This window comes from Manihot esculenta, chromosome 17 (assembly GCF_001659605.2).
Source record: "Manihot esculenta cultivar AM560-2 chromosome 17, M.esculenta_v8, whole genome shotgun sequence".
NCBI classification, from domain to species: Eukaryota; Viridiplantae; Streptophyta; class Magnoliopsida; order Malpighiales; family Euphorbiaceae; genus Manihot; species Manihot esculenta.
The window spans coordinates 27,159,558-27,220,505 of NC_035177.2; the positions used below are offsets into that span (position 1 = coordinate 27,159,558).

General features: G+C 33.6%; 9 protein-coding genes across 22 annotated transcripts in view; 6 read left to right on the forward strand and 3 right to left on the reverse strand.

Annotated features, from left to right (window-relative positions):
- The window catches only part of LOC110604557, a 5,438-nt gene extending 120 nt beyond the window's left edge, over positions 1–5,318 (forward strand). The window contains exons 1-7 of one of the 9 annotated variants that reach the window (XR_002486258.2): positions 1–285; positions 550–661; positions 1,378–1,470; positions 2,396–2,596; positions 2,920–3,153; positions 4,419–4,539; positions 4,799–5,318. The exon at positions 1–285 is cut by the window's left edge and continues 120 nt beyond it. Coding sequence is in view for 2 of the 9 variants with exons in the window: in XM_021742785.2 (XP_021598477.1) it covers positions 1–285; positions 550–661; positions 1,378–1,470; positions 2,396–2,596; positions 2,920–3,150 (922 nt within the window). In the remaining 7 variants the exon portion in view is untranslated. Of the gene's footprint in view, positions 286–549; positions 662–1,377; positions 1,471–2,395; positions 2,597–2,919; positions 4,722–4,798 lie in introns of those variants that run through there. The other 8 variants (XR_002486260.2, XR_002486261.2, XR_006349114.1 and 5 more) reach the window with 8 other exon arrangements.
- An 8,799-nt stretch (positions 5,319–14,117) lies between these two features.
- LOC110605476 (protein TIFY 5A) lies at positions 14,118–14,796 on the forward strand. The gene has a single exon (XM_021744073.2). It carries the CDS (start codon positions 14,225–14,227, stop codon positions 14,681–14,683), a length of 459 nt encoding a protein of 152 aa, XP_021599765.1. The 5' UTR covers positions 14,118–14,224; the 3' UTR covers positions 14,684–14,796.
- A 2,711-nt stretch (positions 14,797–17,507) lies between these two features.
- On the reverse strand, positions 17,508–20,902 carry LOC110604412 ((S)-2-hydroxy-acid oxidase GLO1). 2 transcript variants are annotated; one of them, XM_021742569.2, is made up of 12 exons: positions 20,743–20,902; positions 19,959–20,131; positions 19,728–19,852; positions 19,519–19,565; positions 19,268–19,345; positions 18,943–19,067; positions 18,696–18,762; positions 18,559–18,621; positions 18,394–18,463; positions 18,164–18,264; positions 17,989–18,093; positions 17,508–17,882 (listed from the first exon to the last, which is right to left on the reverse strand). In XM_021742569.2, exons 2-12 carry the CDS (start codon positions 20,093–20,095, stop codon positions 17,697–17,699), a joined length of 1,104 nt encoding a protein of 367 aa, XP_021598261.1. In that variant the 5' UTR covers positions 20,096–20,131; positions 20,743–20,902; the 3' UTR covers positions 17,508–17,696. The 2 variants fall into 2 exon arrangements, with proteins under 2 accessions (XP_021598261.1, XP_021598262.1); XM_021742570.2 differs by lacking the exon at positions 20,743–20,902 and having other exon boundaries at positions 19,955–20,070.
- A 1,153-nt stretch (positions 20,903–22,055) lies between these two features.
- LOC110604366 (receptor like protein 29) lies at positions 22,056–24,056 on the reverse strand. Its single transcript, XM_021742499.2, has one exon. It carries the CDS (start codon positions 23,510–23,512, stop codon positions 22,088–22,090), a length of 1,425 nt encoding a protein of 474 aa, XP_021598191.1. The 5' UTR covers positions 23,513–24,056; the 3' UTR covers positions 22,056–22,087.
- Positions 24,057–26,740: 2,684 nt separating this feature from the next.
- Positions 26,741–27,694, forward strand: LOC110604908. Its single transcript, XM_021743197.2, has one exon. It carries the CDS (start codon positions 26,768–26,770, stop codon positions 27,521–27,523), a length of 756 nt encoding a protein of 251 aa, XP_021598889.1. The 5' UTR covers positions 26,741–26,767; the 3' UTR covers positions 27,524–27,694.
- Positions 27,695–34,800: 7,106 nt separating this feature from the next.
- LOC110605596 (protease Do-like 5, chloroplastic) lies at positions 34,801–38,773 on the forward strand. 3 transcript variants are annotated; one of them, XM_043952766.1, is made up of 9 exons: positions 34,801–35,245; positions 35,399–35,548; positions 35,645–35,707; positions 35,837–35,926; positions 36,797–36,919; positions 37,215–37,302; positions 37,473–37,547; positions 37,671–37,770; positions 38,694–38,773. In XM_043952766.1, exons 1-9 carry the CDS (start codon positions 34,967–34,969, stop codon positions 38,725–38,727), a joined length of 1,002 nt encoding a protein of 333 aa, XP_043808701.1. In that variant the 5' UTR covers positions 34,801–34,966; the 3' UTR covers positions 38,728–38,773. The 3 variants fall into 3 exon arrangements, 2 of the variants coding, with proteins under 2 accessions (XP_043808701.1, XP_021599917.1); XR_006349257.1 differs by lacking the exon at positions 38,694–38,773 and adding an exon at positions 37,945–38,010 and having other exon boundaries at positions 34,803–35,245; positions 37,671–37,870; XM_021744225.2 differs by lacking the exon at positions 38,694–38,773 and having other exon boundaries at positions 34,803–35,245; positions 37,671–38,010.
- Positions 38,774–39,064: 291 nt separating this feature from the next.
- On the forward strand, positions 39,065–43,611 carry LOC110604909 (putative disease resistance RPP13-like protein 1). The gene is made up of 3 exons (XM_043952434.1): positions 39,065–39,237; positions 39,340–39,476; positions 40,086–43,611. Exon 3 carries the CDS (start codon positions 40,264–40,266, stop codon positions 43,609–43,611), a length of 3,348 nt encoding a protein of 1,115 aa, XP_043808369.1. The 5' UTR covers positions 39,065–39,237; positions 39,340–39,476; positions 40,086–40,263.
- A 3,068-nt stretch (positions 43,612–46,679) lies between these two features.
- LOC110604623 lies at positions 46,680–47,537 on the reverse strand. Its single transcript, XM_021742879.2, has 2 exons — positions 47,442–47,537; positions 46,680–47,221 (listed from the first exon to the last, which is right to left on the reverse strand). Exon 2 carries the CDS (start codon positions 47,203–47,205, stop codon positions 46,849–46,851), a length of 357 nt encoding a protein of 118 aa, XP_021598571.1. The 5' UTR covers positions 47,206–47,221; positions 47,442–47,537; the 3' UTR covers positions 46,680–46,848.
- Positions 47,538–49,431: 1,894 nt separating this feature from the next.
- On the forward strand, positions 49,432–60,522 carry LOC110605244 (ornithine aminotransferase, mitochondrial). Of its 3 annotated transcripts, XM_021743667.2 has the most exons (10): positions 49,433–49,802; positions 50,007–50,115; positions 50,285–50,515; positions 51,965–52,124; positions 52,308–52,363; positions 53,108–53,260; positions 53,742–53,839; positions 58,983–59,063; positions 59,477–59,710; positions 60,129–60,522. In XM_021743667.2, exons 1-10 carry the CDS (start codon positions 49,657–49,659, stop codon positions 60,280–60,282), a joined length of 1,422 nt encoding a protein of 473 aa, XP_021599359.1. In that variant the 5' UTR covers positions 49,433–49,656; the 3' UTR covers positions 60,283–60,522. The 3 variants fall into 3 exon arrangements, with proteins under 3 accessions (XP_021599360.1, XP_021599359.1, XP_021599361.1); XM_021743668.2 differs by lacking the exons at positions 58,983–59,063; positions 59,477–59,710; positions 60,129–60,522 and adding an exon at positions 54,212–55,759 and having other exon boundaries at positions 49,432–49,802; XM_021743669.2 differs by lacking the exons at positions 58,983–59,063; positions 59,477–59,710; positions 60,129–60,522 and adding an exon at positions 54,215–55,759.
- The last annotated feature ends 426 nt before the right edge of the window (positions 60,523–60,948 follow it).

Below are 60,948 nucleotides of genomic sequence, written 5' to 3' on the forward strand. Positions count from 1 at the left end.
AACGTTCATCACTTCCCTTGCTCTCTCTCTCCTCCTCCTCCTGCGGAATCTCCTCACGCGCCTCCGCTTCTTCCGTTCCATCCCTCCCCCTTCCGCCAATGCCGCCTTTCACTCTCATTCCATCTATGAAGGCACTGTTTGGCATGACCGCCGCCATCCTGTCCGCCACTCATTTAGCTACTCCGTTCGTTATGCGTTTTTAGACCTAGACAACTTATCCTGCCCGCAGCCTGGACACCTCTCCGCCGAGGAGGCTCGCCAAAAAGTGGAAACCACCGGACCAGTGTAGTTACTCGTTACTCCTAACTTTTCCACTATTGCCTTAAACTTATTTAGCATGCTTCATTTCTCCAAATTAATGGTACTGAAGTATTTCTTTATTAGAATCAAAGGATATGTTGTTTTCTATTTGAATTAGTGCAAAATTTCAGTCAGTTGCATCTCTCACCTACTTTGCTGCTCTACCTCCCAATTTGCTGGCTGCACTTCTTTTTACTTTCGTCCATATTTATCCTTTATTTATTTGTTTATTTGTCTTTTTTGCTGTAGATTTCTCCTGACAATACCTCCCAGCGTGGGATATGAGCAAAATCCTTTAAGTGTGTATTATTGCTATGACCTTGAAGGCTCTATTCTGCATTTGAAGAAATGCATTGCTGAGGTATGCTGTTCTATTTTTTTTGGTTAATTGGAAAATGCTCCTATCTTTTATACATTGGAGAAAAGTTAGCCTTTGTGTTACTGTAGTTTGTTCAAATTGGAAAAAAAAATAATAATAAATAAAATTGAGCTGTGAAACACAAGCACCAAAATCAATTTATATGGTTATAATGCAGGTGAAGTGAGAAAATTGTAGAGAATAGGACTGAATAGAGATTGATTTTTTTTTTCTCTTTTTGAGTCTTGAAATTTCTCTTATATAGTAGTGTACAGTAATAGGCGGGTGAAAAAAAAAGTAACTCTTAACTAATTGCCAGCTTGTCTAATTAATTCTAACAAACTGATATCCAAAATCTTCTGCCCCTGCACACTATTTCATTGTTTTCTTTGAGACATCTTTTCATCCATCTTCTACTGCCACACGGATTCCCTTTGCATAAAAGATAATCTCTTTGTTTTGCAAACACAAAGATCACAAATATAGCAATCATGATATTTTGCATTTTCCTGAAATGTGTTCTGACTTCTTCTTAGACACATGTTCGTGTTTAGTATGCCACAACTTATACAACAGGGGTGATACATAATTTATACCTTGGTGAAATTGGGGAACAAAATATTGGACACTATTATAATCCTGATTGTGTATTAAATTTCATGTGCTATGTTGATTGGTACACTAGACGCTTTGCTGATCCTGGTGGGATATTGATGTAGGTAACAAACACACCATGGGGTGAAAGAGTCATATTTGTTTTCGATCCGAGCTCAGATTTAGTGGCAAAACCATTGCATGTCAGCCCTTTTATGGTATGTCTTAGTAATTTATTTATTTATTTTTACTTTGGATATAGTTATGTTATGCTTCTTCTTCACCTTCTCTCTGTCTATCTCTCTCTTCCTGGTTTACAGCTTTGTGCACAAATTTTTGTGTTAAGTTCTCTAGGTGGACACACACAGTTTTCTTTAATATGTTATTTTTGTCGAAGAAATCAGGGGCTTTCTCATGTGCTTATGATTTTGAACGGTTCCAACAGAACTAATTCCTTCTGCATGTGTATACATGCTGTAATACATAGGCATCATGTTGGAACTTGTTATTTCACCTATATGTTGATGTTGTTCTGCAGTAATTGCAATTAGAAGGTCCATCTTTTGGGCTCTGCCCCTTTTGGAGGATGTGATGGTAGGAAGCATCTATCGTGGCCCATTGTTGTGTAGAGCTTTTTTTTTTTTTCCTTTTTTCACTTGGAAAATTAATGGTTATTGCTTTAAGGCCAATACAGCATAGGTTCAAATTCAGAAAAAGAGTCCTGCTATCTTATTGATTAATAGTCAAGCAGAAATTCTTCTTGATTTTCATGTGGAAAGGCTTGAACTAATTCGCAGATTTTGCACCCAACTTAGGTCATCACAGTACTCCTCAAAATAGTGTTAAGAATTGTTACCTTCGGATAGTGGTGAAGCTTCTATACTTTTCTTTTGACATGTTAATGGTTGTTAAGCTTAAAGATCTTAAATCAGCCATTTGCAGAGTCCACCAAATTCATCGGCTAATTGAAATATGGGATTCTAGTAATTATGCATATCAGTGTATTGAAGTCAGGATGGGCATGTCAAGCAGAATATCATATTTTCTGCAGTTTATAATCTTAACATATTTCAACTGTTTTCGCTTGTTTATCTTGAAAATGGGTCCTTCACTCTTTAAAAGAACTTTTATGAAAAATTGCAGGATATGTTGGGGAATTGGAGAATAAGAGCAAATGCTCCTGGTGACAGCTTATCTGTTTTCATTTCAGTCCAACACCCTGAACTTGGTGACTATTTTGTCGCTACTTTGAAAGCTAAAAGAATCTCCCTGTCATTGGGTAGTGATCATGGTTTGTTCTTCTGGTTGATGCCTCATAAAGTTGCATTCTGGATATATTGGCAAGTAAGTGGGATTGAATGTAATATTGATTGGAGTCTTGATCTAAGCAGCATTATTTTCCTTGTGAACTTGCTCATTAGTTCTATAATTAAAACTGTCTCAGGGAATTGCATGTCCATATTGCTTTAGTTGAAACTGACAATTTTTTTTCCCATTTTGAACACATAAAAAAAAAAAAATCAACTACTTCGCATTTGTGGTTTTGCACATTTTGCAATTAGAACTTATGCTCTCATCTACTTGCAAAAATATGCTTGTAATACATTCCTTAATGAATTGAATTAGGATACTAATTGTTCATTCTCTTTCACCATGTTCTCATGCAGGCTCTTCAACTGTGGTGGAAAAATGTGCCATACATCCAACATCCAAGGTACTGTAACCCTAAATATAGGGAGGAAGCAATGGCACGTGATCAAAAGCTTCAATGCAATCTAGAACTTGCACAGGTTGAGGATAAATATTTGCAAGATGGATTTTGCCCAGGAAGTTTCTCTGGCAGGATTTACAAGGAACGCCAGTTTAAATGGAGAGATGCAAAATGGCCTTGGGGTTGAACTGTGAGGGAAAGCTTTTCATTGAGTTGTATTTAATACAATTGAATTGAATGTTTCTTAATTAATGTTCCATGTGTCAACTTCTTGAGTTTATCTACCTAATGGTTTTATCAATCAGAATGCATCTCTACATAGAGTTATTGTTATAGATAATGGATAGATTAAATTCATAACAAACAAATTGTATTTATCTATTACCTTATTTCTACTATCTTATCTTATTCATTTTTATTAGATTTTTTCATCTTATCAAAGAGTTTATTATGTAATAATTACTTATATTAGACTTCTATTTTAGTTAGAAATCCTATGATTCAATAAATAAATAGAATTTATTTCTAAAATTGTGAGATTTAAGACTTTCTCATTAACAAATCTAAGGTGTTAAGAGCTCCCTCTAATGAGTTCCCCGCTATCAGTTACCTTTTCAGTGTAGCAAGAATTTTGGTTGGTCATGTTGGTATTGCACTATTTAATGGAACTCGATATTGTTTATACTGATGGAATAGAAGTGCTATCGTAGCTAATTGCTTGTTATTTAATCAGTATCAAAGCCCATTTTGAACTTCTCTTTCTGCTTGTTTGTTCTCTACTTTCATTCATTAAGACATTCCTTATTTAGTTTTGTTGTTTTGAATTCCCTGCAACCACTGAACCAGCAGGCCCTTTTCCAAGTCCATTTATTATTTTTGTACTGAAATGAAACATGCTTCCTGTTGAAAAACTGGACTGAGCCTTACTTGGCTCCCAAAGCTAACTCAAGAGATACAGAAGCTAACTCAATTGGAAAGGATTGTCCAACTATTTGGTATTCAATCCATGTCCTAAACCAATGTGAAACAATACTTCCACAGTTTACTTGCAAGTGATTTTCCTTCGTTTGTCATGGATGGTATTTATAGATTATAGTACCAGTGAAGACTGGAGTGTACAGTTTTCTTCAATAATAGCGTTCACACCGTTATAGAGTAGAATGTCCTTATTAATTAGCTTTTGGGTTCATCATAACATCGAGAGCAAGCACACATATAGAGTGTTTCATCCTTTATAACTTGAATTATCATCTTCTAAATCAAGTTTTCTGCAGGTGTAACTGTGAGAAACTACATATCTATGTGGTGTAATCTATAATCACTTTCCAATTAGTAGACGTTATGCTGCAATCACAAATTTGTGGTTCATGCATTATTATTATGAGACCTATATATCTATGTGGTGTAATGTACAGTAGCAGATTTCTCATTATACTTGCCTTGTGATGCATGCAGGAACACTATCATTCTGCTATTTTTGGTGCAAATGGCTTAGGGTACATGGCAAGTTAGAGTCTGTGAAGGAAAAAGGTGCGGTCCTTGTATACTTCTGTACGTTGTGAACATTCTTTGCCTGGTAAGAACATTGAGCTCACATGCATTGCTTAGTTTGAGAATCTGAATCTGTGAATATGTGAAGCATGATTAGAATTCTTGTACTGTATGGTTGAATTGTCACATGGCAATTGCAATGCCTTGGGTCGATAACCAATAAAATGTGGATCCTTGGATAAGGTTCAAAATACTCTTGCTATGATATACGTGCATGTATGGGTACAGTTGTGCTTTTCTTGGGCTCGCTGAAAGTATATTATTTGACTCATGGTTTGTATTAGTGGCAGTTGGCAACATTGCTATCAGCAGAGAAATGCTTAGACAACATCAACCACAATCTTGATATGTGTTTTCCTTGTTGGTGACGCAGATCGACCGTTTCCGATAACCATGTAAGTGTGCCAGACTCCGATAGACTTCCCTTGACCCTACCTTCATTTTCCGATTAATAGTGCGTGATTTGATTGACTTTCCCACTAGGAGAGTATAATTAAAGTATCTATTTTAATTTATTTAGTTTTATAATTATATAAATTTTTTTAATAATAATAATAATAGTAAAAAGAAGTTTACTTTCCATTGTATACAATGAAGATATCAACCATCTAATTGAAAATGTTTGAACTATGGTATAAAATTAAAATTCTTTTTTATCAAATTAGGCAATTAACCAAGTTAACAAGGGGGGACTCAGGACAATCGACGATAATGATTAAAATTTAGGAGAGAATAATTTTCCTGACCTGAATTCAGATTAATCATTTACTAATCTTGAATAAAAGAATTTAAAAAAAAAAAAAACACTCTTTTAGCTCTTGCCGTAGCCTTATAAGATAGTGTTTAGGCTTTTGTGGGCCAGTTCATGATCGGGGCTGAGTTTGTACTGACAATTGGTTTAGACTTAACAGTTCAGTGGCTTTAATTTCCAATCGAAACCAAATTGAAAATACCAAAAAGTGGACTTGATGCTCCTCCCTTCAGGTTTCTAAAATGGATTTATTGAAACTAGTGATTCCATCTGGTAATCGTCTGATCAATGCGAACCAATTTTAGAAAATGGAATAAAAAAACAAGAAAATCAATAGTTGGATTGCTTTTAACACAAATTGAACCAAAACCTTGAAATTATATTGGGACTATAATGATCCCTTGCAATACTGCACGTTTTAGAAACCGAAAATAAGTGAACTTAACGTATTTCACGTTTTGGAAAGACTGGTACTTTGATGATTGAGACATGAGACCAGAAGATTCTCTTCAGCCACTCTTGCAAATTGCCACGATTAATTACCCACGTTTTTTAAAAAAAAAAAAAGCTAGCCACGTTCTCTTCAACTTGACGAAGCCATCGAACTAAAGCCTGGTAATAACTAGGGGGAGTTCTGGGCATTGCAATGTCTACGTAATATTTAAATTTATTTGTAAAAAATAATTTATATAAAACAATTTTTATTTTTTAAAAAATAGTTATTTTCCTAAAAATTATTTAATTTTTTACTTTTGATTAGAAAAATATTATTTATTAAGTAATTTTTTTAATATTTCAAATGCTAGAAAATGTAACAAGTGTTTTAATAAATAGAGCTTTAGAATTATTTGATCTTTTAATTTTAAAAAATATATTAAAATATTTTTAAAATTTTTTAAAAATTTAATAATTAGTTTCTTTATTAATTTTAGTTATTAAAAATTTATTATTTAATTTTTATTATATAAAAAAATTTTCTAGTTAATCTTTTAATTTTAAAAAATATATTAAAATATTATTATAGTTTTAAAAAAATTATTAATTAATTTTTTTATATTAAAGATTTTTTTTTTTTTACTTTTTTCAGCATTTGATTACTAAAATTAGGTAACGCATTAACTAATATACGTTTTAGAAGTAATTTATCTTACAACAGGAATTATATGTTATTTATACTATTATATATATTTGTAATTTAACTTTTTTATTATTATTATTTTTCTCATTTAATAATATTTTCATATTATATTTATCATGTTTTTATGGTTATTATTTTATTTAATATTTCAAATTTATCATGTTGGGTTATCATTTAATTAAAATAAAGTGTATTGAATATGAAAATCTAAAAATAACAATATTTTAAAATATTAAATTTAAAAAAAAATCAAAACTTAAGATAAAATTATAATTTTTGCTAAGGTACATTTCATATTAATAACAAAAATGATTGTTCTCTTTATACAAATTGGAAAAAATAAAAAAGATTACCATAATTTAATTATAAATCATTATCACAATCTCATATGTGGGATATACTTATATAATAAAACTAATAATTTTAATTAGCTTTTGCACATTTTCTTTCATTAAAAAATTAGTGTAAATTGATGAATGTAAATTAGCTTTTAAATTCTCTTTCTTTTACTAGAAAATTTAATTTTTTTTCTTTCATAAGTAATAAAAAGTATATATATGATAATTTAATAAATATAAATCAACTTTATGATTACGCCTTATTTTTTTAATTATGACTAAAAAAATATTTGATTATATTATTTATTCTCATTATACATATTTGAAATTTTATTCTTATATATCTTTTGCTTATTATTTTAAATAATAATTAATTTTAATTAAAAAAAGCCAATTAAATCCACTGACTTTTTAATTATATTTGACGTATTAATTAACCTATTATAATTTAATCTTAATTAATAATTACTACAACCATAAGATAATAGTTAGCTCATTCAAATATAAATCACCTAACATAAATAAATCACACATTTTTTACAAAATTAATCTCACTATATTTTTTTTTTTTGTAATTTTCAAAATTAAACATTTAATTTTAACTATGTTTAATTCTTTTTATCTTTATATATTATTTTTTAAAAAAACCATACAGTTTAAAATTTTATTAATTATTTAAATTAAATATTACATTGTAAAATCTAATAATACTATAATTTATAAGCTCTGGTTGTTTAGAAAATAATTTGGTGTTTACAAATATTTTTTCTTGAAAATATTTTATGTGAAATTACTGTTAAAAATTAATATATTTTATTAAATTTATATAGAAATATAAATAAAATTTTAAAATACAGAAGATGGTTTTTTCTTTTGAAAAAAAATAAGTAATCAAAAAAATATTTTTTATTACCACAATTAAAGAGACAATCGTGATTAATTATAAGAGAGAGTTTTAAAAAAATGAATTTTGAATAAGCTAAATAATAGATGATAAGTTAGCTGCTTGTAATATGGCTGAGCAATATTAGGCTTAATTATGATTATAATAAAAAAATTTTAATTTTGTACTATAATTTTTAAATTTTATTGTAATTATAATTAAATTTTAAAATAATTTTAATCAATTCTAAATTAATGCACATATAACGTTAGCTGTTATTTATTTATTTATTTTAAATATTAATTAAATTCACATATACAATTCCTTAATTTTAAATATTTATATGTATTAAAAATACTCAATTTTTTTATTGTCTTAATCTCTAATTTAAATAGTAAAATTTATAATTTAAAATTTTAGATTTTGAACTGGAATTAAGACCTTAAATATTAGATGTTTCTCACCATGTATGATAAGTAGAATTGAGAGATTGATTATGTAGATTTAATAATATTTTAAAATGATAAATAAATAATATATAACGTGTTAATATTTTGATTATAATTATAATAAATTTAAAAAGTCGAAATATAAAATTAAAATTTTGATTATAATTACAATTAAAGATAAAATTTTAATTTTTTATATTTAATTAAATAATAATTTGAAAAATAATTGTAATTACAAGTTAGAAATTTAAAGATTCCTTATACAATGTTGCTCGTTCTAATTGACACAAATTTTAAGAAAAGATTAATGAAACATTATAATTTTTTCTTAATAAAAAATTAATATTTTTTATATAAAAGTACAGTTTAACTCTTCGTTGTTACTGCTAAATTTGGTACTCCTTTATTGCCGAACTCATACCCCTCAACTACCGAAGTCATATCCCTCAGGTCTTGATGTACTTATTGAGCTCCTGTTAGAGGACAGTAGTACGAGCCAAGGCCTCGTTGCACCGGATTCGGGTCTCGTCGTATTAACAACGGGTCTCCTCCAAAACAGATAGCTGTGTAAGGGCCTCATCCCGCTGAGACTCCACCACAGAAATCCGTTGGGAAGCCCTAGTGACCTCCTCCCTCATCTCCCCCAACTGTTTAGTGAATCTTCGATTTGTCCCTAAAACTCAATAATGTGCCTGCGAGCCTCACTGGTGGCAACCAAGTTCTTGTCCTAGTGCGCCTCAGCAATGCGCTGGTCCATGAAACTTTGCAGAGACTGGTCTCGGGCATCGATTTTCATGAACACACCAAAAGCTTGCTACAAAAAAAGCAAAAAATAAAAAAAGTTAAGAAAGCCAGAAGAAGCAAAAAGTAAAGAAAGTCAGAAGATTAGAAATACTCCCGAGGAGGACAGATAACTTGCCATGAGAAGCATCTCTCTTAGACTGTCCCTAAGATCCTCTCGGAATCGCGAACAAAAAATCACTTGCTGTTTGGTAGAATAGGCCAGATGGCTGACGAGAGCCAGAAAACGGGAATCAAAAGCATCTGGGACCTCTAAACATCCTCACGCATAACATTCCAGCCATAAAAGCCGATGTAGACTCAACGGTCACCTTGGCGGCATTCAGTAGCTCATTGTCCGGGGCAATGACACGTGCTCTTCTGCCTTTTTTCCCTTGTCAACGGGAGGGGAAGGGGCTGCCCCCGCAGGTTTCGAGACCCGAGCACGCTTAGCAGTCCTGCTTTCAATCACAAGTTCTGAAGTCCGAGTACACTTGGCAACCCTGCCCTCGATCACGATAACTCCCACGACTTGGATAGGTGGGACATCCAAGGGAGCATTCTTGGTGCCCTCTTCCGAGCTGCTCTCAACTGACTCGCTAAGCATGATGGGCTCCTTAGGAATTTTCTTGGAAGTAGGAGGAGCCTTGGAAGAAGTCGGCGCTTTAGCAGGGACCGACGTCCTAGATGTTGCAGAGCAGGAGTCCCTGTCACAGGTACCAAAGCCAGGGAAGGCGCAGGGGTAGGGGCAGAGTGGCGAGCTAAGGATGCAGGGTCTGCAGCCTGAAAAACCTCCCGAGTCCCATTAGTTATGGACTTTTTAGCCTTAAAGGTGGCTAGAGTCGCCTTCATGCTCTCCCAAGATAGAGTGAAATTCTTGAGAAACTTGATGGAATCCATTGGCACAACAGAAGCTAAAAAGAATATACCAACTCAGTTAGAGCTCGAAACAATGAAAGAAAAATATAAAAAGAAAGAAAACCAAAAAAGAGTACCAGCTTTTCGGTAGTCCCATAGGTCAGACATAAACTGTAACGACCCGAAAATCGGACCGCTGCCGGCGCTAGGATCCAGATCGGCTTAAGGCCGCCGGGACCCGTAGCAAGCCTGACATATAACCTGTAAACCTGTAAAATCCCATACATGATCAACAACATGCATAAAAAATTAAACTTTTCTTTCATTTATTTCTCATACACCAAACTCAACCTGTGCATGCACTAAAACATAATCATAAACTTGACCCCTCTGTGGGATCTCATCAATGCCCCAATGGGCGATATACATGCGTTGAGTTGGCTAACATCTGTATCATCAAATATCTAAGATCATGCATCAACAAGGGATTACAATACTCATAGGGTCAAGCACATCTATAACCTCAATATACCTCATTACATAACATACTGTAATCTCTTACATTACATTATAGTACAGCTGTCATGTCCAACATCTAACTATTACATACACATACTTCGAAACTCTGGCTAACCTCCTGGTCTACCCTGTACCTGCACATCTGGGGTTAGGGGAGAGGGGTGAGCTACAAAGCCCAGTGAGCAGAATAGTGAAATCATATATTAAAATTTCATGCCATTATGTAATGCAACACATCACAACAAATCACATCTCGGATGGTATTGTCACCAATAGTCCTCTACATAGTCCAACTGTGCCGGGACGTAGAATGGGTACAACCGGTCTTTCTCTTATCATAACATATCATAACATACCAATGTGCCAGGGACGTAGAATGGGTACAACCTGGACTTTCTCTTACATCGTGCCAGGGACGTAGAATGGGTACAACCTGGACTTCCATACCATACCATGCCGTAACATCATCATGCCATATGAGGACTAAAGGATCATCCAATAACCAATCCACATCAACATTATAAATGCAATGCAACATATTCGTGAATACTAATGCAAACAACCTAATATATCACATGGCATTCATGATGCATGGATCATGCTCAAAATTCATATTTCATTTATTTTAAAACTTAAGGTTTATTCCACTCACCTCTGGCTAGCTCTGACAAACTCTGTAGCAGCTGGCTCACTGCTGGGGTCCTCGGTTCCTCGGGTCCGAACCTACACAGGTGGACTCCAATGAGGGACCAAACATACATAAACATAACTCTAATATACTCCCCAAAAACCCCCTAAAACAACATAAAACAACTACATAACAACATGCAAGAAATGGCTGGACAGGGCACTTTCGGCGGCAGGTTCGGCGGCCGAAAGTCCCTCCAGTGCCGAAAGTCAGGCAGGTTCGGCGGCACCTTCGGCGGCCGAAACTCCCAGACAGAGGCGAAACTCATGCATGTTCGGCGGCACCTTCGGCGGCCGAAAGTGCCAGACAGAGACGAAAGTCTCCTTTCGGGGGCAACTTCGGCAGTCGAAAGGCCTGCCTTCCCAGCCATGTGCGGCGGCCGAAAGTGCCTTCGGCTGCCGAACCTGGTTTCTGCCAAAGGGCAGAAACTTGGCTCCTTTATGCACATTTGCCTCCTAACTCTTCCAACATGCATAAAACTCAACCAAAACATGCATACAAGTTCCTAGGGGTCTCAAACTACCTTAAACCCCAACTACAACACACATACACAAGCATTTGCAAGCCACATTTGCATAAACTCAAAAATCATCCATAACTCACTAAAAACCCACACATGCATTTCTACCCCATAGATCTTGCATAAAACTTATTTAAAACATATAATGAGCTTAAGATCGGCTCTTACCTCTTGAAGATCGAGAGAGAGACGACCTAAACTCGGAGATCCAAGCAAATGAGCTCCTGAGTTCCCAAAGCTCCAAAACTTGTCTTAAATGCTCAAAACTTGCAATGAGAGGTGAAAACTCAAGAAAAATGGAGGAGATTTGAAGAAAGAACACAAGATCTGGGGAGAGGGAGGTCGGAAGCTAGCTATGGCCGAAAATGGGAGAAAGCTCGCCCATTTCGGCTAAGTGACCCTTTTATAGTGGCTGGCCAGGCCACGTTCGGGGGCCGAAAGTGCTTCCGCATGCATGCCATGTTCGGCGGCCGAACTTGGGTTTCGGCGGCCGAACCTGGACTTCCCTCACTCATGCTTTCGGGGGCCTAACGTGCCTCCAAAACGCATGCATGTTCGGCGGCCAAACTTAACTTTCGGCGGCCGAACCTGGGTTTTCCTCTAAAGACTTTTCATGCAAAAACTCATTAAATCTTCAAACTTAAAACCATGAAATACCTTAAAACATTTTATGAAAACATGTTTCTACCCTACTAGAGGCTTCCGACATCCGAGATTCCACCGGACGGTAGGAATTCCGATACCGGAGTCTAGCCGGGTATTACATAAACATGCACTTTTCGACGTCATATTTTTTCTTTATAGGGGTTAGTTGGAGAAGGCAAATTTGGTGCACTAGGTTTAATCTAAAGAAATCGTTATAACCTTGAGGGACCTTTTCCCATAAGAGGTCAATATTCCAGTCGATCCTTGAGCTCTCTTTTAACTCGACAACAATAAAATTTCCATCCAATCTTTTATTGAATCCTAATATCCAGCAAATATGGACAATCCAGCCGGGGACCAAAGTAATTGAACCCATTAGTAGATCTAACGAGATGAAAAAAAGTGCAAAACAACTCAATAGAAGGGATAAAACCCCAATACAGGTAAACAGACTTGAAACAGCGCATGAACATAATAGAATTGAGGGACAACATCCGAGGAGTCACTCTAAAATGATAGAAAACCTTTATAAAGAAAGGGGTAAAAAGGAAGGTCGGCCAGAAGTCGCGCTGTTTAACGAAAAAAACTAGGTTAGGCCCTTGTTGGACGTTTATCAGACTCACCAGTGTTGGGTAGGAGAGAACAATCCGCTTATTAGGCAAAGGAGCCCTAATTCTAAAGATGGTGGTGTCATAATAGTCACGAGAAAAATAGTAAGAGAAAGAGGAAAGAGTGACAGAGGACACCAGACCCACTACATCGGAAATTCTAGTAGAAACCATAAAAGGAGTATGACATACCTCAGATTGGAAAGGTAGGAATTATAGAGAAAGGAAAGGGCAAGATAGCAGAAACAGCGCAAGAGGCAAAGCAGCAAGTGAAAGCAAGAGTATAAATTTAAGTGAAAGCAAGAGCATAAATTTGAAATGGATAAAGACGTAGAAGAGACGTTTTGACAGAACTCTTCTAGAGCCGCATAATAATAATTGGAACCTTGAGTTTTACCCCCTCATTAATAATGGAATTATTAATAAACGAATAAAGTGGCACTTGATGATAGACTGGTTCTGGGCACCCCAACATAGCTGAGCCCACTCTAGGAAGATCAGACCTTATCTCTATTAGAGCTCGATACATGAGCCTACTTACAAGCTCAGGCATTACTTTTATGAACCAGATTAGGTTCAAGCCTACACGTGAGAGGCCTGACTCAATTAATCTACTGGACTCGTAGAGCAACAAACCCCTTAACGTCTGAGATCGTGTCCACATGACAGCGGATGGAATTAAATGATCGCCTGACGATGAGAAATGATGCAGTATGTACGTACGTATAGTCAAGTGTGACTATGATGGAAAATACAAGTGCATAATGGTGGTTGTACATCAATTGAAAATCAAAAAACAAGAATAAAAGAAAATAAATGGGATGGATCAAATTTACCAAAATACACTTTGAGACTATGTTTATTGAATTTCATTTGTCAGAATAAATAAATTATGTTTGGGACAAATTATTTTTTTAATAAATCATTAATTTTAAATTTTTAGTAAAATTATTGTTAAGAGAAATAATCATAAATCTTAAAATATTAATAAAATAATGTACAATAAAAATAGAACTTAAAAACAAAAACACCGTCATATCAGCTACAACAAGAAAATAAAATTAAAAAAAGGAAAAATATTACGCTCACAATTAAAGCACAAAAATCGCTATTCAAATAGACAAAACTGAAAACATGTATCCATGTCGGCTATATTTAACATACATATCACGTGCGTTAATTAAAAAAGGCCCAAAAGTAGTTGAAAAATATCAGTTGAAAGAAAAGCAGCGCTGGCTTTTTCAGGGTTCCTGCCTCTGCTCCTACCGCCGTTTCAAAACTTATTAAAAACAGCATTTTCCACGTGAAAATAAATAAATATATATATATATTAAAAACCAAATGTGTATGTGTTCATCGTTTACTAGTTGTCAATGAGCCGATATCTGTGGCCCCCACTTCACCGCTACCTGCCAATCCACCCTCCTCCTTATTCTTCTTCTCTCTCTCTATATATATAAGCCCATTTCTCTCTTCCGAAAAACCAAATCTCGATCTACTTCTCCTTGAATTTTCAATTTCTCTCATCTAATCATGAACTGCAATCTCGAGCTCCGCCTCTTTCCCACCTCCGATGAAGACCACAGCCATCCTCAAACAGAGAGTTATTCAAACGATCAAGAACCACCGCAGCAGCAGCAGCAGCAGCAAAAGCCACAGAAGCTAACGATATTCTACAATGGAACAGTCTGTGTTTGCGATGCTACAGAGCTTCAGGCGAAAGCCATTCTGATGTTGGCTAGCCGAGAAATGGAGGATAATAAAATAAGAAAATTTTCAAGTGGACCTTCTTCATCTTCATCGTCGTCGGGAAAACCTGTATCGCCAATTCGGACATCACCTCCGCCGGTCTATAGCTCTAAAAACAATACTGCCTTGTCGATGAAGAGATCACTCCAAAGGTTCCTTCAAAAGAGAAATAATCGGATGCAAGCAACTTACCCCTACAACATGAATCGGCGGCCGCAAGCGTGCAGGCTCAATCTCCATTGATGCATTGAGGGATTCACTTTAATTTTCTTTTTTCAATTCGCATGAAATGGACATAGAGTCTCCCTTGTTTTTCCATAAATTTTACATTAATAGAATGAGATTATACTTTTTTTTTATGAGCATAATTACATATTAATTTTTTGTTTATTAGTTGATAAAAAATAAAAACTTCTCCAATTATGTAGATGATGTATCTAAACGGCAGACATTTTCCCTCTCAATCTATGTAAACTTGTTAAAATGTAAGTTTTAAGATTTTACCATAGTATAAATTTTGATTTTTAATATATAATTTTACAAATAGTTAACTGCTACACATTAGAAAATATTAAAAGCTATTATACATAAAGGAATTAACAAGATTTGGAAAGAAAATCGCCTAATCTAATTTGGTTAAATGATTATTAATATATTATTCGAATGATAGATCAAATTTGAGTTCCATTTCCTCAATTTCTTTAAAAAACAAACAAATTAGCTGGAAAAATTTTAGATACAAGTTGCACTATCCCACCACCACCAACTTACCCCCAAAAGTCAGACAAGCCCGTGAAAGGCCAACCACTTGTCATCTGGCTGGATTTGTGATATTTTATTGGAATATACCTTGATTCAAATCAAATGCTCTGAAAACATATGGTCTTTTATTACAGTAGTTTTAATATGATTTATAAATAATTTAAAATTCTTAATTAGGATTTAGATTTAAAAAATTTGTTCTAATTAATTAATTCATCAATCATCTATTATCAAATCAATTTAATGATTTTTTAATGAATTTTTTAAAAAATGAGTTTGAAAAGTGAACCAAATTAATGGATAAAAAGATCAATTCATGACTCATCAATTAAATTAGTCCGACAATTTGAAATTGACAACATAAATATGAACACAAATATAAACTCAAAAATAATTGTAAATTAAGTACAAATTAAATTGAATTATAATAAAAAAATTAATTTAATTGGGAAAGTAATTATTAAAGGAAAAAAATATAGGATTTTTTTTTTTTTTTAGTAATTTGAAAGGAAGTGTGAAATGGGGACGTAATTAGAGGCTTAAAAAAAAGTGTTTATTCACATTTAAATTAAGCTTTACCACACGCGTGCAACACGCCAACACGTACCATTTACGGCCTCACTTTGTTATATTGGATTGTGGGGACCACATGTCGTCGCCTCGTCGGTGGACTTATTATTAATTTTATTAATTATTAAAATACATAGGATTTGGGAGTTTTATTTCATAATTTTATTTTATAAAATTGATTTACTTTGCTATTTTAATTTAATAATAAAAAAACATAAGATATAAATTAAATTAAATAAATAAAAATAAAAGATAAAAGTATTAATTAATGAAGAAACTCTATATTAAAAAAGATATAATATGAGATAAATTCAGTTTTATTTATATAATGAAATCTTTTAATTAAAACTAATAATGTATTAATCCCTTAGAATAATTAATTTTTTTAATTAGTAAAAACTGGTTGCTAATCAAGATATAAATTAAGAATACTTTATAATTGCAAAGAGAAAAATAAAAAAAAAAAAGTAGTTAAACTGAAAAATGGATGCATTAGGGGCAAAAGCGGTAAAATAGAAAGAAAATATATGAATTCATTTTGTCCCAACGGTATAATAGATAATAGATTTCATATTTATAGAATTTATTTTAATTTTACGTTGATTGCCGACAACAGTTAAGTGTTAAAGCGTAGACTTATTAAAACTAAGAGAGTCTTCTTAATATATTCAAATTTCAGATATTTTTTTATCTAGTCAATGCTTCTGATTGAATAATAACCACATCATTATTTTAATTTAGTCAATGAACGAGAAGTATGACCCATATCAATTTAATAATCTCTTAAAGTATGATATAATTTATAATACAAGTGAATACCTCCAAGCCTTACTAATAAATTCATTTTCAAAACATATTGCTGTATATTTCGTCTCGAATATTTTAATTTGTAAAAAAGAATTAAAATGAAAATTATATATAATTTTAAATATTTTAAAATAATTTTATCGAGTCGTATATGATTTCAGAGGCGGAAGGAGGGTATTGTAAGGGCACTTGCCGTATCGGCAATCGGAAAATACTTTGAAGGGGGATGAAGGTGCCGCAGCGGCGCAGCCGGTAGTGTCGCAGCAGTGCAGTTGCAGCAATGCAGTTGCAGCCGGTGGTGCCCTACCAAAGAGAAGCTCCTGACTCTGCTACTGTATGATTCATTCGATTTATATAAAGGTAAATTTTTTTCTATTATTGAGGTTAATCGCACACAAATTCAATGTCTCGTTGTAGTATAAATTTTAAAAATATTTATCCTACCATCTTTCGATTTTAGTAGGGTTGAGTATTGGTGATATATTTTATAGTTTAGGTTTTTTATTATTCAATTAAATTCTTTACTCTATGATCGAACTAAATGAAAACATTGGCAGAGGTTTTCATAATTTTGAATTCTATTTTTTATTAATTATCAGAACCAATTCTTATTGGCTGGTTGCCTGTTAACGTGCTTTATAAAGAAATAAATTAATGTTTAAAATGATTAATTTTTCTTCCTTAATTCTTTTTCTAAATCTTTGATAATAATTATGAAACAGCATGATGCTTTTGAATTCAATTGTAAACTTTCTGACCTTCATTTACTTTTTCTTTTTCTCTTTTTATCTGCGAGATTGATTTTTTAATTATTTTTTTTATAATATAAAGTCACATATTATTCTATTAATAATTTAATCATATTCTTTCCTTGGATTTTACTCCACTTGGAAAACTTCTAAGCTCTAATTTAATTTCGTTAATACAGTTACCTAATCATTAGTATTTACCTTAAAATTATTAATATCAAGTAAAATGCTATTGATTGTCAAACACACAACTTCAAATCCTTCCAAATATTGATCAACCCTTCAATTTGATATATGAGATTCTAAAGACAGAGCCTCTCTCGAATTTTCCTGTCTCGATTTCAACGTGGAGTTGGGGTGACGCCGCCTTATAACCTGGCAACTGGGTGAGGAAGGTCCCAGTCAGTCACAATGTGATTACGAGTAATCTCCCTGAGCGAGCGGCAGCCACTTAATGCCATTGTTAGCTCGAACTCCTCGCGGAGCATCTGAAGCACCTTCCTAATACCAGTTTCACCTTCAGCAGCCAGTGAGAATACCACAGGCCTCCCGATCTGAAATTGAGAGATACCCAACAGCCAAGTCAAATTTAAAGCAACAAACATCCTGATCCTAAGTTCAAAGGTTCAAGTTTTTTCCAGAAATGTTTTATAAACTTACAAATATTCCAGATGCTCCTAGTGCTAATGCCTTGAAAACGTCTGTCCCACGGCGAACTCCACCATCAAGGAAAACAGGAACACGGCCTTGTGCAGCTTTGACCACCTGTGATTCGCATCAATAGGATCATATATCAGATTAGAAAAAAGAAGAGGAAAAACAACAGAACCTGTACCTCTTCCAATGCCATAATAGTTGCAGGAACATAATCAAGCTGGCGAGCTCCATGATTGGATACGATGATTCCAGCAGCTCCATTCTGTATGGCTAGTCTTGCTGCATCAATACCAACAAGAAAGAAAAAAAAAAAAAAGAAAAAGAAAAAGAAAATAGGTGGTGCATCAGAGAAATGTTTAAGAGACCATAGACAAATCAGAGGAAGAATAATGTTGTTAGCAAACTTACTATCCTCTGCAGTCAGGACACCCTTCACCAGGATTGGCAGTGATGTGATTGTCTGAAGCCACTGCACATCCTGTCCAAATGGCCAAGAGAAGTTTACGAAAAGACCATGTTCTGACCATGTGTCATAGTTCAAGCAATGTAAAAATTCATTCAAACTTGTCATACCTTCCAGCTAAGTGTCCGGTCAATTTGGCCAGCAACATATGAGGCAAGTCCGGAGTCATCAGCCTGCAGAGAAAATCTAGACACTATCAAGAACATATACATAAAAAATACAGCATCCTGAAATTAGTCGGCTATACCTTATCCATTTTGCCAAGATCCAAGCCCTCGAAGTTCTTCAAAGTCAAAAATGGTGGCAAAGTGAATCTGCAATGAAATTCATTCAAGAATCACTCCCTTTTTATTGAATAGCAAACTAAAATTAGATACCTTTCCCATCTTGTGATCAATAAAATTAATTATGTTCCAAACAAAATCTTGATCAGTCAAACTTCCGTAAATTTTCTTAACATTTACGTTGTTTAATGCATTTAAGATGATCTTCACCTGTTCTTGATATCAGCTTCTCTCCGGCCAAGTCTTGGAGTATCCACTGTAAGGGCAATGGCCTTGAATCCAGCTCTCTCAGCTCTTCTCACAAGCTGAGCAACCACATTCCTGTCTTTGTACACCTGAATGATGATGGAGAAGGGAAATTATTGAGGAAAATTCTCAAGGATAATGCAATTACAAACCATTTGGACCACTTCCAAAAAGTCAGTAGGACTTAAAGATTGTAACGTGCAATGACATTGACTTAAAATAAATCAATGCTCGAGATGAAAATTAACAACAGCAACAGACAAGAAACAGGAGAATGATTTGAACTCACATAAAGCTGGAAAAAGCGAATACCAGGCCCTGTTGAAGCAACCTCCTCTACGCTGGAAGTAGCCCATGAAGATAGAGTCTGAAGCAAGAATTAAGGTTAACTGAATAAGACACAGTAAAATGTTTATTGCAATTACATTGACAAAGCTCAACAAACAAATTTGCTAGTGAAAGCCAATGTTGTAAAAACAAACATTAATTCATTTGATATTCAAATTCAAATTTGAAAAAGATGAAGTAGAAAAATCAAACCATAATTGTTCCAGCTGCTGAAGCTGCCCTTGCTGTTGCATACTCTCCTGCATTGGGATATAATACGTCAGAAGCAATAATGAAAATGCAAATGCAAATGTAAAGCAGATGTATGCTTATGCATACTTATCTTGCCCTTTTAGTTCTCAATCTGAATAGAAAATTCAATTGGTTTCATGTAAAGAAGATGGGTATTTACAATTTATTACCTTCTGGGTGAGCCATTTTCTGCATGGCTGTTGGAGCAATCATGATAGGCATTGAAATCTTGAAGCCCAAGACACTTGTAGTCATGTCTATCTTGCTCACATCAATAAGAATGCGAGGTCGAAACCTGTTTCAAATTCATTACAAGAAAGTTAAATACTGTCATGGTTTATTGTGCATAATAAAGATAAAAGAACTTCCACAATGTTTTAAATGAGAATAAGTGAGCTCACAGAATTCGAGAGAATGCATTGCGATTTTCCTTGAGAGTCCACTGGTCTTCTGCACCTGATGCATAGTAGTCAAAAACCATCTTTGGCAATTTCTGCCTTGCAATTTCCTCATATTCCATAACATTGGTTATCTCCATCTTCCCAAACTGATTATTTGTGCCTCACCACAGTATCTGAAAAGGTTCCACACGAGGTTATTAGAACAGCTTCAATTTCACACTTCATAGATTTATCAAAATAATGAAGACAAAGAACTATAGAACATCCAGAACTCAGAATCCCCTGCAATTGCGCACCGTGTGCTGCTTTGGATGGGGAAAATGATGGCAAATGAAAGATTCAAAAAAAACTCTGCTACTTGTCCTGTTTTCTTGACTGAGAGGGAGGCTTCATAGATTATGTACAAATGAAAATCCACTACAAGAATTCTATTGAAAGAATAAGAGCAGCTTGGTTGAGCTCGTGTCATTACAGATTACGCATCATGAGCATATAATTTTATGTTTAGATTTTATTATAACAGACAAAACTCATTATTAGATGAAACAGCAGCAAAAGAAAACAAAACCAAAAACTGAAAATCAGGGAGTCTGATTAGTTCCTCTACCAAGAAACCATCAAGAGATAACAAGCAATAATATTCGACTCAAAACAAAAATTTCAAAACCCATTTTCACAAGAGCCATGAAGATTACATAACCAAGTTATCAGATTCAGATGTTAGTAAAATCCCAAGAATGAAACTACACAGAAAAAAAGAGAAGTGACAGCAGAGAGAACAGACCTTGGCTAAACTCTACGCAACAGGAGAGAAAACAAATGACAGAGCAAATGAGAAAGAGTGGATATAATGGTGGAGAGGGAGACTGAGAACTCTGGAGCTCCCAAGTGATGCAAACAAACAAACAAACATGGTAGTATGGAGAAATATTAAAAAAGAAAGAGAGAGAGAGAGAACAAAGGACAAAAATGGTGGGATCAAACAAGAAGGATGAGACTCACGGAGAGAGCTAAAAGGATTAGTTTTCCAAGGTGAGCATTTGCAGCCAAATCTTTTTCATGGAAATATGAGACTTGTGTGGAGAGTATTTTTGTTGGATTATCACTTCTCATACCTCATATTTATCATTTTTATTCTCCCAAAAGTTTCCCTTCCTTATTATTATAGCATATGTACTAGTGATTACAGAGATTGAAGTTTCAATCTTTCATAACTGTTCTCTATTCAGCATAATATTTTCAAATGAATATTTTTTCCCCATAAAATTCCTAATGAATTATGTGCTTAAAACTCTATTATATATCTTATTTAATATTTTTAAATAATTTTAATAATAAATATATTTATGAATTATTTTTTACCCAATCAATTATTTATAAATATTTTAATTAAATATATATTTATTTAATATATTAATTAAATGGTTGTAAACTTAATTTTATAAACTAATACAAACATTCCCAATCACCAATAATTATTGTAATCATTGAATTATTATTATTATTATTATTATTCATACCCAACAATTGAGTCTCACATGATTCAAATTTTCATATTATTTTAACACAAAAATGATTTTTATTATTAATTGGTGACATCATTAGTGGTTTTGATTTATTAATCTATATTTTTGTCTCTAATTAACATGGCGTTGTTTATTTTATTATTCTAAATACATAGAAGTAATGCTTTCTACATTAAAAAAATGCTAAATTTTAGTATATTTTCATATCAAATATACTGCCTAGCAATTTCACCTTTCAATGCATAAAATTTCCTTCAACTAAAATAATGTTTTCTCTAGAAAAAAAAAAATTAAGAGCCTACTACCTTTATGAAATTTTATAAAATATAATTATTTAATCTTATTTAAAAGGTTAACAAGAAAAATATTAGAAAAAATGGCCTTTTTATAGAAAATTGATGGATGAAATTATACATTTAGCCCGTGGAATTAGCCATGCGAGTTTTCCTTCCACAAGTAAATGAATCATTATTCCACTGACAGGCATTTATTGGAAAAGTCAGTTTTCACACAACAGTGAAAACGAAAAAACACAGTGCCTGAATTTGCTTTTTCTGGTTTTTAACCACTAGAAAAAAGAAGTGTGCATGTATATAAATGATGTTACAGAAAGAAAGACAGAAAGGAAAGAAGAAAAGTACATAGAAGATGCTTTTGATCAGAAAATGCTACACCATTATTTGAACTTTTCATCTTCCCATGGAACCATGAAGAAGATTGCATTCCCTTGGCCTCATCTTGGTTCTGTTCAGGACAAATTTTATGATCACCATTGCCTATTTTATCCAAGCAAGCTGGAGTCTCCAGATAGAAAGAAAAGTTTCTCTTGTTGCTAGTACACAATCGGCTGTTTCCTCTAACATCTAATCTTTTGCCAAGCCTGCCAATGAACTTTTCTGGGAGCAGTAGCTCTCCACTTAGCTGATTGTTGCTCACATTTAGTTGATCAAGATTTGGAAGTGATCCCAAGCTTGGAGGAACTGTCCCAGTGAGGCTGTTGTTGTCTAGAGAAAGAGCTGTAAGATTTTTCAATGAAGACAGAGAATTCGGTATTGGACCTGTTAATCCACATCCTGACAAACTTATTGATGTAAGCCTTTTAAGGGACACCGCAAACAAGGGTATTCCTGAATTTATAGGATTGTCGTCAAGTATGAGGTACTGTAACTGTACCAATCCTGAGAGGGTTACAGGCATTGGTCCATTGATAAAATTATGGCTCAAATCAAGCAAAACTAACCTCTTTAGCTTCCCCAAATCTGCAGGTACCCTTCCCACAAGCTTGTTAGATCCCAAATCAATTTTTTGGAGAAGATTAAGCTGACCCAAAGAATAAGGAACCTGCCCTTCAAGACTGTTCCAACTTACGTCCATAATGGTCAAACTTTTTAACCGTCCGATCTCCTCAGGAATTTCTCCACTTAGATTATTGTAACTTAGGTCAAGCTGCTCTAGATTTAACAAGCCACCAAGCTCCTGAGGGATGTTTCCTCGTAGATTATTCTGGGACAGGGTCAGAACTCTTAGGCTGGTAATGTGTCCTAAACTTGAGGGTATTTGTCCAGAGAGAGCTGGATTGGAACCAAGAGCTAGATGCTCCAAGGAGGATAAATTTTCAAAAAGTGTAGGAGAAAGAATGACAGGATCAGATGTTACGAAACAGCTAAAAATAGAAAGAACTTTTAGGTAAGGTAGCTTCTGCAAGGAACTTGACAGATGAGCAGTAGTTTTGCAAGGAGGGTTAATAATATCAGGACCAACATGAATCTTTGTGACGTGAAAGATTGGAGGGTCATCAGCGAGCTCACATTGAACACCAGGCCATGGAGTGTCAGTGCATGGTTGTGGGTGCACTTGAGCCCATTCAGGATCATCCAGAAGTGCACCAAGAACCTCAAATAGCCCGAAAAGCTCCTCTTCCTCCATCACCATATCTCCCCTAACTGAGTTTCTCGATAGTGCAATCACCTCATCACCTGCCAAAACAAGTAGAACACCCAAAAGGCAAAGGGAAACAGAAGGGGCCATAGATAAGCAAGAATGCCAGGAACCCACTAAGAAACTAAAGCCAAAACAGATATATAAGAATGAAATATCAGATGTAGAGAGTAATGGAGAGTGGAGACAAGAGACCAAACTATGCAAGCTTTTTTACAATCTTTGTTTGATGAATATCGATGGGCAAAAGGGAAGAAAGAAAAGGAATATGAAGCAGTCCCTACCTTAATCCCTGTGCCATTGAAAGAGAAAAAGAGAGAGAATTAAAGCTGCATGGAAACCCTTGTCGAATTTGCTTTGGTAAAGAATTGAAGGCGTGATGGAGAAAATGATAGTGTTAGTGTTGCAGTTGCATGGAAAAGGAAGTGAAATGAGAGGACAGAAGCAGTAACTAAACATGGAAAAAAAATAAAAAATTTTGAACAGAAGGGTCAAAATTGGGAAGAGAAGGTAAAAATGGTAAAGATGATGGGACAGAGCTCTACCTGAGCATCTCTATGAGACCGACATAACATAGCGAAGGCAATTGGTTTGCAGAGTTACTGGGCTCTCCCTTTGCTCTCCCATTGGGCTATGGGATTTGGCCGCTGTCCTATTGGAATCTTTGATGCAGGCTACGTTTCAACCATATACAGCTCTTCTATTTTATATGTATTTTTTTTTGAAATAGGGTTGGGAGAGTCGAATCTTATACCTCTCAGGTTTATCAGGATGTACGTATTGCTCACTCGCATGACATTTGGGGGAGACATGACTGGTGGAACTGGTAATTGCGTTTCTTGGAATTTGTTTTGAGTTTTCTTGGAATCTAGCTGGCTTCCTCAAATGAACTGGGAACTAGCTTCTTATTTCACTGTCAACATGGTGAAAGAAATCAACTTATGAAAGTTAAAAAAATTAATTTTTAAATGAATTAGATTTAATTTAAATTTAAAAAAGATCTCATCAAATAAATTAAAAGAAGAATAAAGAGTAATACCAGTGAAGCTCGAAAGGATTGAGATTATTCTAGTTCATTTGAGAACAAAGATGATGATAGTTTTAATAAAATAAACAAGAGTTCCACCATGACTTCCCTGAAGCCCAAGTCGCAGGCCAATCTCAGCCCATTTAAACGTGTATATATAGTTTGATGTAATACACTAAATCTAATCAATAAAAGATTATTTCTCTCTAAGTCACTTTTTTTATATTTATTTTTTAATTTATTCTTAATATATTAGTAAGTAAAATTCATTAGATTCAAGAATAATTTTAATAAAATGAGGTAAAATTCATATTTCAATCTGATTAATGTCGTTAATTTTTTTATATTTAATTCGTTATTTTATTTTATAATATATTTTCAATATTTAATTTATTTAAAAATATAAATAAATTTATATTTATGGAATGAAAGAATATATATATATATATATATGTAGAGTGAGGACAAAATAGTGGGAATAATTTGGCAAACTGTAACTTTGGTTGGTAGCGAGGACAGATAAACACGATGTGATAAGAGAATGCAAAGATGAATGCATGATCTATAAAAATAAAATTTTATATACTCATCAATAATTTTATAAAAATTTAATTTAATTGAAAATATTTTTTAATTTAAAATTTTTTATATATAAAAATAAAATTATGAGTTATTTTTTAAAAATTATTTAATTTTTTTTTATAAAATTATTGTCAAACAAGAAATAAAGTAATTAAATGTGAAAAACTTAATTTAATTTAAAATGACATCTCAAAACAACATTTGAAATCATTAATTTTTAGGTTATAATTTAAGATCCAGTATCTTTTACTTCTCACAAAAGGACCACCTTAATTTTAGCCTTGTCTTCCGTCTTACTGTCCTTGAAGTGTTCTTTTCGTTACTACAATTTCCAATTACTTTAAAAACTTCATCATTGCACTAATAATATTCTTTTAAAAAAAAAAATTCCAATCACCCAAAAAAAAAGGAGAAACGATATCCTACAGTTTTTGAGACATAAATATTCAATCTTCTACTTTCACCTCTCAAATATGATCTTACACAGGTTTCATGTGGAAAGATCCATTGCCGTGACTCGTGAGTAAGTTGGTGATACTGAATCATTACATTACATTACAAGTACAAATGTCTCGTCTATTGTAATCATTACGAGAGTAGAATTATCTTATATTATTATACATGCTGGAAGTGTCACCTTCTTGGATTTGTCACACACGTGGCGGATACCCAGTTGAGTTGGGATCATTGGGACCCAACAGTTGGCGGCTGCATCCAAAAGAGGATGAACATTCATGGGTCCTACGTGTAAATTCACGGCACACGTGTAATAACAGAACATTACGTGGATGTGTTTTATGTTACAGAAGGGTCCACAAACACCATTATTAATTTATTATGTGCATGAGATGTGCAAAAAAGTCTAGCAGAGTCTCCCTTAAAAGTTTTGTAAATTTGATACATTTCTATCATGAACAGAAGCTCCTGATGAAAAGGATAAAGATCAATACACGTCTAGAGAGCGTCCATGAAAGTACCTTAATCATTCTGTTTTTTTTTTTTTTTGGAATTGAAAACTTAATAATTCATCTATCACACGTTGGAAAATCTGTAGATATGCTGTATTCCACGTAGTAGTCCTAGCTAGCCGATCAAACTATATGATTCATCACTTTGAAACTAATGCTTTCGGCATATGTTTTAGGTAGCACGGTGACTGATTAAATTTAGAAATGTATAATAGGTGGTCCAAAATTATTGAAAATGACATGTTGAAATAAGAATTCAATCCATGATCCCAGGTGTCCTTGATGAACTGTAATTCTATGATGATGTGGCATTGCTGCTTGAATATGGCTGGCACAGCTAAAAAAAAAAAAAATCAGATTTTGGGAAATAGTAAAAACAAATCTACCCATAGTCAGGTAGAAATTATATAGTAAAACCATTATATCAAGTACAATTACGTAAATTAATAAAAATAAAATAAAGTTTAAAAATATAATAATTAATTAGTAATTTTTTTAATAAAAAATATAATTATTTTATATGGATATTTTATTTCTATTTATTTATTATACCATGTAAGCATTTTATATAATATAGCCATTCCCTTCTATCGTTTTGGAAGTTAGAATCCAAGGATGTATTTGTAATTACAAAGGCTCAATTATTTGGCAGCCATCCTTTCTAGGGTTTGCCCTATAAAAGCTCATTGGAAGGAACTTCACCAACTCACTTATTAATAAGCAAATACCCTTGAATCTCTCTCTCAACCTCCATTTTTGTCTTTCAAAATGGAAAAGCCAATACCAAAATTTGTGCAAAGTTCAGTCACCATTAATCCTTACAAATCCAAAGATCACTACCCCAAAAAAGCCAAGGGCATGTCCTTCTTTGCCTTTGTTTTGTCTATTTTTATCTATATCTCTATCTTCTATATCTTCAACCTCTCCCTTTCAAAGCTCTTCAAAAACTCCAAGTTCTGGTTCTTCATTTCCAACACTCTCATTATCATAATTCTAGTAGATTATGGTGCATTCTCATCCTCCAAAGATTACAATAAACAGCATGATCTTTATCAGGACTACATAATGAGAAGGCAAACAAGTTTTCCATCTTCTTGCAGACAATATTATTCTCAAATTATCAGAACTTGCATTCCTGAAGAAGAAGCTCTAGTGGACTTGCAGGAGAAGACAAAAGTAACCCATCAAAGAAACAAAGTCCCTGCAAAAGTAAGCTTGGCAGTTGCCACTAATAAGAAGAAGCTTGAAAGTTGTCTAAAACAAGAAAACGTTAATGGAGGTGGTCAGGCAAAAACATTTCATCGTAGCAAGTCGGATATCACGAAAAGGGTAGTGATTGATGAGAGTAAGAACATTATTACAAGGGTAGAAACTGAGAAATATGACTCACCACCAGAGCCTGTAGTTGAAGAAAATAATAAAAATGATTATGCAAATATGTCCAATGAAGAATTAAACAGAAGAGTTGAGGAGTTTATTCAAAGATTCAACAGGCAGATTCGACTTCAGAGAGATGTTTATTAGAGTAGAAATTCAAGTAGATGAATTCGGGTTGCGACCAACGAAGAGGCCATCTAGCTAGAAAACTGTACTGTAAGCCATAGAATAAAGGAGAATTTGAACAGAGGAGACATATATTAGTCCTTAAGACATTTGCTGTGTCTTTTAGCTTATATCTTTGTCTGTCTTGTCATCAACCAGCTCTATCTTTTCTTTGTCATTATAATATGATGCTTTAGAGTTTTCTATTGAGACTTGTTCTTGTCGATAATATTTTCCTTTCGTTATTAATTATGTTTATATTTTCTTTTCTTCATCTTGATCTTTTTATTTAATTTGCGTTTTAAGGAATATAGCTTGGATTAAGTCCGCATCCACAAAGTGTAAAAAAAAAAAATTAAACGACATACAATTATAGACAAATCAAACAAAAATGTTGCAATGTTGGTAATGGGAACTCAACTTCAAGCTTAGTTCATATCGACTGATTTTAAAGCACAACGATTATATACCGGCAATTTAATAATATTATGTGAAATAAAAATAATAATAAGAGAAAAAAAAAACAAAATAAAAATTAACTCACATTTTTTATTATATTTTAATACATATGTGAAAATATAAATTGATTACCATATAAATTAGAAAATTTGATAATTTATAATTTTTTCTCAAATTTTAATATGATATTATGTAATAAAGTCTATTATGCAATAAAGTTTAATTGTTGTTGATGGTATGAGATTCAGAGAGAATATGGTTTACAAAAATTTGTCTAAATTTAGTTGAGAGATTTTTTTTTTCTTTATTTTTTGGTGACATATAACCACCACCGTAATCAGTGCCACCTACTCTTATCACGCAGACTTGTACGTACGAATGTACCAGTGTATTCATTTTTGTCAGACGACCATTTAATTTCTCTCTGCCGCGTATGCCGATAGAACCACGAGATAGTTAGGCCTGCTCTCCTAACTTCTGTCATGTCATCGGACTAGACTCTCCTCTGGTGGAGATTCTCCTTTAATAGACCCAAGCATAGGGTCAGTCCGGCCTACTTTAGTTATGAATTAGATGACACGATGTTTGGATGACACAATGTTGAACCGGTTCTCAGCGGAATTTATTGAATTTTAAGTCTATTTTCTTTTCTAAGACTCAATTTCAGTACGGATACAAGAAATCTAATGGTAATATATTAAAATAGCAATATCTTAATAGTAAATTGAAATTAGGCTTTAATGATATTAAAATAATAAATTAGCAAAGATTTGAAATTGTTGAAAAAAATATTAAATATATTTAATAGGCTTATATATTTAATAATAATTTTTATTTATTATAAAAAATAAATAATTTAATATATATATTTTAAAGCGCAATTATAACTTATTGTGTTGATATTCAACTTAATAGATCAACAAGTTGAACTTATTTTATGGGAAGTCCTAACTTTCAGTATTTCTGAAATATTTTTTAAAATGAATCGAAAGTCATTTAATTTAATGATTTTAAATCATATAACTAAATAATTAATTTTTTAAAATTAAAAAAAATAATTTATGAATAATAACAATTCCCGACAATTATATAGCAATTCTTTGCGCATGATTAAGGTATACGTGGAGATTATTTAATCGCAGCCAAATTTTAAAAAGCTGACGGCTCAAACTTTTACACTACAAAAAACTAAGATATCAGTGACGGATTTAGCGACGGAAGTAACCTCTGTCGGAAAAAAAAATTTAGCGACGGAATTAGCGACGGATCATCGACGAATATTTTATGTTTAATTTTCTGACGGATTAGCGACGGATTAGTGACGGATTTTTGAAATATTAGCGACGGAATTTATTCCATCGCTAATCCGTCAGAAAAAGCAAACAATATAAAAGCAAAAACCTAATCTTCTTTTCATCTCTCTTTTAATTTCAGCCTCCCTTTCCTCTCCTCTCTGCCCCTCAGCGCCCATTCGTGCTTCTTGCCACTCTCGCCGTCGCCGCCTTCGCCGCCGCCGTTGTTCCCGTCGCTGTCGCCCTTCCGTCGCTGTTGTTGCTGATTTTCTTGCCGTCGCTGCTGTTCCCGTGGGTGTCGCGTCGCCGTCGCTGTCCCCTCGCCGTCGCCGTCGCTGCTGTTCCCGTGGGTGTCGCGTGTTGCCTTCGACTCGCCGTCGCTGTCCCCTCGCCGTCGCCGTCGCTGTCGCTGCTGATCCCGTGGGTGTTGCTCGTTGCCTCGCCGTCGCTGTCCCCTCGCCGTCGCCGCCGTTGCCACCCGCTGCTGCAGCTGCCGATCGTCGCCACTCCAGGTAAGTGTGTGTGTGTGTGTGCTGTGATGAGTAAATGATGTAATGAAATTATTTTTGAATGTGTTTTATTTTGAATAATTTCTCTCTCTGTGTTTGTTTGGAGGTGATTGAACAAGTATTTGTTGAGACATGGAACGATTGTCACTCTCATCTTTGGATTGTTTATTTTGATAAGCTTTGGATTCTGTTCATTTATTTCAAGTTTATTCTGTGGGTCATTATGTTCCGAGGCAATACGCTTGGGTTCTGTTATTTCCTTCATATGCTAATTTCCCAAATTCATGTTCTGTTAACTGCTATCAATTTATAATGCTGACTTTGCCGCGGGATGCCATGTTAATTAGTTTCACTCGGTTGATAATCAGATGTAATGTTCTGTCCAGTTATTTCTCGCAAATGAGTGTGGAAAAAATAAAATTGTTATCAATCCTTTTGTCCTAAAGACTTAGTGAATAGTATGGGGAAGTCATTGTATGCTTGTCTTTCAGTTTTTGTGGTTCTGTAAATTTGAGGTTGTTTTGAACTGATTATATACTTCTGTTGCTGGCAAGGACCCTATAAAAATATTAAAAACTTGCCATTGCTATGTAAATTTGACGTTGTTTAGAGTTTAGAGGTTCAATAGGCATTTTTGTTTGCACTGTCTTGGGCAATTTAAAGAGTAATAATAATAAGATCAAAATAGTTAAAAGGGTAAGATGTTCATTAGTTGTTTTCCATTGGGTTGTCTTGCTCCAATTTAATTAAAATTAAGTAGTAATAATACAAGTTAAATATTTAAAAGGGTAAGAGGCTCAATATATGTTTTCCTTTGGATTGTCTTTCTCCAATCCAGTTAAAACTTAAAAAAATAATAACAATAATAAAAATAAAATAAGAAATAAAAGAGTTAAGAGTTTCAATAGGCGTTTTCCTTTGGATCACCTTTTCTCTAATTTAATTTTTCTACCCTAATTTAATTCAAATCTCGACCTCAATTTAAGCCAAATACTTAAGAGGTCAAATAGGCATTTTTCTTTGAATCATCTTGACTTTAAATATTTCAGACTTAGTTAAGGGGTCCAATACTGTTTTCCTTTGGACCTTCTTCACTCTAAATTAATTAATTAATTAATTAATAAAATTAAATATTTTAAAATAAGTTAAGCGCTTTAATAGGCGTTTTCATGGAACCATCTTTACTCTAATTTAATTAAAATTTGAGAAAATGTCTATAAAAATCTCAGACTTTGCATTTTTTTACGCTTGTATGCTTAACATTTTTTTTCCGACAAAAATACCCTATACTAATAATATTTTTACAATCGTACTATTTGTTTATATTCCCATATTCAGCATAAGAAACCCCGGATTAGTAAACAAAAACCCTAAATAGAGTTGTCGCACCAATATAACAATAAAACTCAATAAAAAATTATAATAATTAAATATAAATTAATTATATTATTGATATCTATAAAAAAATAAAAATAATTTAACTTATTATTAAATATATTTGAAATTTTATTGTTATATTTATCTAATTAACTTTATTAACTTATTAAAATTCACAGTATATTTAATGAAATTTAGAATATAATTTATTTTTAGTTTTTTGAATAAATTATTAATAGTTTAGTATAACTAATTTACGTTTAATTATTATAATTTTTATAAATTTAAGTGTTAAATATGTTATAATTCTAATTTAAATGTTTAATAAATTAATAGCAACTAATACAAAACATTCAGCCATTTATTTATATCCATCACACAGAGTTCTTTTATTCATAAATACTTATATATTAGTTGTCTTTATTGTTAATTGAAACTAATGGACAATTATTTTTTCAGATGCCTCGAAGAGTAATATCATCTAGAGGTAGAGGACATAGCCAGCAGCTCTCTACGAATGAAACAGATGAGCCAGTACAAATGCAAGAGGAAACACTGGAGCACACTCCAACTGCAGATTGTACTTCTCTATCAGATGGTTCAACAAATTCATAGATTAGTTTTTAGTTTTATGAACATTGTTAAGTATAATTGATTTATTTTAAATTTTATGACAATTGTTAAGTATTATGAATTTATTTTTAATTTTATGAACATTGTTAAATATTATGGATTTATTTTAAATATTCTGAATATTATTGAGTATTATGAACATTACTTATAATTATTATGAATGATATTTAATTTATATTCAATATGATTATTAATTATAAATTATTTGATTATACAGGGAATATGTAAATAAAAACAGGGAATTATTTTTTGTGATTGAATTTTAACAGATTAGCGACGGATTTGCAACGGATTAGCGACGAATTAGTGAGGAAATTTTTTAAAATACGTTAATATTTCCGACGGATTTCCGACGGAAAATTTTCGTCGCTAAATTTTTCCGACTGAATTTTTCGTCGGAAAAGCCGTCGGAAATATTTCCGACGGAGTCTAGATCCGTCGGAAATCCGTCGCTAATATTTCCGACAGACTTGTAATCCGTTGAAAAAAATTAGCGACATGACTTTAAGCGACGGACTTGAGTTCGTCGCAAATCCGTCGCAGAAAGTTTCAGCGACGGATTTTTGACTTTCAGCGACGGAAAAATCCGTCAGATCAGTCTGTTATTTTGTAGTGTTAATTTCCCATCATAAATGTCCCATTCGTAAGTAATCTAATATTAAAATTATATGAAAATTGTCGTATATGCTGAATTTACGTGAGTTTAAGACGAAGATAATTAGATTATTATTGAAAAAAAAAAACAAAGACCAATAGATTATTTAAGATCAATATCCCATTTAATTTACATTAAAGTATTTTTTATTACATTTCATATATATATTATATAGTTATTTAATTTCTATTTTTAATTTTTTAACCTAATTACGTACGATTAACGATATTAATTATCTCTTCACTACGTAATGTGCTTGCTTGGAAGCATTTGCATGTTTTAAATATTATTATCATTTTATTTTTGATATTACAATTAAATTATAGAAAATAAATTGTATTTTTAAAAATTATTTATAAAAAATATTTTATAATTATTTTTGGTAAATACACTCATGGTTCTTTTGTTTTTTGTTATTTTCCCTATTTTAAAAGGAAATCGATTGAGAAATATCTGACAGGAAATTATTGAAAAGAAATCTGTACTTCAGAAACACGTTGATCGCCTTATAAGGCAACACACGGAGATCTGTTCTTTTAAGAAATCATTTGAAATTTCAAATTGTTTATTTATATATTATTAATTATATTGTTCATATACATATATAATTAATATCATGTTTTAAATTTATTTTTAATTCTTTTATATGTTATATAAATAATTATATATTTATTTTAATAAAATAATAAATAATATCATATATACTCTTATTAATCGTTTCACTTAGTAATCACAATACATTATTTTACTAAATAAAATTATTAATATAATTAATTATTAATTATTGACTATTTATTATGAATTATATTTAATTATTAAATCACATTAATCCCATGTAATATATATTTTATGGACTATTTTGCCCATATTAAATCACATGTTTTTAGTACTTTGAAAATGGATTATTATAAATCATAATTGGTGGAATTCTTAAAAAATGGAAGTAAAAGAAGAAATATTAGAGGGGAAAGTAAAATTTTGAAATTGTTTTGATTTTTGTCTAGCTCTATCTTTAAAGTAAAATTACTTTATTGCATTAATAAATTTTTATCAAATAAAAAGAATATCATTCCAAACAGACCTGATAGATTCTCTAATCAAAATATAAATAGTTAGAATAGTATTACGATAAACTCATTTAACAGAAATATTAGTTTTAGAGTCTAACAAATATTAATAATCATTCAAAATCAAATCCCTATATAAAATAATTCAATAAAAATACTCATCAATTGCATGTTTAAACCTCTACATAAGATAATCCCTATATAAAATAATTTGATAAAAATACTCATTAATTGCATGTCTAAACCTCTACATAAGATAATTTGGCAAAGATACTCATCTTTATTTCTCATATCTCGAGTATAAATAATTAAAGTCTCCTGAATAAAGTCACGGAAGAGAACTTCTACAAGATAAAATTCGAATAAAGTTTCAAGACTGACGTTATCGTTGCGATTTCGGAAACTCAAAATAACTACTAAACCTCTAACATTACCTTCCGAATCAATCGAATTAATAAAATTTGAAGAAAAGCCAACTGTAGAAATAAATCCATGACTCTTCCATATTAACGAAATGTATTCTCTCAATCCTTGTCTATTAACTGAGAATCAACCATCAAAATACAAAAAATTACAAAAAAATTTCATACGAGAACTAAGAGTTTTTATTTCCATAAAAAATAAAATGTCCGGCTTGTAGTTAAGAATCAAATCTTTCAATGCAATAACTGTCCAAGAATTGCCACCATAAATCTGCCAAGGAGGCCTGCATATTCTGAAAATTGATTGGATTATATGTGAGAAACATTCCCATTATATAAAAATCATAAGTGATGATCGTAATATCTCTGGAACTCTTAATAGGGACAACAATATCTTCTTTTTCATCGATAGTAAATTGACGTAGATCATTTTTTATGAGAAAATAGAAAGAACAAATTAGATTTAAGGAAGAGAAAAATGCAAGACCATCTGACCACAAAGAAACCACCGAGAGAAATTTTCTATCTTACTCTATCTTTATGTTCCGATTTTTAATGGACCTTAAAGAAATATAATATATTGTGCATTCATTAAGAAAAAATAAAATTAAGTTGAAATTAAATTAATTGATTTAAAACTTTAATTTGATTCATTAAATAATTTCATTCGATTGATTTTTAAAATTTGAAAACTTAATTTAATCGGCTCGACCAGGTTTGAACCCGGACAAACCCTTTAATCCAGCTTTGGGCCTCGACTGATCCGCCCAGAGACCTTAGCCTTGATTTTTATTAAGATTCGGCCTGAGTTCCAGGAACCCCACCTCGAGGACTGCAAGGAAGACTGAAGTGAAGCTCGTGGATTCAAGCTGAATAAGCCCACCAATGCCCCTTTTGATCGTTAGGCTTTCGGACCGCATGCCAGGTAGCTAACCCGCTTTATCTCTTTAATTCTCGGTCATCGGAAAGATCAAAAAGCGGTTTTCAGTTGGCCAACACAACAGAGGGAACATGGTGGTCTTGGGTGCTTTACGTGGCATTCTCTCTCCTCCTCTAGTTCAGGGGAGCGCCTCTTCTTCTTCTTCTTCAGATTCTCGAGATTCTACAAACAAGAGTCTCATTCTTGCAAGGAGAAGAGCAGTAGTCTTTGGTTCCACCAGTGTGGTGGTTGCTTCTCTGCTCAACTTGCACAATTTCAATTCAAGCTCTCCATTATTCCATTCTGCTATTGCTTCTGCTGAAGAAGATGTACTTGAGAAAGAAGAGGGTAGAATTGTTCATGTCTTCCAGGTCTCCCTTCTCTCTCTTCATGATTTTTTTTTTAATTTTTATTTTTATCCTTACTCTGCTGGTAGATTAATTTACGGTGCTGATAGGTTCTTCCTTCTTTATATGCAAGCAACTACCTCTAATTTTACAACTTTTCCGACAAAATGATTGCAGATAACTTCACCATCAGTTGTTTTCATTAAAGACCTCGAATTAGCTAAGATCCCAAAGAGCTCTTCCAATGATGCTACACTTAATGAGGATGAAAATGCAAAAGTTGAAGGGACAGGTTCAGGCTTCATCTGGGACAAGTTTGGTCACATAGTAGGCATTCCCTTTTCTCTTCATTAAATCTAAACTTATGCCCAGTTGAAAAGGCTGTCTCATTTTCATTGAAAATTTAATTCCAATTTATGACAGGTTACAAACTACCATGTTGTTGATAAATTGGCTACGGATAGGAGCGGGTTACAGCGTTGTAAGGTCTTGTCATTCCTGGTTATCATTTATGTTATGAACATTTATTGCGATTCTATCCTTAATGGTTATGTTCTGGCAGTTAAATTGGACATCTGTCAGAATAGCATTATATCTTGGTCTCTTCTTTTGTAGGTGTTTCTAATTGACGCTGGAGGAAATAGCTTGTACAGGGAAGGAAAGATCATTGGTTTTGATCCAGCTTATGATCTGGCTGTCCTTAAGGTATCCACCTTGAGCCTAGAAGTGCAGCTGTTTTGAACTTATTACTGATAATCGGAACCTTTCTAGAGAAAGATAAAGGGGAAATAAATTTATGAATAACATTTTCAAGGCAGAATGCTGATCAGTCGAAAGAAAAAATGGAAGATGGTTGAAAAGTGTGCAACTATTTCAATGGAGTCAAACTATGTACTAGTAGCTTATGAGATAAACTGAATCATTCACTTCAGGAGATTCTCATGTATTAGACTTACTCAATACTTGTTCGACTGCAAGTGGAGTCATAAAGAGTAACAGATTTTTCAGGGATCTTAGTCTTTTGGCAGATCAGGATAAGTTAGAAATTAGGATCAATGTGGATTAGGACAAGGTAGAATACCATTAAAGCATGATATGTAAGTCTTTCTTTGCATTTGCAAATGTTGTAACTGGTGCCTTGCCGCTCAAATTAGATCAAGGATAAAGGACTTTTGATAAACACTGTAAGCGAGAAGTTGTGTGATGCCCAGCACCTTGAGATGTGGGATTAGTATCCCACGTCGGCAAGCAATGAGAAAATTATGAAATATATATATTAGGCAACTTAAAAACTACTAAATAATTTAGGTTAACTATTTTGGACCAAGTAGAAATTAGGTCCAAAAGTTATATAAGTCAGTTTGGACTGAGCTGTTATAAGTCATGTGAAAATAATACGCAAATTCCTTTAAACTTGCTGATGCAATATAGTGCAAGTATTCACAAATATCTTTGTTGGTCATGAGATTCATGACTAGGTATTTTATACAAGCGACAGTGTTTGGTTATTTTTGTTTTCTATATGAGTTCTTGTAGTCAACAAGTATATCACACTTGCTCTGATTTCAATTGCAGGTTGATGTTGAGGGACATGAACTGAAGCCTGCTGTTCTTGGTACTTCTAGAGATTTACGTGTTGGTCAGAGTTGCTATGCCATTGGGAATCCTTATGGATATGAGAACACACTTACAACTGGGGCAAGTAACTCTTCAATAATGTGTTTCACAGTTCATTTTTGGAACAATTCCCAGTCTCTCTTTATTGCTTTATGAGCAGCTTCTAACAACTGTGCCGAGATCTTTTAATTTCTTTGATCAACATTTATTTCCTTTTCAGTTTCCATTTTGCTCTATGGCCTCCTTGTGCAGCTTGATTCCCTTTCTGGCATCATAGTTAGATCTTCTTTTCTTAATGTAGTTTGTCCATGGAAGACAAGCATTGATGATTGGTCAAAACAAATCATATGAATTTTTATTGGTTGTGATGATGTAGGTGGTCAGTGGGTTAGGCAGGGAAATTCCTTCACCAAATGGAAGAGCCATTCGAGGAGCTATTCAAACAGATGCAGCCATTAATGCAGGTAAAATATTAGTTTTTTAGACAACGTAAGTTAAGCAGTTATAAGAACTTCCCTTTTTTTATATATTTAAACTTTCCTTCAGCAGTTGGGCTTTAGGAAAGAATTGTAATGGTTTCAAATCTTGATGTGGTCATCAGTGCTTCGGCTTTTAATACATGTAGAATATGCAGGGAATTCAGGAGGGCCACTGATTGATTCATATGGACATGTTATTGGCGTCAACACAGCAACTTTCACTCGAAAAGGTGAAGGAGATTCTCCTTCAGTTAGTTCTTTGGCTTAAAACCCACAAATATGGGATGCTTCATGCAGTGGTTCACACTTTTTAGTTCAGTTCAAAGCTCTGAAAATTCTTGTATTGCTTGCAGGGACAGGAGTATCCTCTGGAGTGAATTTTGCAATACCCATAGACACGGTAGTGCGGACTGTGCCATACCTTATTGTATATGGAACTCCTTACAGTGACAGGTTTTGATCATTTCAAACCTCAGGAATTATTATGGCATTTGAAATCTGACAATGTCAAGTACATGGAAATTAACATTTGTTTATTCTTTGTGGATTCATAATCTCATATGGTGAGGAAGTGTTAGGCATGGCAATTTGTATACGAAAATTAGTTGTGATGATACAAAAACGATCATCTCATGGTGTGTTGGACTATGTTGATGACAGCTAGACCTAGACATCCTTATTTCTAAGTTCTAACTGCTGGAATTTGTTTTTCTTGCCAAAGATAAATTCATTAAGATGGTAAAGGACAGATACAGCCCAGAGAACAAATCTATAACAGACAGCTCAGCTATTGAACCCAAGAATGTAATCCCAAAAGAATGATTTAAAAGGCCACTCAATTTTACAAAATATATTAAAACATAAAAAGTTATCTTTATAAAATTAAAGAATTAATTAATGGTTTTTTTTCGTACCATAAAAATTAAAATAATATTTAATTACTAAAATTAATAGATTTGTTTCCGGATATGGAAATAGACCCAGAAGTCCAGCACCTAAGTGGTATCTAACCTGCAAACTGATCCTGTGGGAAGAGACACAGCCATTCAGTTCTAAGGCTGAACAAGTCTTTTAGTCTTTTAGGCCCATGTATGTGGCTATGTTGGACCAATGAGCAATTCAAAATCTGTAGTTAATGTTACTACACCGTTGCAATATATCAGTGTTAAAGCAGTGTCCTTGGGAAGTGGTGCCAGGTCTGTTTGAGCACGCATGATGGTCATTCGTGGTTAAACCATATTTGCATCAATCACTAACACAAAATAAATAAAGAAATAACATATCTTTAGCAGCCTTGAAATTTATAAGTACCTCTGTGCTTATCAGTATAAAGGTCTGACCTTAATCCTTCTGATTCCTGTTTCCTCCATTCTAAGCAAGGTGTTTCCTGATAAAGCAACAAGTTCTTGACAATGGAAGTTCCTGCATGTGACAGTTGCTAACTTTTTCTGTCTGCATTTACACAATTCACCCAACAAAAAGGCAGATTCTGCCAATATCTACTTATTCTGTCTGTGTGCAAAGTTTTGTAGCACGAACAATCAAACGAAAGCTTTGAGATGTGATAGATGAGGTTATCTTATCAGTTGTGCTTGCTCGACTGATATTTGAGAGTCAGCATGATGTTGCAAAGTGCACAAAGTTCAGCAAGAGGTAGAGAGCATTTCTTCTCTTTTACAAACTGGAATGATGCATAATAATTTTACAGAGCTTCTTAAAGTTACATGTTTAATGATTCATATAGGAACTGTCATTGGATTAGGGGAAGGATGCTGCTTCATAGATAATCAAGATTAGAGAAACTGGATGTGCTGCAAATAATAAGGATTGGACATTAGAAGAAAGTTTATCAGTAATGTTCTGTTTCTTTTTTCATTGCTTCACACCTATAGAGGTGTTGTAGAGATTTCTGCAACAGAGGTCTGAAAGTGAAATTCACATTTTTTATATATATGTATTTGTGCATATATACACGCACATGATACCAATGAGCTTCGAAAAAAAATTTCTTGCTTGCTGCAGTTGTTCTCCACCTTGGAGTCTTTATCAAGTCCCTGAAACGACAGTGTTTAAGAACCCCATCACCACTAATCAAAATCCGAATCCTTAACAAGCCAAGGCAATTTGGGCTGCATAAATTTAGGCCTTATTTAGTTGAGGTAACTTAATTGAGAAATTTTAAATTTCTATTAAAATTTTGTTTATTTTGTTGTTAATTTTTTCTTGACTTTCTGGAGAATCAGATGATTTTTTTCACTTGATATAAAAAAAAAAATAATTCACTTGATACAGAAAAAATAAATTATTTTCTAAATTATTTTTTAGAAAATTTATTTCATAGGAAGTAACATTGTCAAATCAAATGAGACCTCAAATTATACTCAAGAGTGAAGTTGAAAAAGAAATAGAATTTAATTAATGTTTTTCATGTATACTTATTTAAATATATTGTTAATTAAATTCAATTTAGGTTACATTTAATGACAGAATTTTTTTAAAAATTCTGATTTTGATATAAACCTTAGTAGTTATTTTGATTAAATTAATTTTAATTAATCAAATTCTAATCCCTTTTTGGGTCAGATTTTGATTTCGCACCCATTTTTCATGAGTTTATGTGCAGGCGTAAGAATATTATTTTATATAAAAAAAAAAGTAAATAAAAATTTTTTCATTTCCACTTAGTTTTTGGAAATTCTAAAGACATTTCCCTCCCATTTTACTACACTTGTGTTTTGACATTTTCCACCAATGCATCCAAAAAACAGGACCAAGTCAAACTTGAACACCTGCTACACAATTTGCTGACATGATCGATACCCAGATGCTGTTTGGACATTTGCAGTTGCAGACTTGATCTCCATTAACTACCCAACAGTTCGAGGCTTTACAGATTGCTTAAGCGGCTTAAAATCCAATTACTTGTGCAAGGAAAAGAAACCTGGTATGGCTCTGGGAGAGATATTTCTTGCCACTTTCCTTCAGGTCTTGTTTAGCAGATTGGCTTCTCTAGAGCTGTTGAAATTTGCAAGCCTAGTTGGAATTCAGAAGAAACTGCAGAAGTGGGCCCAAATGCTGTCAGCAATTCAGGCAGTGCTTGAAGATGCAGAGGAGAAGCAACTAACTGATAAAGCTGTCAAACTGTGGTTGGATAATCTCAGAGACTTGGCCTATGATGTGGAAGATATGCTAGATGAGTTTGCAGTTGAAGCTATGAGATGCAAATTGAAGGGATCAGATGAAGCGAGCAAAAATCAGGTACAGAAACTTGTCCCTGCTTGCTGTAACATTTACAGAGCAAAGGCTGTCAAGTTTAGTCTTAGAATGGGATCCAAGATGGACAGAATAACTAGCAGACTAGCTGATATTTTGAAACAAAAAATCCAACTTGGTTTAGAAAAAATCCCAGGAGGGCAATCTACTAATCAATGGCAGAGACTACCTAGTACATCTGTGCCGACAGAAACTCAAGTTTATGGCAGAAGTGAAGATAAAGAAAAGATGCTTGATTGGTTGTTAAGGGATGAATCAAATGATGTCAATTTTCAAGTTATTTCTATTGTTGGTATGGGTGGGGTGGGAAAAACAACACTTGCTCAGCTACTATACAATGATGATGCAGTAGGACACTTTAATCCAAAAGCATGGGTTTGTGTATCCGAGGAGTTTGATGTTTTGAGAATAACTAGGACAATTCTTGAGTCAGCTACTTCATTGCCTTGTGATCTAAAGGACTTTAATCAAATACAAGTTAAACTAAGAGATGCTTTAGCTGGGAGAAAGTTTTTGATCGTTTTAGATGATGTTTGGAACAAGAACTATAGTGAGTGGAACAGGCTACAGCCACCATTTCGAGTTGGAGCACCAGGAAGTAAAATAATTGTAACAACACGGGACAGCAATGTTGCTTTGTTAATGGGAACCACTAAAATTCACTGCTTGGAGCAAATGTCAAATGATGACTGTTGGTCAGTATTTGCACAGCATGCATTTGAGAATAAAGACCTAACTGCACAACCAAATCTAGAAATAATTGGCAGAAAAATTGTTAAGAAGTGTAAAGGCTTGCCTTTGGCCGCAAGGACACTTGGGGGCCTACTACGATGCAAAGAAAGAGATTGCGAGTGGGAAGATATATTAAATAGCGATTTATGGAGTCTATCAGATGAGGAAAGTGAAATTCTACCTGTTCTGAGGTTGAGCTATCACCATCTCCCTTCTCAGTTGAAGAGGTGCTTTTCCTTCTGTTCAGTCCTCCCGAAGGACTATGAATTTGAAGAGAAGGAGCTGGTCTTGTTATGGATGGCAGAAGGTTTGGTTCAACAACCTGAAGAGAATAAGCAAATAGAAGATGTAGGTGGTGAATACTTCTGTGAGCTATTATCAAGGTCATTATTTCAACGATCAAGTAGGGATCAGTCAAAATTTGTGATGCATGACCTCATCAGTGATCTAGCTCAATGGGTTGCAGGAGATGTAAGCTTCACATTGGAGGATAAAGTGGATGGTAACAAGATGAAAATTTCCCCAAAGGCTCGCTATTCATCGTACATTTGTGGCCAATATGATGACTTAAAAAAATTTGAGCCCTTTTCTGATGCCAAAGGTTTGAGAACTTTCTTGCCTTTTTCTCCGCCTTATCCTGGAAAAAGCTATCTCACCAGCTACGTTCCTTCTGATTTGTTGCCAAAGTTAAGATGCTTGAGGATTCTATCTTTAAGTGGATATAACATCACTGAGCTGCCCAATTCAATTGGTAAGTTAAAGCATCTAAGGCACCTCAACCTTTCTCACACAAACATTAGAAATATACCTGAGTCAGCAAGTTCTCTACATAGCTTGCAGACACTGCTTTTAAGAGATTGCACTCTGCTCAAGAATTTGCCTGCAAAAATGGGGAACCTAATCAACTTACGGCATCTTGATATTACAAATGGAGAATCAATAGAAGGAATGCCACTAGGAATGAATAAACTGACCAATTTGCAAACCTTATCTGACTTTGTTGTTGGCAACGATAAAGGATCTAGTTTAAAAGAGTTGATGGAGTTGTCATTTCTCCGTGGAACACTTTGCATTTCAAAATTGGAAAATGTGGCTGATGCTAGTGATGCAAGAGAGGCCAACTTAAAGAACAAACAAGGTCTAGATATGTTGCTTCTGAAATGGTGTTCTGGATTTGATAATTCACGAAATGAAAGAGTTGAAAACAATGTGCTCGATATGCTACAACCACCTACAAAGTTGAAAGAGCTGACTATTCAATGTTATGGTGGAACCAAGTTTCCAATTTGGTTAGGAGATCCTTCATTCCGTGAGGTGGTGTCTATAAGGCTCGAGAAATGTGAGAACTGCACATCCTTGCCGCCACTTGGGCTCTTAGCTTCTCTTAAAGATCTGAGTATCATAGGAATGTCGGGCATAAAAAGTATCGGTGCTGAGTTTTATGGGGGGAAATGCTCAAAGCCATTTCCATCACTTCAGATATTATGCTTTCAGGACATGAGAGAATGGGAACTTTGGGTTCCTTACGGAACTGATAATGAAGAGTTCCCCAGCTTGCGTGATCTTTGGATTGAGAACTGTCCCAAACTAACAGGAAGATTACCAAACTATCTTTCATCATTGGAAAAACTTGTCATTCTTGAATGTGAGAAACTAGTAGTTTCAATTCCAAGCATTCCAATGCTTTCCAAACTACAAATTAAAGGATGCAAAGAGGTGGCGCATGGAGGTTTGGTCAATTTCAGCTCCCCAAACTCCATGGTAGTTTCAACCATTTCAGAGCTCACATGTCTCACAGAAGAATTCATCCAAGTGTTAAAAAATGTGGAGGATTTGAAGGTCTTTGGTTGTAAAGGGCTCATATCATTGTGGCAGAATGACATAAAGTCACGCCAATGGCTCACTTTCCTTCATAATTTGGTCATCGAGGACTGTCCCAAGTTAGTTTCTTTGGTGGCGGAAGAAGATGAAGAGCAGCTGCAACAGTCGTGGGGCTGTGAACTTCAATCTCTTGAAATAAGGCGTTGTGAAAGTCTGGTGATGCTGCCCCAGTTCTTGCATAGCCTCATTTCTCTTAGAGAGCTAGTTATTGAGTCATGCCCAAAGTTCATTTCCTTCCCAGGGGCTGGTCTTCCTCCCATGCTAAGAGGGATTCGGATTAAAAATTGCAGTGCTCTAGGTCCCTTACCTGCTGCAGTGATTTGGAACAGTGCATGCCTTGAAAACTTGTACATTGAAGGATGTTGTTCTTTGATGTCCTTTGCTAGAAGCCAACGGTTGGATATTTAACAAATTATTTCAAAAGAATCATAAAAATATTTTGAAATAAGTTACAGATTTTAAGTTGGTTAAAAAGATTTTTTCCACTTTAAATTATCTTAATCTTTATCCTAACTAAACCAGATTTTTTATTTGATTTTGTGGATATCTTAAATCTTTATCTTAACTGAATAATATTTTTATCTGATATTGTGGATTTGAATAACCATAAGCACTATAAATAGCAGTGTATTTATGTGTTATGGGATACACACAAAAACCTAAATACTTCTCTTTTCTCTCTATTATTTCTTCTCTATTTCTGGGTAATTAAACATAAGCTGCTGTTCTTGCTCCTGGGTTACTTGTAATTCAGGAAGGCTTGTTGAATCCTGGAGGATACGCAACTGTAGGCGAATTATCCTTAAGGACAGTGATTATTATCACGCCAAAATTGAACAATTCAATGGTGACAATTTCAAACGCTGGCAAGAACGTGTATTTTCAGTTCTTGATATGCATGGAGTTGCTTTTGCTCTCACCGATGCGAAACCTGCAGAAACTTCCAACAAACAATGGGAATTATGGGTTCATGCTAATAAGGTATGTAGGTACACTATTATTAGCACATTATCTAACCATCTCTTTGATGTTTATTGCTCTTATAAAGAAGCAAAACAAACAAAGAAAACTTGTGCTTCTGTTTCTAGAGAAACTGAATTATTAAATTTAATTCATACTGACTTAGGAGATTTAAAACAAACTATGACTAGAGGTGGAAAAAGATACTATGTAATTTTTATTGATGATTTTTCTAGATATACTAAAGTATATTTATTAAGAAATAAAGATGAGACCTTTGACATGTTTCTTGCATATAAAAATGAAGTAGAAAATCAATTAAATAGAAAAATTAAAAGAATTAGATCAGATAGAGGAGGTGAATATGTCTCGCTTAATCATTATTGTGAGAAATTACCCCACCATATTCACCTGAATCAAATGGGGTAGCAGAAAGAAAAAATAGAGCCATCCTTGAATTGCATATTTGTGATTGCCCATTGTTGTTGTCCTTATCATCAAGAGGTGAATTACCTGCTGCACTAATTCATATGCATATAAAGAACTGTTCAGAGCTCACTTCGTTAGTTGGAGGAGGCACATTGCCAGCAAAGCTTAAACACCTACATATTGAGGACTGCCCAAAGTTGGAGTCAATTGGAGAAAGGTTTGAAGATGAGATGTCTCTTGAATCTATTTACATCTTCAGTTGTGAAAGGCTTAATTCCTTACCAGAGGGCATAAACAACCTAACTCATCTCCATGAGATTTCTATATGGTATTGCCCAGGTCTTGTTTTGTTTCCAGGAGAGTTGCCCACAGCAAACCTGAGGGAGCTCTGCATTTCTTGGTGTGAGGAACTCAAGGCCCTGCCTGATAGTCTTCACAATCTCACATCCCTCCAAGAATTGTGGATCTATGACTGTCCAAACATTGTATCCTTTCCAGAAGAGGGCTTCCCCACAAAATTAACATCACTCACCATCACAAATCTCAACATCTGTAAACCGTTGTTCGAATGGGGGCTCCAGAGACTAAATTCTCTAAAAGACCTCTATATTGAAGGTGGATGTTTTGAGGTGCTTTCTTTCCCACAGGACGAGACAAGAATGATGTTGCCAACCTCGTTAAGAAGCTTGTCAATTATAAAATTTCCAAATCTGAGATACCTATCTTCCAGGGGCTTTCATACCCTGACATCTCTTGAATATTTGAGTCTTTCATATTGCCATAAGCTCACATCCTTTCCCAAGGAAGGCCTGCCATCCTCGCTTTTGCAGCTATATATCTATGGTTGTCCTCTGCTCAAGAAAAACTGCGAGAAGAATAAAGGGCGTGAGTGGTTCAAGATAGCCAATGTCCCCTGCGTAAGGATAGATGTTATGTTCATCCATGAACAGCTGTCCTAAGAGCAACTTGCTGAGAAGATATCACAGTTCAGTATTCAGGATTACCTCTTCACACTGCAATTTTTTCAGTGTCTTCAACATTTGACAAGGTGGTTTATAATCAAGAAAAATCACTATCAAAGCTTCTCTATTTCCTTTCAAACTCTAGTAGAGTGGTCGGCAGTAGCTCTGCTTCTCTTCTAAACTTTAACAAAGTACTGATAACAAGTCGTACAGCCAACGAGAAAGCATGTTAATACAAGATTCATGTACCTTCAGTGAAATGCTCTATTATTTCGCTCAACTGAAACTAAATGTGTGGTCCTGTAGTGTTTGAATCCTTGATACATTACCTCTGCCAGCCTAGATTTATTTCATCTTTCTGTTTACCAGACGCATGCTCATTTCCATTATATATTTTCTCATGGGTCCAACATGAGGGATATGAACATGTAACCTTGTATTAACCGAGTATAAGCTATAACTGACAGAGATTATGTATCACCTGTCAAAGTAATTGGTAACATCATGATTCATATTTTCAATGAGATATTAAACTTTTATCCATTTTTAGAAAGAAGATATAACTAGCAAGATTTCATAAACTTATGGCACCTTACACATGATTTTCCGCATCTCCAAGTTACATAAACTAAATGATTAGAATACTTCTCTTAAAATTCCGAGTATATAAAATCTAAACACTGTGCAGAACATGATAAGTTCATGTTTCCTGCTTATAGAATTTTAGTCTCGGGAGTGGAGGGTCTGAACAGCAATTTGAACTCAATCAACTCATCAAGCATAAAGCAGATGCTAATCAAATCCAAAAAAAAATTGCCTTTTGCCAGGTAAATATACCAAAAATAGATAGAGTCCAACAATCAAACAAGATGTGACAATATTGAATTGATTGCTAGAACTCACATGAAGAGACACCAAACTGGAATACAACAACGGTAACAATGATTGCTAGTTATGTTTCTAATTATATCCTAGGGTGCAAATCATGAAAAAATATGAGAATTGAATTTGTTCTCATCCAAAGAAAACTTTAACTCCACAAACAGAACTACTCGGGGTCAAAAAATCAGCAAGACAATTATAGAATTTCCATTGTTTCCAGGAGGAAGATTATGAAACACAAGATGCAAACTATAGAAAATTCGATTAATAACTGAAGCTGTTCTATCATCAAGTCATTAAAGACAAATTCAATTTCTAAATTCTATATGTGCTAATTCTGCTTTACTTATGAATAGCTAACTAGGAGATGCACCCATTTGAAGCAGAACGCTATTGGACGCAAAACTGCAACCTACTCCTGAACCTTTAACAGAGACAATTGTTCTTCAATGGAGCAATCCACATGACAAGAGGTTCTGCAAGAAGAAGGGATGAGAATAAGGCCGAGACACCGCTGTTCCATTGGAGAAGGAGAAGAACGTCGAGTGCTTCGATATTCTACTGTATCTTGGAGAATGATATTCCCTTGCTTGTCAATGCAATGAAAGGTACCCAAGAAAAATCGCCCATCTTTAATTCCCACAAGCATTTTGCGAAACAGAAGCTTCCTCACTCGGGATACAAGGCTTGAGCTTTTTGGGTTAGACCCATCTGAGCTCCCTGACACTGTTGACGATATCTCCATCACTTGCTCCGCGTCATTGTCCATCGCTTTAAATTGATCACTGCAAATAAGGGGAAAGAAAGAAAGAAAGAAAGAATAAAGTTGGGGGTGGGGTTGACAAAAGAGAAACAGAAAATAAAATATAACTTCTATATCGGTTTCCTCTGTTTTCTCAGCATCCAAACATAGAAAGAGGAATTAAGCTTCCTATCTAAACCCTGATTTAAGATTCACCCAGTGATTATAGACAATTGGAGAAGCAATAGAGAGAAAATGGGTACCTGTTTAGCGACCGAATGCGCAAGAAAGCTTCTCCAATTTGGATGGGCAGACCGATCGAGCGCCTTCTGTAACCGCGATATGCAAGGAAAATTATGTACCGGAAAATTTATTAATTAGTAACATTAAAAGATTATTTTATTTTAAAAAATTTATTAATTAATGTTTATTAAATTTATTATTTATTTATTTATTATTATATTTTATGATTTTAAAAAATTTATTAAATAATTTTTCATTTTATAAAAAGACTATAATATTTTTGACTTTTTTTTATAATATTTAACTATTAAAATTATTACTAAATTAATTAATCAATAAATTTTTAAAATATTAAAATGATTTTAATATATTTTTAAAAATTTATTTATTTATTTATTTATTCATAAAATAATACTAAATAGGACATTTTCTAAAATTATATATTATAACCTATTTTAATCTTCAAATTTTTATGATTGTGAGATGATTGTTAAACAAATTATATATATATATATATATATATATATATATATATGTATGGGGAGACATAATAAATTTGGTAAAAATAATATTATAAAAATAAAAATATTTGTTTTAAGTCACTATTTTATTAATTAAATAAAATTTTATAAAACATATTATATTTTATGATTAACTTTTCAATTTTATAAATATTTAGTTTATCTCATTAATTTTAGAAATTAAATAGTTATTATTTTAAAATTAAAACAATAACATTTTAGCTATTTTTTACAATTAACTGCTTAGAATATTAAATAATTAATAGTTTGAAAAAACATTTTATTATGTAATGTGTTTTTTGAAAATAGATTAAATAATTTCTTTAAATTGTAAGATTAAGTAATAAATTTATTTAAATTAAAAGATTTAATTTTAATATTTAAAATTTAAGCTCTGTTTATTTTAAGAAAACAAAAATATTTTTTATATTTTTTAATATACTCAAAAAATTTAATTAATAAAAATTATTTTCTTAATCAAATAAAAAAAAGTAAATATTTTTAAAAAATAATTTACTATTTAAAAAAAATCATTCGCACTTGACATATTTATTCAATTTTTTATATAAAATTTTTTAATAAATTTATTTTAAAATTAAAATTAAGTAATAAAAAATAAATTATTTTATTTAAAAAATTCATAAAAAATATTTTAAAAAAATTTTAAATATAAATTATTTTCTGTAAATTACTTAAATTTTAATATAAATGTTTAAACCTTTTCATAAAATAAGCTTTTGAAAAAAGTATAATTTAATCAATATAGCTTTTAATTCGTTAGTATTTTGGTCTTACTGAGAGGTATTAAATTAAAAAATAATCTATACTTTAAAATTAATAAAAAATAAATTTATTTCTATAGGATATATGAAGTGTAATGCTATGAAAATAAAATGGCTTTCAAGATTAATTTTAAATTATTTTGTTTATCATTAATATATTACATTGTTTAATATCTATTTAATAGTAATTATTCAAAGTATTATTTCAAAAAATAATTATTCAAAGTATTATTTATTTTATAAAAATAAAGTTATTATATAACATCTTTTTTTTTTTTTCACCGCAAGCCCAAGTGGGCATAAATCAAAATACACGTCATCCCCCCGAATCTTAACCCACCTTAAATGAAACCCAACCAACAAAAGCCCTAAACAGCAACAATCCACCACATACAATCAACTTTTCAGCAGCAGCCACCAAAATTAAGGTTGAGAGTTGCGTTTATTGAATTTAAAATCGAATTTAAAATCGAATTTTTTTATTGGACTGCTTTGGGAGGTGTATCACAGCATCAGCATTCAGGATCACAGCACCAGATGACGTCAATTGTAGGAAAACATAACGTAATCAGCAAAAAAGAAAAAATAATATGGAGTAAGACAAATTTATTTTTTTAATAAACTATTGTTTTTTCTAAAAAATAATATTATATTAGATTAACGGTGATTAATTATAGTTATTTTCAATAATTTTCATCATTCGATTGGACCATTTTCAGTGAGGAAAGCGCTGTATCCATTTTCAGCGAGGAAAGCAATCTTCCCTATATGTATCCGTACAAAGCCATGGAAGAGATAATGTAAATTATTCACAAAACAAAATAAAGAAAAAGAAGTTACAATCTCTATCTGTCTCTCTCAAGAAATATTCGAGTACAATAAGATCTTCTCATCCTGGTTTTTCAAAACTATTAATAACGTTAATTGTGTTAATGGCATCTGTCAAGAGACCTTTGCAGTGTTTGTTGAGTAGAGTTTGCAGGGAGACTAGGAGAAGTTATGGTACTCTTCCTGAAGGAACCTCTCCTTCCCCTTCTCAAAAACTCATCAGCTTGGAGTATGAATTCAGCGCCCACAAGTAAGCTCTCTTTCTCTCTCATAATTTGTTCTTTCCTTTTGTGTAATTTAATAATTTTCTTATCTCAATTCTTTTTTTTTTTTTTTTTGTTTCTGGGTTTTCAACTTTCAATTGATTACTTATTGTAGATGTACGTTTTTTGGTGTAATTTATTGAGCTTTTCATTTGTTGCCGATTAAAACTCGCTTTTCTGGTTTGATGTAGTTACCATCCAGTTCCTATTGTATTCTCTCAAGCAAAGGGTTCAACTATATGGGATCCTGAAGGCAACAAATATCTGGATTTTCTTTCTGCTTATTCAGCTGTTAATCAGGTAATTACTATAGCTGTCCCAATTATGGCTAACAGATTGAATGTTTTCTGCAATTTCTTGGCTGATATCAGACTAATTATTGCACTAGGCAATGCTTTGTAGTTTTTCATGAATGAATTTGAGATGGACATTAGAATTCACCTCTGTAGCTTCCTTTTGGCCTTTGCAGGGACATTGTCATCCAAAGATAATAAAAGCATTAAAAGAGCAGGTAGAAAGGCTTACTCTGAGCTCCAGAGCCTTTTATAATGATAGATTTCCAATATTTGCAGAGCGCCTAACAAGCATGTTTGGCTACGATATGGTGCTACCAATGAACACTGGTGCTGAGGGTGTTGAGACAGCTCTCAAGTTGGCTAGGAAATGGGGATACAAGAAGAAAAAAATTCCTAAAGATGAGGTAATGGTCCCAAACACCTTTTGCTACAGTTATGGTAAAAATTATGTAAAACTGTTTGAATTTATTCTCTGTCAATCAATCCATGTGTGAAGGTTTCTGGGGTGCCTTTGGGTCATTTTCTCAAGATTCAAGAATGTTATTCAACAAAATGGAGTTTGACAATGGACAGATGAGGCCAACAAAATGAAACTTTAACTTAAAACTCCATTTGCCTATTTGGATGTTCACAAACAATTGAAAAGGAATTGGATTGTTATTTGCAAAGCAAATCCACCAAGAATCATGAGAAACATGATGCCTTTTTTTTTTATTTAGGATAAAAAAATTTTCCCTTTTATTTTATTCAGCAAATAGGCTCTTTTTCTTATCAAATAGATTTTCCTTTTGAGTCAATTTGTAATATGATTTCTGGTCAACCTAAGAGCTTTTGGTAATAGATATTGAAGTGCCTAGGTTTCTGGTCATTTTGTACAACTAAATCAAGTCCGTATAAGCAACTGAAAAGTACCGGTTTTTATATCTATTGTCTAACATGGTGGTAGAAGTCTTGTTTGCAACTGTGAGGAGGTAGGTTTGAATGTTGGACATGGGAGTAGCTATCTCCACATAATAAATACTAAAGTATAAAAAAGATTCTAGGTTTTCTATAGTAGAACCTTGCTTTGCAAATTGGGATATGCTTCTCACATGCAACAGAAAAAATAATTAAAACGTAAACGTTTAAATTAATTTACTATGAGAACAATTTTTTGACAATTGCATTAGTTGAACAAATTAACGGTTGGTCAGATTGAATAGTTGTAAAAATTGTCTGACTAATGATGATGCACTTATAGGTGAAATTTACTTTATTTTATTTTACTTTTTTTGTGAGGGAGGGGGGTTTGAGCTCATAATCATGATATGCGTCTTTTGCTTTCTACCTCCAATGGCCTAGACCTCATGTTGTAATTTGAAGAGAAAAGGAATACCTTGTGAAAATCAGTACTAAGATATATATCTTACAATGATGTCTAAGGGACCTCAACACATATCAATAATTATGAAAACTGATTAGAGAGAGATTTGATATGCAACAACTTGTTAGCTGTTGCTGTAATTACCTTAATTCCAAATCCAATTGCTCAAATGATTTTTTTTTAGTAGTCTCTCACCTTTGGATTCTGGATCTTTTTTTTTTCTTTGAAAAAACAATTACTGTCTTTTAAATTGCTAGGTGTAGCTGCAGGGAGTTTGAGTATTTTTCCAACTCCCTTTAAGAATATAAATCTTGATATTGCATATGAATTTGTGGATTTCATGGTTTAAGATTGCAGCATATATTCTCATTCAAACCACTACAATTTTTTATTATTATTTGCTATTGTTCTACCTCAGATAACTTATAAGCGTTGTTTAGTTTTACTTTTACCATTTAAAAATGTTCTTTCCTCAAACAATGACATGCAGGTCATTATCGTCTCTTGTTGTGGCTGTTTCCATGGCCGTACGTTGGCTGCCATCTCGATGAGTTGTGACAATGAGGCAACTCGGGGTTTTGGACCATTGTTGCCTGGACATGTCAAGGTTGATTTTGGTGATGAAGTTTCCCTTGAGAAAATATTTAAAGGTTAGAAGAAGCCAAACTATTTTATTATTTTGATGGTCCTCTTTCTATTTGCATGGTTTTAAAGTTCTCTAAAAGCATTTCATTTTATGGATCAGTATAGTGTTCACACCTCTTTATGATGTAAGAGGGAAATGAGAATATGTTCAAAGCATACTCACAACTTCGCTCTGTTATGGCTTGCAGAAAGAGGAGATAAAATAGCTGGATTTCTTTTTGAACCCATCCAAGGAGAGGCAGGGGTATGTGTTTCTCGGTACCGAATTAAATAATTGTTTTGTGACATGCTTCAAAGATTTTGGCTTGTCTGTGTAGATATTTATCCAATATGTCTATTATTTTACTTCCAAGGTAGAGTGAATAGTTGCTTAGTTGTTTATTTGTTCAATTTATCTTGCTTCATGCTTGGCTATGACATAGAATGCTCATGTAAAGCAGCAAAGCAACAAGGGGGCTTTTATAATTTTCTATTTGTATCCATATAAAATAATCACGTATCTCTAGAAAATTACATTTATAAGCTAGCTTATACTTGTATTGATAAGGCTTGCTAGGGAGGTTATAGTAAATTGTAAACGTAATTATTTGCTTCTTGTTGAACACACCTAATGGATATGTTGATAATGTAACTTGCACGCTAGAGGTCTATACCTGTCCTTTAACCCTTATCATGTTGAGTGGAATGAGGTGTGGATATTCACATGTTCAAAGTTATTGCTGAAAGTGGCAATTGAGTGTTGAGAAACTGTCTGATAAATCTTCTGGATTCTTGAAAGGGCCAGACTATCCTAATCTGTTTTTCTAGCAATGTAGCACTTATTTTGCCTAATTTACTTGGTTCTTTTTAACATAAAATTCTTTATAACATACTCATCCGCATCCAAGCTTAAATTGCCTGGAGAACAGCGGAGTGGATTGCTTTGTTTTTCTTCCTTATCTTTTCCCTTTTTGAGGAGCTAATTTTCCTGCTCTCAATTTTCATGCAGGTTATAATTCCCCCAGATGGTTACCTAAAAGCCGTAAGAGATATTTGTTCAAAATATAATGTTCTAATGATTGCTGATGAAATTCAAACTGGCTTAGCACGGACAGGAAAAATGCTGGCCTGTGATTGGGAACAAGTTCGCCCTGATGTAGTAGTAAGGCTCTTTTTCTTCCTTTTATTTTTGATGGGTTTCCCAATTTTTGGATATGAAAATAGTGCATTTTTTGTTCCTTGTTCTGTATTAAACATGTGTATCTGCAATAGAAACCAGATTAGTTCAAAAGAACATGTCTTTATTGTAATAGATGACTTGTAATAGTTCAGAGGCTGGTTTCTGTTGATTTTTCTGAATTTTATGGATTGGTTTTAAAGCATTCAGTCAGTCACTTTTAATTCTGGCAATGCATTTAAGAAATATTGTAAAATCAGTGCAAAAAGTGTAAGGAGTTGAATTAGTAATACTGGCTATAATTTGGTTTCACAATATTATGATAATTTTGCCTTCATTCTGGACAGTCTTTAGATTTTGATCGACTTATTAATTGCAAAATGGTTATAGTAACTCAAATATATAATAAATATTTGTTGCGTGCCTTCATACATAAAATGACTTCATCTATGGTTGTTCTGCTCAGATACTGGGAAAAGCATTGGGTGGTGGAGTTATACCTGTAAGTGCAGTGCTGGCAGACAAAGATGTAATGCTCTGTATTCAACCTGGAGAGCATGGAAGGTGGATCATTCTTTTTTTCTTTTTAAGTCAGAATTCATTGCAAGCTGTCTTTTACTCTCCCAGATCTTTTTAGCTTTTTGATCTGTTGATTTATTTGCTGATTCTAGGGATATGATTTGATTTGATTAGGATCCTTAATTATCTATGTAATTATTGTTTGATTATTTACTTCTTGTTTAGTTATAATTTTTTGTGTATAAACAGTGATGTAAATCACTTGTAAAGATCAAGAGTGAAATACAAAACTACTCTAAAGTTCTCCAAAATTCTTCATGGTATCAGAACTTTTTTCTAATTTTAGGGTTTAAATTCAATTTTTTCTCTTTAGGTTTTTAAAATCTTAGATCTAATTTTTAGTACTATCCCATCTAGAAGTCTTTCCACCTTTCATCGCTGGTACCAGGAGAATAGCTGGACCATCACCGGCCCGATCGCCCAGCTCCGACACCAGAAAATCCCGCGCATGAGGCTCACACGCCTTCCCTTCTTGGCGCGTGAGACATCGTTCGAAGCTACGTCGCCGCTCCGATCACTCCGGCGCCGATTCCGACCATCTTTCCGGCCTTTCCGTAACGCTACATGATCTTTTGGTGATTCAGTTGGGTTCTCTTGTGTGTACAATCTTGGGTACCTTCTATTCTTTCACTTTTCATTTGTTCTTACTACGGTAGAAGGGAAAAAGGTCTCAATTCCTAACTCTGATAATCTTTCTTGATAGAACTAATTATCTTGCTTGGTTAAGGTCTTGTTTGTTGTTTATTAAGGCTAGAGGATTGCCTGGCTATGTCACTGGTAATAAAAAGCAATTGGATAAGAGTGATCCAGATTTTCCTCAATGGGATTCGAATAATTGTCTTGTTATGACATGATTACTTAATTCTATGCAACTTCATATCTCTAAATCATATTTGTTAATTGATACTGCTGTAAAGATATGAAAAGTTTTGTTCTTAACTTATTCTAAGATTAGGAATGATGTTCAAATTTATGATATTCAGAATAAGATCCATGGTACTAAGCAAGGAGAAATGACTATCTCCCAATTTTATTATGAGTTATGTGGCTTATGGCAGGAACTTGATTACTATCAGGACTTTCAGGCAAACTGTACTGGAGATGCAGTCAAATTTTGGAGGATGATTGAAAAGGAGCGGGTTTATGATTTTCTTGCAGATTTGAATAATGAATATGATCTAATTCAGGCCGAAGTGTTGGGAAAAAATCTTTTTCCTTCTCTAGAAGAGGCCCACGCCTATGTTCAACAAGAGGAAAGCCGTCGACATGCTATACTCTATACTGCACCAGTTGAAAAGGCTGGGTTAGCTACTAGTTTGAGCACACCGCAGCCTCCTAATTTTGAGAAAGATCACCTGCATTGTGACTATTGTGGAAAACTGAGACATACCAAGGAGACTTATTGAAAGTTATATGGTCGTCTCACTAGAGGCCGTAGGGGGAAACGAAGTACCTCTAGAACTCAAGCTAATTTATCAGAAACTGTGGAGGAGCCTTTTAAGGAGACAATATCTTATGAGTTCCTTTCCCCTAATGAAATTCAAAGTCTCAAGCGCCTCCTGTCTCTTATTGATACCTCTTCCTCCTCTAGTGCCACATCTAACTTTATAAAGTCAGATAATGCTTCCTCTATTGATACTGTTCCATGAATTATTGATTTTGGTGCGAATAGGTGTATGACAAGCTCTTCTAAAAACTTTTTTAATTATTTTTCTTTTCTAATAAAAAATAGTGTCAGAATTGTTGATGGCTCTTTTACTCCTATATCCGAATTAGACTCTATTATTTGTGCACTCAATATTAAATTATCATCTGTCCTTCATACTCTCCGTTTTTTCTGTCAACCTTTTATCTATCAGTGCTATCACCAATGCTCTTAACTGTAAAATTGAATTATTTCCTGATCATTATGTTATTTAGAATCTTCTCAGAATGAAGAGGATTGGCAACGGTAGACTGCATGATGGCTTATATATGTTGGAAGGTGATCCAAGTTCTCCAATATTTCAAGCTTGTTTTGGAGAAATAAGGATGTCAATCAAGAAATAATACAATGACACAGGAGGTTAGGGCATCCATCATTTTTTGTTTTAGAAAAAATTTATTCTAGTTTGTTTGTTAGAATTCAGTTTGGTTCTTTATTTTGTGATGCTTATGAGTATACTAAGCACACTAGAACCTCCTATCCTTTGAGTCATAATAAAAGCCAAATTCCTTTTGTGACTATTCATTTTGATGTTTGGGGGCCTACTCAAACAGTCTTTTTATGTGGTAATCGATGGTTTGTCACCTTTATTTATTGTTGCATTCAAATGACTTGGATCTATTTGATTAAAGTTAAAAGTGATGTCTTTTCTTGTTTTCAATCATTTCACAAGATGATTTGTACTCAATTTGATACTAGGGTGAAAATTTTGAGAATTGATAATGGAAGACAATATATGGATAGTAGGTTTTCTACTTATTTGAAGAATAATGGAATAGTACACCAGACAAATTGTACTTATATTAGTGCTCAAAATGACGTTGCTGAAAGCAAGAACAGGCATCTATTGGAGGTAACACGATCTCTTATGTTCACCATGAACATGCTCAAAGCATATTGAGGAGATGCAGTCCTTGTATCCTTGTATCTGCTTATCTTATCAATAGAATGCCCCTCAAGACCCTTGACTTTATGAGTCCTTTGGAGGTTCTACAAGAGAAGAATTTATACATTGCTCCATCAAAAGTATTTGGCTGTGTTTGCTTTGTCCATTCTAGGACGGCAAGAAAGTTAGATCCCAAGGCCCTTTGTTGGGTATACTCCGATACAGAAGGAATATAGGTGTTATCGCCCTCCATCTAAAAAATACTGTCAGTATGAATGTTACTTTCTGAAAAAATGAACCCTACTTCAGTACCATCCACTCACCTCTGCAGGGGGAGAATAATGAGCAAGAAGAGGTGATTCTGAATTCCATAATTCTGAATGATATGGTTCAACTAGAGAGTTCGAGTTCTAGTAGACAGGGGGAGAGAATTGGACATTTGGACAAGGCAGATTTGAGGAGGTATTCGAGGAGAGACAAGGCAGAAGAAACCATTATGCAGTCTACTCAGAGTCAATATTATTCTTCTGGTGAGTTATCCACAACTCTTGAATGCTCTAATGATTTAGATAAACATATTGCACAAAGAAAAGGGGTTAGATCTTGTACTAAACACCCTATTTCTAACTTTGTTTCTCATGAATCCTTATCTCCCTCCAATAGAGCCTTTGTCTTGTCTATTTTCTCTGTGTTTATTCAATGGGATTGGAAAGAAGCTCTTGCAGATCCTAAATGGAAGGGAGTAATGATTGAAGAGATAAAAGGACTGGCAAAAAATGAGACCCGAAAACTTGTCACTCGCTCACCTGAGAAGAAACTTGTTGGCTGTAAGTGAATGTTCATAATGAAACACAAAACTGATGGCACAATTGAACGGTTTAAGGCCAAATTGGTTACTAAAGGATTCACCCAGAGTGGATTATCAAGAGACATTTGTCCCAGTTACAAAAATGAACTCAATCAAAATCCTATTATCTTGTGCAGCCCATTTGGACTGGGACAATTGAATGGTTTAATGCCAGATTGGTTACTAAAATATGCACCCAAGCCTATAGAGTGGATTATCAAGAGACATTTGCCCCAGTTACAAAAATGAATTGAATCAGAATCCTATTATCTTGTGCAGCAATTTGGACCGGGACTTACAGCAATTTGATGTGAAGAATGCTTTCCTCCATTGAGATTTAGAGGAAGAAGTGTTCATAAAGATCCCTTCTGAGTTCGCTGATGAGAAGACACAAGAAAAACTGTGCAGGTTACAAATCCCAGAGCTTGATTTAATAGGTTTAATAGAGCCATGATGTCCTTTGATTACCAACAAAGCAATGTTGATCCCACTCTGTTTATTAAATATCACAAGGATAAGATCATCCTTTTTATTATGCATGTTGATGATATAGTGGTGACAGATGATAACAAAGGGGAAATGACTCAACTAAAAAGGTTGTTGGCTCAAGAATTTGAAATAAAAAATCTAGGAAAACTGCAATATTTTCTAAGTATTGAGGTGGCTAGATCAGAAAAAGGAATCTTCATCTCTAAAGAAAGTATATTTTGGATCTTTTGGAAGAAACTGGTATGTTGGGTGTAAACCAGTAGAATTTCCCATTGAAAATAATCACAAGATGCAAACAGGAACTAGTGAATCCGTGAATATTGGAAGATATTGGTAAGAAGGTTGATTTATCTCTCACACACTCGACCGGATATAGCCTACACTGTTAGTTTAGTCAGCCAATTCATGCATGACTCTCGCGCTACTCATATGCAAGTTATACTTTACATTTTGAGATACCTAAAGTCTGCGTTAGGAAAAAAGGCTTCACCTCTCTGGCTACTGCACAGTTGTGAGAGGGAACCTTATCACCTAAAGCAGTAAAAAAATAAAGTATTGTTGTTCATTTAAGTGTTGAAGCAGAATACAAAGCAATGGCTCAAGGTGTATGTGAACTTTTATGGTTGCAGAAGTTATTAAAGGAGCCGATGTTGCTCGAGAGAGACAAGATAATTTTGTATTGTGACAACAAAGCTGCTATCAATATAGCACAAAATTCAACTCAACATGACCGAACAAAGCATATTGAGATTAATTGACATTTCATTAAAGAAAAAATTAACAGACGGTGTCTTGAGCTTAGTTCATGTGATTTCTACTGAACAACTTGCGGATGTGTTTACTAAAGGGTTTAGCAATAAGATCTATCATAATCTGATTTGCAAGTTGGACATGTGCGACATCTATGCACCAACTTGAGGGGAAGTGTTGACTTATTTGCTGATTTTAGGATATGATTTATTTTGATTAATATCCTTAATTATCTTTATAATTATTATTTGATTATTTGTTTCCTGTTTAGTTATAATATTTTGTGTATAAATAGTAATGTAAATCACTTGTAAATATCAAGAGTGAAATATAAGAATACTCTAAAATTCTCCAAAATTCTTCATGATGTTTCTATATGATCTTTCTATTTTCATCGTGTTGCTTTTGGGTTTTTCTTACAAGGACTGGTGTTTTTATTTGTTATTTTCAGCACATTTGGGGGCAATCCTTTGGCCAGTGCAGTTGCTATTGCATCACTAGATGTGATCAAAGATGAGAGGCTTGCAGAGAGGTGTGTGTTCAATAGATGAAGATAGCATAAAGTGTTTTGGAATAACTTGTTCTTGATGAAATGCTGCTTTTTATTATTTAAATTACCTAAAAATTTACCGATATAGAAATTCTTCATTTATTAAAATTGCGAGACCTGATTATTAAAAATTAGAAAGTTTAATAGGTTTATTGAACTGCATCGAATTAGAAACTTTTTGGAAACAAAACTCCGACAATTTTTGCATGTTTGTTTTGATGTTATGTATTAATCTGGAACTTCTAATAAAGATGCTAGTCATTTAAGTGAAATTGACATTTCCTGGAAACAGCATTTGACTTTTAAGACATACATTTTCTTCTCCCTTTGTTTCTTCAAAATTTCACTTTAGATGAACTCATGCTTGTATGACTAGATTTTCTTCAATTCTATAGATCTGCCAATTTGGGAGAGGAACTTAGGCATCAGCTGCTTAAGATCCATCAGCAGTTTCCTGACTACATTAAGGAAGTTCGAGGAAGAGGTTTGTTCAATGCTGTGGAGTTCAACAGCAAGGCTTTATCCCCCATTTCTGCATATGATATTTGTCTAAAGTTGAAGGAGAGGGGAGTTCTTGCTAAGCCTACACATGATACTATTGTCCGGTTAACTCCTCCGCTCTCTATGAGGTAAGAAATAGTTGATAAGTGTTCAATTCAATGGGATCATGTCAGTGGAAGCTTGAATTCTTTTCTATGGACTTAATTTTATTTGATCATGCCTTTCGTCCAATGAACTAGAGGAATCAACAAATTATTTATATTGTTCAAACGAGGAGCTTGTATTGTGCAGGGTGAATGGTAACCATAGGAGAAATCACCTTGTAGCCCTTTTAGGCCTTGAATATGATACTTGGATGGACCTATTCAACCCTCATACAGACAAGCCCATTAATCCATGTTGTAGGCTAAGTTTAGCTCTATTGGACTAGGATACTTGTACCTACTCAAACCCCATATACTTGTATCTATTCAAACCTCATAGTCATACTGACAATTGTTTCTTGTTGTACAATTGAGTGACTTGGAATAAATGTTGTAATTTCAGTTTGAATGAGCTGCAAGAAGGCTCAAAGGCGCTGTATGAAGTTCTGGAACTTGATTTACCGAAAATGCAGAAAACCAAACCAGAAAAGGCTTCCCCAGCTGGTTCTACAACATGTGATCGTTGTGGGAGAAATTTGTGTGCTTCTTCAGATTAAAGATTTATGAATTACATAGTGGTGCACGCTTCAAGGAGACTACACTCAAATATTTTTCTCTTGCCACCATAAGGATTCTCCGAAAGAAGTTATTAGTTGATTTCCTAGGCTGCTTTAAACTGAAAATTAAGCAACTGAGACTCTCATCTCAATGTTGATGCTAGATTCTTTTGCTTTTTAGTTTGTTAACCATTAAAAGTGTGATAAAGGAGAACTAGCAAAACAGTAGCATATTTATCATCTTTCCGTTCTGGGTTTCATGGAAACGTTGTCGTTTAAACATTATGCTTATAGCAAAAATAGTCCACCATAATGCACTTCTGCAAGCAGTAACATACCTCATGCTTGAATACTGCATTTTCATAAGATTACTACACGATCATAGAACCATAAATGGCAATAAATTCATGAATTACATGTTACGCAGTGCATATCATATGAGTTAAATTGTTTCTCCTAGATGGATTTGAGTGCAGCTGAGCATGGCTTGGGATCAAATACCTGTCCAGTTGCACGTGGAAAGAGAAAGGAAGTAAGAAATGGGCAGAACATGGAATGAAGATACATTAAATTTCTTTGGGATTGCGAGAGTATCCTATCCCAAACACATAGTACGATTCTCTCTAATGCTATTGCCTTTACGGTGCACACACACAAACACACACT

What these genes read in the sequence shown, in the direction of transcription:
- LOC110605476 (XM_021744073.2), top strand. Translation starts at nt 14,225, where the DNA reads ATGAACTGCAATCTCGAGCTCCGCCTCTTTCCCACCTCCGATGAAGAC.
- LOC110605244 (XM_021743667.2), top strand. Translation starts at nt 49,657, where the DNA reads ATGGCATCTGTCAAGAGACCTTTGCAGTGTTTGTTGAGTAGAGTTTGC. An exon ending in CCTTGAGAAAATATTTAAAG is followed by an intron (nt 52,125 to 52,307) that starts GTTAGAAGAAGC and finishes TATGGCTTGCAG; the next exon opens with AAAGAGGAGATAAAATAGCT. An exon ending in AAGTTCGCCCTGATGTAGTA is followed by an intron (nt 53,261 to 53,741) that starts GTAAGGCTCTTT and finishes TGTTCTGCTCAG; the next exon opens with ATACTGGGAAAAGCATTGGG.
- LOC110605596 (XM_043952766.1), top strand. Translation starts at nt 34,967, where the DNA reads ATGGTGGTCTTGGGTGCTTTACGTGGCATTCTCTCTCCTCCTCTAGTT. An exon ending in GGGACAAGTTTGGTCACATA is followed by an intron (nt 35,549 to 35,644) that starts GTAGGCATTCCC and finishes AATTTATGACAG; the next exon opens with GTTACAAACTACCATGTTGT. An exon ending in GCGGGTTACAGCGTTGTAAG is followed by an intron (nt 35,708 to 35,836) that starts GTCTTGTCATTC and finishes CTTCTTTTGTAG; the next exon opens with GTGTTTCTAATTGACGCTGG.
- LOC110604908 (XM_021743197.2), top strand. Translation starts at nt 26,768, where the DNA reads ATGGAAAAGCCAATACCAAAATTTGTGCAAAGTTCAGTCACCATTAAT.
- LOC110604412 (XM_021742569.2), bottom strand. Translation starts at nt 20,095, where the DNA reads ATGGAGATAACCAATGTTATGGAATATGAGGAAATTGCAAGGCAGAAA. An exon ending in ATCTTGGCAAAATGGATAAG is followed by an intron (nt 18,622 to 18,695) that starts GTATAGCCGACT and finishes TTTTCTCTGCAG; the next exon opens with GCTGATGACTCCGGACTTGC. An exon ending in CTATTATGGCATTGGAAGAG is followed by an intron (nt 18,094 to 18,163) that starts GTACAGGTTCTG and finishes TGCGAATCACAG; the next exon opens with GTGGTCAAAGCTGCACAAGG.
- LOC110604366 (XM_021742499.2), bottom strand. Translation starts at nt 23,512, where the DNA reads ATGGCCCCTTCTGTTTCCCTTTGCCTTTTGGGTGTTCTACTTGTTTTG.
- LOC110604909 (XM_043952434.1), top strand. Translation starts at nt 40,264, where the DNA reads ATGGCTCTGGGAGAGATATTTCTTGCCACTTTCCTTCAGGTCTTGTTT.
- LOC110604623 (XM_021742879.2), bottom strand. Translation starts at nt 47,205, where the DNA reads ATGGACAATGACGCGGAGCAAGTGATGGAGATATCGTCAACAGTGTCA.